General features: G+C 40.1%; 2 protein-coding genes and 1 long non-coding RNA gene across 3 annotated transcripts; 1 reads left to right on the forward strand and 2 right to left on the reverse strand.

Annotated features, from left to right (window-relative positions):
* Window positions 1–426: 426 nt before the first annotated feature.
* On the reverse strand, window positions 427–19,891 carry LOC102781876 (uncharacterized). Its single transcript, XM_035910663.2, has 22 exons — window positions 19,254–19,891; window positions 19,043–19,144; window positions 18,814–18,936; window positions 18,625–18,735; window positions 18,124–18,234; window positions 17,887–18,018; window positions 17,695–17,766; window positions 17,351–17,458; window positions 16,903–16,981; window positions 16,568–16,781; window positions 12,465–14,268; window positions 12,186–12,359; window positions 11,801–11,974; window positions 6,522–6,695; window positions 6,091–6,261; window positions 5,932–5,978; window positions 5,214–5,770; window positions 3,663–3,780; window positions 1,863–1,996; window positions 1,629–1,742; window positions 643–692; window positions 427–486 (listed from the first exon to the last, which is right to left on the reverse strand). Exons 2-19 carry the CDS (start codon window positions 19,123–19,125, stop codon window positions 1,992–1,994), a joined length of 4,257 nt encoding a protein of 1,418 aa, XP_035766556.2. The 5' UTR covers window positions 19,126–19,144; window positions 19,254–19,891; the 3' UTR covers window positions 427–486; window positions 643–692; window positions 1,629–1,742; window positions 1,863–1,991.
* A 1,314-nt stretch (window positions 19,892–21,205) lies between these two features.
* slc25a48 (solute carrier family 25 member 48) lies at window positions 21,206–35,589 on the reverse strand. Its single transcript, XM_006797635.3, has 7 exons — window positions 35,390–35,589; window positions 33,088–33,131; window positions 32,484–32,555; window positions 29,729–29,981; window positions 27,351–27,641; window positions 23,998–24,131; window positions 21,206–22,621 (listed from the first exon to the last, which is right to left on the reverse strand). Exons 1-7 carry the CDS (start codon window positions 35,442–35,444, stop codon window positions 22,517–22,519), a joined length of 954 nt encoding a protein of 317 aa, XP_006797698.1. The 5' UTR covers window positions 35,445–35,589; the 3' UTR covers window positions 21,206–22,516.
* Window positions 35,590–52,438: 16,849 nt separating this feature from the next.
* On the forward strand, window positions 52,439–54,204 carry LOC148106077 (uncharacterized). Its single transcript, XR_015720726.1, has 3 exons — window positions 52,439–52,670; window positions 53,365–53,573; window positions 53,737–54,204. It is a non-coding gene; the product is annotated as an uncharacterized LOC148106077 (long non-coding RNA).
* Window positions 54,205–72,089: the final 17,885 nt, after the last annotated feature.

Consider the following 72,089-nt stretch of genomic DNA (forward strand, 5'->3'; position numbering starts at 1 on the left):
GTAGATCTGATTCAGATGGGTAGGGTTTCTTGCTTTAGCAATGCCCTCAAGGACACACTGAAATTTCATCTTCAGACTGTATTTAAATTTATGCTGACAAACTGCAGCATGGCATTCTGAAAGAACACACACAAAGCAGGATTTTTAAAACTACAAAGGTACATCAAACCTACCACCAATTATGCATTCTCCTAAAGCATGAGTATTTGAATCTATCAGTCAATCAGCCATTTAGTCTTCATTCAGTGGGGTAAATCTTTGGAAGGTTGTCTTACTGCTCTGTAGACAGTCAGCCAGCTTCCCCTGGTTCATTTTTCTTAGGAAGTGCAGAGTGGTCATTAGAAATAAGTCTTTCTGCTGTTTGTTGTCACACCCCAAAAATCTGTCATCCTCACACTCATTGACTTCTGAGTTATCTGGACTCACACTCTTCTGCAGGTTTTTCATTTCATTTTTCCCAAAAGGGATAATATTGTCCTCCAGTTGCTGTAATAGAACGTAAATGAAGAATACAATTAGACTAATGAAGCCACACATCAGATCTATGGTGGCCAGACTGGCGAACCACAGGTTTGCAAAATATAGCATGGGTATGTCTGTGAACTGATCATATTTAAAATATTAGTTTTAACATGGACAAACCCTAAATATGGAGTCCACGTCATACTGATGAGTTCTCCCAGTCCTCAATCCTGTGGATGAACCATAAAATAATTAGCTTATATTATCTCTCATTAAATAGCATAAATAGGAATAAGTTCTTAAAAAAAGTAAACCTTTATCCTTGCTCTGATAAGGGTTTACTTTTCCAGGTCCCACATCTACAGAGTCCAGATTCTACAATGATGTGCCTGCCAACATTATTTAGCACTATAACTTATTACAGTCGCCCTAAACTCAGAACGTCCATGCCCCTTTCAGGGTGAAAACAAGGTGCTATAGCAGCTTTCAAAGAAGCACAATGAACTGTTTAAGAAATTCACTACAAAATATAATTGCTACAGTTAATCATATTTTCTGTGCAGCAGGGAAACAAAAGGACAAGCATTACAATTGTAGATGTCTACCTGCAAAGATCTGCATAGCATCAAATCAATGAATCCGGACCAAGCTTGACATTATGCTGTCCCACCTAATCCTTGAACCACTAGAAATGCCTTATTTTAACACATGTTAATTTGTTATCCTCCTCTATGGGTGCAATAACTGCTCCTGGTTCTACACAGTTTGTCTATCCTTGTATTGTAAGCAGGGAGAAATAGCAAATGATGACCAAACCAGTTCAATTGGTGGAAAGATTATGACAATGTCCTTATATCATCATCTCCCTGAGACATTATGACTCCAAAAAGTTTGAGTTTTAAACTGTGAGGGAAGAAGTATAGATCAAGGAGGCTCATGAGAGACAAATTAGATTTAAAAAAGTTTGTATCTTTAACTAACACGTACACTGTGCTTGAAGCTTCCTGACAGCAGGAAATATGGATTCCTAATATCAGTGTGTGTGTATCTGTGTGTGTGTTAGTTGTGTACATTAGCAAAGCTCTCCTGCCCTGTCACCAGATGTAAGAACCATAACACCACAACCACAAAAAAGACACATCAGAGACATTTTACTGACAACTTACTTCAGCTCATCAGGATCTTGCTTTTTAAACCTATAAATCATGCTTTTTGACTTGTTGCTGTTGAAGGAGACACAGCTGGGTGAAGATCCAGAAGATTGTAGTCTGTGATCAATCCTGAAATGAAAAAGCAATGATAAATGTTAATAAATTACTTTCTGTAAATATTATTTTTTTTTAAATAAAAATAAATAAATAAAAAAAAGTATTGTGTCTAAAATCCCTCTCCAAATTTACCTTCCATCAGCACATTTTTTTAAATAAGACTCCATTGGCTGGTCAGTTTTCATGGACACAGAATTTAGTTTATTTCCAGTTTCAGGTCCAGCAGGTCCAATAGAGTGTGGCATGTGCTGCTGCTGCTGCTCAGGCTTCAATACAAAGGACACACAGAGCAGTGATTGTGAATGATAATCAGGTGCTGAGCTCTGATACAGAGAAGAGTCGTGGATAGTTAGAGATCCAAGTCATACCCAAGCCTAGACCTTCACACAAACATCAAGCTGGGGGGAGAGTCACATTATACCTCTGACTCGATTAAAGCTATCAAGCACTGCAGCAGCTTATTGTCCTCAGCACTGAGAACATGCAGGTGAAAGTTTTCACAGCAGAGTAAAGAAACTGTAAGCACTTTGAGGTGCAGTGTCACAGAGAAGTCAGAGAATACAAATCCCCCCAACGGGGAAGGGCTATACTAAAGCTTTTTTTTTTATTACAACACAATAGAATAGAATAGAAAAGAATAACCCTTTATTGTCATTGAACATATACAACAAAATTGTGGATGCTCCATACAAACTGTGACAGAACGAAATATAAATAGTAAGACAGGAGGAGTAAATAACATTAGACAAGAGGTTGCAAAGTGCTTGGATTCAGTGCAAAGAAAAGAGTTCTATTGTCGCAATATACTTTAAAATTATATCCCAAAACTGTGAATGCTCAGCTACTGACAAACAGTGTCAGCTTAGGGAAGGAAAGGCATGGATGCAGTTTGTGTTTGGTCTTCTTTCATATGTATTAGTAAGAGGTTTTCTTTAAGTGGACAAAATAGGGTGATGAGAATAATTAAAAGAATGATAAAATTGTGATTTATTTATATTTGTGTTGGACAATTTACTCTAAATATACATAACTCTAAAACTTTGGCTTTGTTTTGTTGCTATTCACTGAATCCTCATCCTGACCTATTCTGGTCCTCTGAGTTATAGGTAGGGGAAAATTAGTTGCCAGTTACAAAACACATACAATAAACTAAAACTGACAAGCAGCCAAAATAGTTTTCACAGTGATACAATGGGTTTGCAGTATTTCTGTTTTTTAGACACATTTCTACACAGACAGCAGTAAAGTCTCTGTAGCTCTGTAACGTCTCAAATAACTTCATGTGTCTTGTACAGATCTGTTACATAACATAATGAAACGTCTGTCAATGGAGCTGATAATGTGATTCAGATCTTTTATTATTAAACGTTTTCTTGAGTGATTCAAATATTATGTTACACCCGCAACAATAACACATTCACCCTCAGTTGTATTCCTGAGAACATAATGAAACTGCTAATGTTTAACAGTAGGCTAATACCATTGCAACCGATCAGTGATCTACTTACTGGACTTTCAGACACAAAATCAATCAGTGTGCAGCTCTCTGGTGTCCCGAGCACTTCAGTATACAACAGCTGTCTTGCTCTGTATGTTAAACCTTTATAGGATGAAGCGAAGGAACAGTTCTTCCTCTCTACATGCTTGCATGTTTTTCCACACCTTCGTTACATCACTGTGACCGGTTTGACAGTGACAATTATTCTTCACAAATTTCTTTGATGAAAGAAAAAGCCATCGGTAGAGGACACGTGAAGTCATTTTTGGACGAATTCCAGCCCGTAGCTGATGTGTCGAATAAACAGAAGTTCTGACTCCGTTACTTGAACATAAGTTACTTGATTATAAGTAACTTGAACATAACTTACTAGTGTAAGTAACCGAACCACTGCTGTTGTCAACGAGCAAAGCATTCAAATCTGCACCCATTACCTTCAAATTGAGGTTTCTCACGGAGAACATCATCTGCTCCGCTGTCATTCTCACAATGAAACTGAAACTCACATAAAACAGTGAGGCGTTTGAGGAATGTCAGAAAAGGCCAGTCGCTCTTTAAAAGATAAAAGACAAATTTACAGGTTTACAGAAACTGTTTCCACTTTCTCAGAAATGCAGCAACTGGTTATTTCTTGAAGTCTGACAGTATTATTCAATGCATTTCTATACTCAGTATTTCTAATATAAATATCACTATGAAAGCAGTCTGGCGTCATGTGTAACGTTACAGGATATATTAGTATTCTTTGAGCTGCAGCCTTAATAAAGAAATTGATCAAGTTTCTATATAAAAATTAAGTTGCTTCCCACATGGACATAAAAGTGGTTTATTGTTTTTCTGTTTGGCATTTCTATATTTTATCATGTCCGCTAAATCATTTTGCCCTGTATCTGTTTGCTTTTAGAGTTTATCTGCTTTATGTTTGTGCTAATTATTTTTACGGTGTACATTCATTTTGACTGCCAGGCTGTGAGCATTGTGTGACGTGCTGAGTGCAGAAAATACCAATCAGCCAATCTGATAAGACCATCCATCCATCTCTCTTCAGTATGACTGAAATCATAGTTTTATTATTGATTAATGTTGTTGCTAAAGTATGTAAATGCAGTAAATGTCAGTACAGCTGAAGCACACAAGTGAGGTCAGTCTGACGGGCTCTTCACAGTCAACTCAACACTTAGTTATTAATTTCTACTCTGCGACCAAAATACAAACTTACAGTGTTGGTCTTGAAATCTTTGCCTCTTTCACTCGTGTAATGTATTTTTTTCTCCTTCTATGATATTATTTTTGTCTTTAATTTAATTCTCATTTATTTAAACTTGAAGTTTTATTTAATTGTAAATGGAAAACTGGTAAAGGGACATAATCTATGAGGATCACTGCCCTCCAATGGACACAATGAGTAACTATTCTATCTTGTTAATGTTTATGTCAGAAAGATATAATTCTGATAATCAGATAATGAAAAAAACAGTGCAGTGCTAATAAAGACAAGTAATGCTCACCATTTTATTCAAAATCTACACAGAGAAATGTGATTTTAAACTGTATTTAAAATCACTTAAAACTATATTTAAACTGTATTCAACTGTTTTAATTCTCCTTGAGAACTTGACTGCAGTGAACGATTAATGACGTATGTAAATCTGTTTTTAAGAACAGTTGTGCTGACAATAGATGGTGTTTCAATACCTGATCAAGAGTTGTTTTCTTTTCTTTAATACATAATCAACTGAGATACTTATATCTACCACATGCATAGTATATCCTTTGTAAAGTACCATATTAAACAATATACTTATCTTACATTAGTGTAATTGTAGTGTGAATTTCACTTAGTGTTTAAAGCTTACTTTTCAGTTTTTATCCAAATATTAGTACAAAACAGTTCTGTACGTGAAAGTTACAAAAATGCATCTTTCATCAATGAGTCCGTGTATCTGCAGTTACACAGCTTCTCTAACAGAAGGAGATACTTCTACCTGCACAGAACACAGACGCACTGAGGAACCACATGAATGGTGCCAGACTCCAAAGCCAGGATAAAGAGGTTCAGTGAATGTGGTGTTGAAGGTGTGGAGGTGGATCAGAGAGTCACTGGAGACATTGTAGAAGGACAGAGTGCCAGCAGGACAGTCGACATACACTGCTACTCGCTTAGGACCACAAGAAGGGGACGAAGAGGATGAGGGGTGAATGACTGATATTCTCTGATTGTGATACACAGTGTAGCCGCGGGCATTGGAGCAGTCCAGACTCCAGGACTGAGGATTCTCTCCAAATCTGCAGTTTTTACGTTCTCCTTTTCTTCCTATTCCTCTGTAACTTACTGATATGTCAACCTCACCTGTCCACTCCACCTCCCAGTACCTCCGACCATGTAAAACATCTTTACACAGCAGCTGACACCAGTCAACAAATCTGTCAGCATGATCAGGATATATGAAGTTATTTCTCGTATGTGTCACCTTCATGTTATTCATAGACAGTCTGAGATTTTTGTTTATTGTATTTGTGTTGACTGTAAGTTTAGAGAGATCTGTCAAGAAAAGAGACACAATGCAGCGGCAGTTAATCTACCGGCTGTTCCTTTAACACTTCACAATATCAGTGATAATCTTAAGAGAATGACACCAAAATATAAAGACAGCTTAATATTTACTGTTTTATTTTTATGAATTAAAAAAACAAAACGCTTACACTTCTTCAATCCTGGTTTCAACCACTCTGCTCCAGCAGGTTCCACCCTGAAATGACAAGTATCAGCACCATATCTTTCAACATGCAAAAACAGAAATTACATCTAGTGTATCAACACCCATTGTGCTCAGTCATTAACAATAATGTCATCTCATCAACCTTAGGTTTTCCAGTTTCCAGCGTTGATCCTTTACTCCAGTCTGAAGCTCTACTCCTGCATCGTCTGGATGATTGTAACTCAAGTCCAGCACTTTCAGATGAGAGGGGTTGGAGTTCAGAGCTGAGACCAGAGAAGCACAGCCATCCTTTGTGATCAAGCAGCCCGAAAGCCTGGAGGCACACAAAATGAGGCTGGATAAGCTACTAAAGCAATAATACGCTGAGGTACTGTTATCTATCATTTAATTAAGCTGATTATTATCATCACATTTTGTTTCTTTAATTATAATCCAGACCATTAACTTCAACCAATAATCAGGTGTCCCAATAGAAAACGTAATAAAAATAAATATTATAATATAACAATGTAAGCAGAGAAACAGTCATCTTAATTCACAGTGTAAATACTGATTGCAGAGGCTAATCTTAACCTGAGAGTTTCCAGTTTGCAGTGTTGACTTTCCAGTCCAGTGGACAGTGCCTTCACTCCTGTATCCTTCAGGTTGTTGTTATTCAGGTCCAGCTCTCTCAGACTCGATGACTGGCAGGAGAGAGCTGGAGAAAGAGCTTCACAGCTTTTCTCTGACAGGTTGCAGACACCCAGTCTAAAAAGACAACAATGAATAGGACATAATGATTGGTTTGAATAAACAAATAATCTAATAATGAGCATAAAATCTTATCAACTACAGTGGTATGCAAAAGTTTGGGCACTCCTGATAATTTTCATGTTTTTCCTTCATAAATCATTGGTTGTTTGGATCAGCAATAGTGTGCAATAGTTACTTAAACTAAATTAGGCAGGTGCATAAATTTGGGTACCCCAACAGAAAAATTACACCAATATTTAGTAGATCCTCCTTTTGCAGAAATAATGCCTCCAAACACTTCTTATAGCTTCCAATGAGAGTCTGGATTCTGGTTGAAGGTATTTTGGACCTTTCGTCTTTACAAAACATCTCCAATTCAGTCAGGTTTGATGGTTTCCGAACATGGACAGCCCGCTTTAAGTCACATCATAGATTTTCAATAATATTCAGGTCTGGGGACTAAAATGGCCATTCCAGAACATTGTACTTGTTCCTCTGCATGAATGCCTTAGTAGATTTTGAGCAGTGTTTAGGGTCATGGTCTGGCGCAACATATTAGAAAACAAAATTGGCTTTTAAGTTATCTTACTGACAAATCATACATTTTTATACAGATACTTTAAAAGTCTCAGATTATTTGCAAATAATAGTCTCAGATTATTTACAAACTCTACTGTACAATACATTTTTTCCCATAATTTTCTATGAGCGTCATAGTGATGTACAAATACAGGTAGACGTTTTGTTGAAATCACATCCAAGACAATTTGCACAGGATTAAATTAGGTAAGGGTAAAGCACAGTAAGCTAAACTTTTCAGGGGACAGCACTAGTTCAGAATTCACACCTTGTGATTTAAAAGGCACTGAGAGAATTTTTAGATAATGTCTTGTATAAATAACTGGATTAAGAAAACCATGTACCCATAAATTGAATAAATATATTTGATTTATGCAAGCATGTATACTGTGGTTAAGTGTTCTATATGCAATTAGCAATCATGAAGTAACTCAAATGGCTCCAGATGGCCAAATATAAAAATGTTGGTACTTGTATCTGCTTTTAAAGGATCGATAAAGTTCTCTGCTGTGCTGTTTTACTCCCACAGCTATTCCTCAAAGTCACAACATTCAATTTAATTCAGTTTTATTTATACAGCATCATATCACAACAACAGTGGTCTCAAGTCACTTTATATTGTAAGGCATCCCCCCTTCAATAAATCTGTGGCAATGTCGGACTCTCTGGTCCCCTCCCCAATCAGACCAGGAGGGACATGTTTAGCCGTATGTTCTCCTTAAATTGCTGGCTGTCTGAGTGGTGTCCAAGAAACGATATGGGCTTCATAGATAATTGGCAGACCTTCTGGAGGAAACCTGGTCTTGTTAGGAGAGACGGCATTCATCCCACTTTGGATGGAGCAGCTCTCATTTCTAGAAATATGGACAAATTTATTAAACACCCCCCCCCCCCCCCCCCCCAAAATATGACTATCCAGAGTTGGGACCAGGAAGCAGAGTTGCAGTCTTACACGCCTCTCTGCAGCTTCTCTCCTTCTGTTGCCCCCCAAAAAACCCATCTCCATAGAGACTGTGTCAGCTCCCAAACAGACGAAAAACAAACTAAAAACCAGCAATAAACAACTTAAACATAACAAAAATCACAAAGAAAGAACAATACAGTATCCACATCTGAACCAAAGAGTAAAACAGTGAAATGTGGATTATTAAATACTAGGTCTCTCTCCTCCAAGTCTCTGTTAGTACATGACTTAATAATTGATCAGCAAATTGATTTACTCTGCCTTACAGAAACCTGGTTGCAGCAGTATGATTATGTTTGTTTAAATGAATCAACACCCCCGAGTCATTCTAACTACCAGAAATCTCGAAGCACAGGCAGAGGGGGCAGTGTGGCAGCAATTTTTCACACCAGCCTATCAATCAACGAAAGACTAAGACAGACTTTTAATTCATTTGAAAGCCTGATGCTTAGCCTTGTCCACCCCAGCTGTAAAACTCAGAAACCAGTCTTACTTGTGATCATCTATCGTCCACCTGGACCTTACAGAGTTTCTGTCTGATTTCTCAGACTTTTTATGTGATTTAGTGCTCAGCTCAGATAAAATAATTATTGTGGGTGATTTTAACAATCATGTAGATGCTAAAAATGACAGCCTCAACATGGCATTTAATCTGTTATTAGACTCAATTGGTTTCTCTCAAAATGTAAAAGAACCCATCCAGAACTTTAATCACACTCTAGATCTTGTTTTAACATATGGCATAGAAACTGAACATTTAACAGTGTTTCCTGAAAACCCTCTCCTGTCTGATCATTTCCTGATAACATTTACATTTACAATAATTGATTACACAGCAGTGGAGAGTAGACTTTATCAGAGTAGATGTCTTTCTGAAAACGCTGTAACTAAGTTTAAAAATATAATCCACCCACTGTTATCATCTTCAATGCCCTGTACCAACACAGAGCAGAGCAGCTATCTGAACGCTACCCCAACAGAGGTCGATTATCTTGTTAATAATTTTACCACCTCACTACGTACGACTCTGGATACTGTAGCTCCGGTGAAAACTAAGGCCTCAAATCAGAAGTACCTGACTCTGTGGTATAGTTCCCAAACACGTAGCATAAAGCAGATAACTCGTAAACTGGAGAGGAAATGGCGTGTCACAAATTTAGAAGATCATCATTTAGCCTGGAGAAATAGTTTGTTGCTTTATAAGAAAGCCCTCCGCAAAGCCAGAACATCTTACTATTCATCACTGATTGAAGAAAATAAGAACAACCCTAGGTTTCTCTTCAGCACTGTAGCCAGGCTGACAAAAAGTCAGAGCTCTTTTGAGCCAACCATCCCTTTAACGTTAACTAGTAATGACTTCATGAACTTCTTCACAAATAAAATTTTTATCATTAGAGAACAAATTACCAATAATCATCCCACAGATGTAATATTATCTACAGCTACTCTTAGTACCATTGATGTTAAGTTAGACTCTTTTTCTCCAATTGATCTTTCTGAGTTAACTTCAATAATTACTTCCTCCAAACCATCAACGTGTCTTTTAGACACCATTCCTACAAAACTGCTCAAAGAAGTCCTGCCATTAATTAATTCTTCAATCCTAAATATGATCAACTCATCTCTAATAATCGGCTATGTACCACAGGCATTCAAGCTGGCAGTAGTTAAACCCTTACTTAAAAAACCATGTCTAGACCCAGCAGTCTTAGCTAATTATAGGCCAATCTCCAACCTTCCTTTCATATCAAAAATCCTTGAAAGAGTAGTTGTCAAACAGCTAACAGATCATCTGCAGAGGAATGGCTTATTTGAAGAGTTTCAGTCAGGTTTCAGAGCTCATCACAGCACAGAAACAGCTTTAGTGAAGGTTACAAATGATCTTCTTATGGCCTCTGACAGTGGACTCATCTGTCTGCTTGTCCTGCTAGACCTCAGCGCAGCGTTCGATACTGTTGACCATAATATTCTATTAGCAGGATTAGAGCACGCTGTAGGTATTTCAGGTACTGCGCTGCAGTGGTTTGTATCATATCTATCTAATAGACTCCAATTTGTGCATGTAAATGGAGATTCCTCTTCACACACTAAGGTCAGTTATGGTGTCCCACAGGGTTCAGTGCTAGGACCAATTCTGTTTACATTATACATGCTTCCCTTAGGCAGTATCATTAGAAGTCATAGCATACATTTTCACTGCTATGCTGATGACACCCAGCTCTATCTGTCCATGAAGTCAGATAACACACACCAATTAGTTAAACTGCAGGAATGTCTTAAAGACATAAAGACCTGGATGGCCGCTAACTTTCTGCTTCTTAATTCAGATAAAACTGAGGTTATTTTACTTGGCCCTGAAAATCTTAGAAATGTGATATCTAACCAGATTCTTACTCTGGATGGCATTACCTTGGCCTCCAGTAACGCTGTAAGGAACCTTGGAGTCATTTTTGACCAAGACATGTCCTTCAATACCCATATTAAACAAATATGCAAGACTGCTTTCTTCCATTTCCACAACATCTCATAAATTAGAAATATCCTGTCTCAGGGTGATGCTGAAAAACTAGTTCATGCATTTATTACTTCTAGGCTGGACTACTGCAATTCATTATTATCAGGATGTCCTAAAAACTCACTGAAAAGCCTTCAGTTAATCCAAAATGCTGCAGCAAGAGTACTGACAGGGACTAGAAAGAGAGAGCAGATTTCTCATGTATTGGCTTCCCTTCATTGGCTTCCTGTTAAATCTAGAATTGAATTCAAAATCCTGCTCCTCACATACAAGGTCTTAAATAATCAGGTCCCATCTTTTCTTAATGACCTTTTAGTACCTTTTAGTACTATTAGAGCACTTTGCTCTCACACTGCAGGCTTATTTGTTGTTCCTAGAGTATTTAAAAGTAGAATGGGAGGGAGAGCCTTCAGTTTTCAGGCCCCTCTTCTGTGGAACCAGCTTCCAATTTGGATTCGGGAGACATACACTATCTCTACTTTTAAGATTAGGCTTAAAACTTTCCTTTTTGCTAAAGCATATAGTTAGGGCTGGATCAGGTGACCCTGAATCCTCCCTTAGTTATGCTGTAATAGACGTAGGCTGCTGGGGGATTCCCATGATGCACTGAGTTTTCCTTTCCAGTCACCTTTCTCACTCACTATGTGTTAATAGACCTCTTGGCATTGAATCATATCTGTTATTAATCTCTGGCTCTCTTCCACAGCATGTCTTTCATCCTGTCTTCCTTCTCTCACCCCAACCGGTGGCAGCAGATGGCCCCGCCCCTCCCTGAGCCTGGTTCTGCCAGAGGTTTCTTCCTGTTAAAAGGGAGTTTTTCCTTCCCACTGTCGCCAGAGTGCTTGCTCATAGAGGGTCATATGATTGTTGGGTTTTTCCTCTGTATCTACTGTATAATATAAAGTGCCTTGAGGTGACTGCTGTTGTGATTTGGCACTATATAAATAAAATTGAATTGAATTGAATATGAAAAGAGCAGAGTGTTTTGCACACACTGAAAATCCTCAAAAAGGAAACAAAGATACCAAAAAGAGAAAAATTAAAATAATCATAAGAACTGACCTCAGAATTTCTAATTTTCGTAATGAATGTTCTAGTCCATCTGACAACAGTTCCACTCCTGAGTCTCCTGGATTATTGTAGCTCAAGTCCAGTTCTTTCAAGTGGGTATGGTTAGAGTTGAGAGCTGAGACAAGATACCTACAGCCATCCTCTGTAATCTGACAGCCTGACAGTCTGCCGAACCAGAAAACAACACAAGTCCAATTTATTTTCATTTTTTATTTTCAGTATCGCGAGTTGAAAAATTTGTAATGGTGCTTAGTTAGGGATGAAAGAGGGAGGACACATGACACTCATTGTGATTCCATAACCTGTTTTTTCACAGGTTAAAGATTGTTAAATGTCTGATCTGACCATATCAGTTATTTATATTATTTATCCATACCTTAGAGTTTCCAGTTTACAGTGTGGGCTCCCCAGTTCAACAGAAAGTTCTTTCACCCCAGAATCCTGCAGGGTGTTGTTGCTCAGGTCTAGCTCAAGCAGACTAGAGACTGGGTTACTGAGAACTGAAGTCAGAGCTTCACAGCTTGTCTTTGAGAGGTTACAGTCAGTCAGTCTAAAAACAGAATGTGAAAAAAAACAGAACAGATTTTTAAATACTGAAACAAAAGAAATCCTGCTTTCCTGTTTTCAATAAATGTGTACCTGTCTGTGTACTTACATGGCTTTTTTGGAGGCTTTGATCACTGGCAGCAGCCTCAGAAGAGCCTCCTCCGAAGCAGAGTATTTCTTCAGGACAAACTCATCCAGATCATTTTCTGATGACAGTAAGATGAAGACCAGAGCTGACCACTGGGCAGTAGACAGTTTATCCACAGAGAGGGTTCTTGAACTCAGGGACTGTTGGATCTCCTCCACTAGAGAACGGTCGTTCAGTTCATTCAGACAGTGGAACAGATTGATGCTTTTTTCTGCAGACAGATTCTCACTTATCTTCATCTTAATGTACTGGACTGTTTTTTGATTGGTTTCTGAACTGCTTTCTGTCTGTGTCTGCAGGCCTTTTATAAGGTCCTGATTTGACTGCAATGAAAGACCCAGGAGGAAGCGGAGGAACAAGTCCAGGTGTCCATTTGGACTCTGCAAAGCATTGTCCACAGCACGTTGGTAGAAGTCTGTTTTTACAATCTTATTTTTAGGTGTTTCAGATGTCTGAGATGCTGTTTGTTCCTCTGGTAGCACACTGACTCCAGAGTTGATGAAGGTCAGGTGGACATGAAGAGCAGCCAGAAACTCCTGAACACTCAGATGGATGAAGCAGAACACTGTGTCCTGATATAGCCCCCTTTCCTCTTTAAAGATCTGTGTGAACACTCCTGAGTACACTGAGGCTGCTCTAATATCAATGCCACACTCTTTCAGGTCTGATTTATAAAAGATCAGGTTTCCTTTCTCTAGCTGGTCAAAAGCCAGTTTTCCCAGTGATTCAATCATCTTCTTGCTTTCTGGACCCCAGTGACAATCTGTCTCAGCACCACCATCATACTTAATCTTCCTTACTTTGGACTGAACCACCAGGAAATAGATGTACATCTCAGTCAGAGTCTTAGGTAATATTCCTCCCTCTCTGGTTTTCAACATATCCTCCAGAACAGTAGCAGTGATCCAGCAGAAGACTGGGATATGGCACATGATGTGGAGGCTTCGTGATGATTTGATGTGGGAGATGATCCTGCTGGCCTGTTCCTCATCTCTGAATCTCTTCCTGAAGTACTCCTCCTTCTGTTCATCGGTGAACCCTCTGACTTCTGTCACCATGTGAACAAACTCAGGAGGAATCTGACTGGCTGCTGCAGGCCGTGTGGTTATCCAGACACGAGCGGAGGGAAGCAGTTTCCCCCTGATGAGGTTTGTAAGCAGCACACCCACTGAGGCGGACTGTGTAATATCAGTTAGAGTTTCATTGCGGTGGAAGTCCAGAGGGAGTCGACACTCATCCAGACCATCCAAGATGAACACAACCTGGAAGTGTTCAAACCAGCAAATTCCTGCTTTTTTGGTTTCAGTAAAGAAGTGATGAACAAGTCCCACCAAGCTGAACTTTTTCTCTTTCAACACATTCAGCTCTCTGAATGTAAATGGAAATGTAAACTGGATGTCCTGGTTAGCTTGTTCTTCAGCCCAGTCTAGCGTAAACTTTTGAATTAAGACTGTTTTCCCAATGCCGGCCACTCCTTTTGTCAGCACTGTTCTGATTGGTTCATCTCTTCCAGGTGACTTTTTAAAGATGTCTTCTCGTCTGATTGTTGTTTCTGTTCTGTCTGGCTTCCTGGATGCTGTTGCGAGCTGTCTGACCTCATGTTCATTATTGACTTCTGCAGTCCCTCCCTCTGTGATGTAGAGCTCAGTGTAGATCTGATTGAGAAGGGTTTGGTTTCCTGCTTTAGCGATCCCCTCAAACACACACTGGGACTTCTCCTTCAGATTACTTTTAAGTTTACGTTGACATTGTGGAGCAAAAAGTTCTAAATGGACAGAAATTGCATCAGTGAGCAAAAATCTACCAAATAAAAGCACAAACAAAGTTTACAGTAGTAACAGTACTGTATATGCCTTGTGAAAAGTAGGTGCTGTTCTTTTCCCATCTTGGGATAATAATGGCAGAAGAATTCAGAAGGTAGCAGAAATATAATGAAGTACAACAGAATATGCTGTTATGGTTCTTCTCTTGTTATCAATAAAAGAGTAAATGAACCAGTAATTTAAGAATTAAAGTAAAAAAACAAATTTGAAAAAAACAAACAAAAACAGGGCAGTATAATTTCATGTTCGTTTAGTGTTATTGGATACTCTTAGAAGAGATTCTCATTTAATCTAAAATGTTCAGTTCCTATTTTGGGAACGAGAGTGTAACCTAGGTTATTTTCACATTTTTCCATAGCAACTGTGATTCAAGTCCAATGTGGTGGATAACTCTTGAGCAACCTCTGCATGGTGTCATGTGACAAAACTCCTTAAAAAAAGATACTGAAATTTTTATTGATCCTTGCAGGCAGCACAATTTATAAGTGCAAGTAAATAAAGGGCATTTCATATCCTTCTTTTTGAATGTGTTACTGTAACCAATTATAGGCCACCTAATTTAAAGTCTGAATCTACTAAAACAAGGTACCAGCAGCAGCAGCAGCAGCACAATAGTAGTGACACGTAAGCATAAATGTAGCTCAGGTAGTTTTTTCACTGGAAATTTCAGTATAAAATAACTGTTAAATACTTTATTTTAACAACACCTAAAGTAACTAAAACTTGTAACTATTTAGGAACTGCACAATAATATCACATTATAAAACATATTTTATATAACAAGAAAGAGAAACTGTCAAAATGTTAACAGAAGGAAAGGGAGAGAGAGCCTGAGGCCGAGGACGACCATTGCAGGGACAACCGCGACCCCCACTCAGAGAAGAGCAGAGGAGCGCCCCGCAGGCTCCACCGGAGCAGTCTGAGCTCCAGGCACACAGACCCGAGACCCAAGTGCCCCCCACCCCCCAGCAGGGGCCCAACAGTGCCAGGGGGCCCAGGTCCCGCCAAGCAGTTAAATTCTATTTATACAGTGCAAAACACAACAGCAGTCACCTCAAGGCGCTTTATATTTTTATACCAGGGGTGGGCAAATCCAGGCCTCGAGGGCCAGTGTCCTGCAGGTTTGAGATATCACCCTGGTTCAACCCACCTGAAGGATTAGTTCATTACTAGGCCTCTGGAGAACTACAAGACATGTTGAAGAGGTAATTTAGCCATTTGATTCAGCTGTGTTGGATCAAGGACACATCTAAAACCTGCAGGACACCGGCCCTTGAGACCTGGAGTTGCCCACCCCTGTTTTATACTGTAAGGTAAAGACCCTACAATAATACAGAGAAAACTCCAACAATCAAACGGCCCCCTTGAGCAACAACTTGGTGACTGTAGGAAGGAAAAGCTCACTTTTAACAGGACGTAAACTAAAAACTAAAACCAGGTTCAGAGAGGGGCAGCCATAGTTAGTGAAAAAACTAAGACCACTCAGTGCATAGGATGTCTCTGAATGGTCTGGATATGGACCACCAGTGACACTGACCCCAGCCAAATCCAAAACCAGTGAAAAAAAAACACTGGGGAGAGGAGAGAAAAATGTCAGTTCCTCCACCTTTTGGGTGTTGCGTCATTGTTCCCCTTCTAGTACACGTGTTGTTATTTCTTAAACATCAAAGCAGTTGAAACAATCCCCAGAAGTTGAATTAACCTGTTCCTTTGTTATTTTTTGGGCAGCGTTGTTTCTTTGGTACTATATTGCTATTAGATGCTGACAGACAGCGCTTGCTTGCAGACATGCCTGGGTTTGTCTCATGCACTAGGGAACTTAAATTGCATTGCTGTAGAAATTATATCATTATGTGACCCTTATATCACATACTAATTTATATTTATATTACCATAGACAATATGATATTGCTCAGGCCTATTTGAGAATTTCTACACTCACAGAAATCAGTTATTAGGTTATTTTGGGGGGGGGGGGGGTTAGGACCAAAACTGCTAATGTGATCAGTGCTAATGTGCTAAGTGAGGAATTTTCTGATTAAAAGGCAGAATCGGTATATGGTTCAGGAACTGAATTTTCAAATAATTGCACCCAAACAGATCAAATATAGTACAATCTGCAATTCCTGTCAACTTTTAGCATGCTAGATGTCAGCTTTTCAAGAACTGCTCATTCATGAAAACACAGATAAGTGACTGCAATGATCTGTCACATTTACTGATCAGGCTCATTTTACTTACTGTTCTGCAGACAGTCGGCCATGTCGTTCCGTTTCATTTTCCTCAGGAAATGCAGGGCAAGCTTCACCAATGCCTCTCTGTTCCTGTGTTCTTCACCCTCCCCCCCCAGCAGTGTCTCTTCCTCCATCTGACTCTCTGAGTTATCTGGAAACAAAATCTTCTGGATCTTCTTCAGCTCATTTTTCACAAAAGTGATAATGTTGTCCTCCAGCAGCTTGAACAGGATATATCAATTAATGAAACCAGATTTAAATCATCACAATGACCATCAGACACAAGTGCAGCATGGAGATGACTGGGAACAAAACACATGTAAAAGAAGTTGTTGTACACACCATAAAGACTGAGTCCGGATGTGATTGATGCTGCTGGGCAGACTGATCACTTGGAGCCTCTGTACTTTCCTCGTCAAATCTGGAAGAATTGTGAAAAATTAGCTCCCATCACATCTGTTCACACAAAAACAACCACAAGGCAAAGGTCCATCTGGTAACATTTGGTCTCAAACAGTGAACGTGAGTGACTGTGAGCAGTGAGTGATGCTGAAGCTTTTAAGAATTAACAGGTTTCTGTTGCTTTCAGCATCCTCAGCTGGGTCTAGTCCTAGCAGCTTGCACTAACTCCCCCTCCTTCACTGTAAACTTCTGAAGCTCTCTGAAGCAAGTCATCTATAACCTCCTACTGCCCCTCTTTAGGTTCTCCGACTGGTTATACTGGAAACTTCAACGTTTCACTAAGATGAGCGCCAGTATTCAGTTTTCACTATCATCCTGAAGTACTTACGCTTCGTTAACAGAGTCGAGTTCATCGCTGGAGTTATAAAGAATTGATTCATCGCACGTTGTGGGTGCTGATGAATCAGGTTCAGAAGATGCTGGTATCTGTTGTAACCTGAATAACAGCAGATAAGGTTAACTGAAGAAGAAAAGATGCCCCTTGGCTGCAGTAAGTGACAGATGTTATTGTAAACAGCTGATGTCTGGCTTGGTGGACAGATGTGCTACCACTACATCTCTATGTTCAGGTTTCTTTTAGTCACAACATTCTCAACCACATGCTTCGTCTCCTTGCTGCTCTGCAGAGACAAACACAATGAATAATTAGTAAGATGTAATGCAACGACTTACTGTTTCACAAATAATCTTTGTAATAAATTCACGACCACATCCATGATCCAGTTCTTTATGAAGGATAACCAGCTGCATATGGACAAGAAAACACATAATTACAATGAACAGCATGAAGTTCATTAACTCGTGGTTAAAATATTTTATTTGCTAAAGTCCAGTTAAATATTTCTGGTAGCTTTCCATCCTTACCCTTCATTAGCAGGCAGGTTCTGACAGTTCTCTGTATCTCGGCTGAAATCAATATATCGCTCATTTGAGCTGCTGCTCATCGTGGACACACAGACGGGTTTAGGTTTAGGAGATTTTTTTCTCCTATGTTTCCTGATAAAATATCGGTAAATGTATCAAAGGTCACACATTCAGCTTAACTGTAAAACATTTTAATAGAGAATAAATTGTTAAGTTTTAATGCTGACAACAACTCACTTTGTGTCCTGTGATCCTTGTTTGAAGTCAATGTGTCGCTCATTGGACTGGTCGCTCATCATTGACACACAGCTGGATCCGGGGTTAGAAGCATCGGGAATCTGATGACCCCTGATACAACAATAGGAAATGTATCATAGGTCACAAATTCAGCTTAACTGTTACAGATTAAAATAATATAATAAATAAATACAGTGGTTTGAAAAGTATTTGCCTCCTTTTCTTTGTAAAATCTACATGTTTCTGGCACACACTTGACTGCAGTCTACGCTGCCAAGGGTGGCACAACCAGTTATTAGGTTTAGGAGAAAGTATTTTTTCCACAAAGGGCAGTTAGATTTGATAGATTTTTGGCCTTAATAAATTTAAATGAAAAACTGTATTTTGTATCTTCTCAGTTTGTTTTTGTCTAATATTAAGATTTGTGTGGCACTGGTAAATATGCAAAAAAAGGGGCAAACAATTTTTAGCATATATGTTACATGTCTGACAACAACTCACCTTGTTTCCACTGGTCCTTGTTTGAAATCAATATATCGCTCATTTGAGCTGCTGCTCATCGTGGACACACAGACGAGTTCAGGTTTAGGAGATTGTTTTCGCTGACGTATCCTGATAAAATATTGATAAATGTTTCAAAGGTCACATATTCAGCGTAACTGTTAAGTTTTAATGCTGACAAAAACTCACTTTGTTTCCTCTGCTCCTTGTTTGAAATCAATATATCGCTCATTTGACTGGTCGCTCATCACGGACATACAGCTGGGTTCAGGTTCACGGTGGGCTGTGTGGGGTCTGTGCTGCTTCTCTGGGCTTCACACACACAGTTTTACATGTGAATAAAAATGATGGTGCAGTGATTTAAATGCAGAGCTGTAGCATGCAGAAGAGTCCCTGGCGGTAAAGAAAGTCATCTGACCTCTGAGCTTTGGTGATCTCGTCTCCACACAGAGTGGCTTTAGAGGGAGGAGGAAGCTCCACTTTGTTCTCACACAGCGACATCACAGAGAAGCACAGAAACCTGCAGGAAAAAAAAAAGATTTCTCCTCATTCTGAGTGTCACAAACTCACAGCTCTGAGTGAAGCAAATAAGAGTCAGAGCCCAGCAGTGAACCTCATGCCTTACTCACCTCTACACGGAGACAATCGTCTGCAGATTCACAAATTCATAAAATGAAAGTAAATAATAACCAGGAAGCGATGACGTCACTGCAGGCTTGCTACGACTCTTCTTCTTTTATTCTTTTAAGCATGTAGGAGTAATACTGCCCCCTGCTAAGCTGGAGTGGGCAGGATAGGCAAGATTTTTAAATGGGCCAAGAAATTCATCCACAAAAACATTTTTTTAAAAAAAGAGCTACTTTACTGTGCTTCATGTCACTCCATCAAAGTTTGTTCATAACTTTAAAAATGAAACTTTTTGCCTACAGTTTATACCGAGTGCCTCAGTTTGACCAAACACTTCACAGTGTAGAAATGTTTTCCTTTTGTTCCACGTGCTACTATTCTTCTCAGTGTCCACAGCAAACTCCGTGCATTAAACTCCGTGAGACGTGCATTAAAAATGAAGGCAGAAATTACAAAGAGGGAAGGATAAAAAAACCCACAAAATTTTAAATTTTGCAGCCACAATAAGTCAAAGTGTGTCTCATAGTTTCACCGGTTTTATTTGTCAGCCAAGCGAACAAATCGTCTCTTCTCCTTGAACTTTGTGTCTGCCGCCACACTAACACCAACAGCCAAAACATCTAAGTGCTGTATCCTGACAGACCTGAGTCCACATTAAAGGAAAATCTGTTTTTATGTTTTAAATAATATTACAGATTTATTTTCTGTGTCTCTGTGCTGTATCAGTAATAATCTCAGGCTACCAGCCCCTATTAAAATTCTCTTGCTCCCCCCACTGCCCGTCAGCCAGATCAAAGCAAGAATTTAAGAACCCATTATTGCTTAAAGTGAGACAAATATAATAACAGAGTTTCTTTCCTCTTTTTTTTTAACTACATACATGAGCATCTGTGCCACAATCAAAGCAACACTGCATGAATATTACTGGTCAAGTCAAAAACCATAAACTGTGCACAGTATTGTTTATCTGCAAACCAGAAGATTTTCCATAATAATAATTATATAAAAAAAAAATAGTTATACTTGCAGAGTTCTTGCAGTATAACGTTAATGCAGTATTTGCTGGGATATGCAGTATTTACAAAGGTTGATTACAGTTTATTCCACAATGTGGCGATGTACCACCCTAAATGATACCAACACGCAGCTGTTTTCATTATTAGGCGGTGTTTCTTTTTCTTAAGGAGGACCTGCTGTAATACAAACTCTGCTTGAAGTTCCAAAGAAGAACGATTTATATTAACAGTGTTCATTATTAAACTGTTATATGAAAAATGTGTAAATGACTAAAAATAAGCCTTCTTACTATTACAAATTGACAAAAGAGTTTCAATTTAATTGATTCATTTTATATTTTTTATACAGCGCCAAATCACAACAACAGTTGCCTCAAAGCGCTTTATACTGCAAGTTAGTAATACAAAGAAAACTCGACCAATCAGCCTTTGATGACAGCAGAAAGGCAAAACTGTTTTTAGCAGAAAGAAACCAGTCCCAGTATCAGGGATGGGGCAAAGGCACGCTATGGAAGAGAGCCACAGATTAAAAAGAAGAAACACTCAGTGCACCGTGGGAAGATTTGTGCGAATAGCAGCTTCATTGAGTTGTGTTGCTAGATGCTGCCCTCTAGTGGGTGCTGTGAGCCCTCAGAGGGAAGTTCAGGTGAAAATAACCAACAGCTTTCACTGTAGTTATGAGAGTGACTTCAGAGCTCCAGGTTCTTATCAGCTGACTGCAGGCAGAAGGTCAACGCCTGTCTGCAATTCTACTGAAGCCAGAGTCTTCGCTTTAGGCCTCAGATATGACACGAAAATCAGCTCTCGTAGCACGTGTCGACATCACGGAGTGTTTATCTGACAGCAGGCCATTATCGCTAAGTAGACGAGTTGTCACATGACAAGTCACATGAATGTCACATTATTCTGAGAAGAGCCGATTCAGAAAAGGAGAGCAGTGCGATTAAAAGCTTTTATTTATGTACAATAAGAAATTTCTGGCTCCCTGTCATGTGGAATGGCAGCGAACATATTTACACATATTTACATGTCAGGGTTTTAAAAAAACAATCAATCCTGTTATAATTTTAATCTGACTTCAGAGCGAAACTCCAAAGCTTTTAACTGCAGTCTGTGGAAAGTTTGTTAGCAGGAGGTTTAATTATAAACTTGTAAAACTCACTTTTCTTAATATAAGAAACACACAAACAAATGTACAAGAGGACGTTAGTGTGCAACACACATACAGTCCGCATGGAAGTCTACATTTCATGTTATGACTCTGTGGATGTGCCATTTTCAACATAAACGGGATTTTAAAGTACAGAACTAAAAACTAAAACTAAAACTCATTAAAATGATGCGTTTTATCATTTTGAATATATGTAAGGTACATCCAGTTCATAAAGTAAACCTACAACTAAGAGGTAACAGAATATGTTGACCCTCTGCTTGTATTGAAAATGTCAAACTCATCTTTTCACATTGACTTGGTCAACTGAGCTTATCTCTCCGAGATAAAGTGCAGCACATAAAGGCCAGATAAACACTTCTACATGTGGAGGTTACAAAGGGAAATAGCTAAGTTATACATGAGATCTGTTTAAAAATCTTTTAGCTGATCGTATTCAGTATGAAACATTACGCACTGATGACTACACATGACATCTATGTCAGTTTTACTCCTCATCACCGGACTTCCTTTCTTTTCCCTACAGATCACCAATCACATGCTAACAGTGCGCTACTGTGTATTAACACAATATTACTGTGCACATCACCTCCATACTGACCGTCTTTTTCACAGGAAGTTCAGACTTGCCCCAAAAACAAACCTCGGAGGAACACACAGAGTTCTTTGGTAAATATGCAGCAAAGAAAAATTCAACTTCAGTAAAATTCTGACATCAACATGTCATTCAACTATTATACTACACATAACAAGATTACTTTTTGATACTGATTTTTGATTTGACCAATCATTGCAATTCACCTGAAACTGATCCAATTTAGAAAACTAAAAATAGTTCCACACAATCACTCTGCAGCACCAACACTAAAATCTTTAATCTCTGAATAACTCTAGCAGCATTGCGTAACATCGCTGGCCACCGGTGTAATAAAACTGTCTGTGTGACTGTGAGCTAAAGGTTTGATCAGATGACTTACACTGTCACCGGTGTCTCGTCTCAGAGACATTGGGCTCTATTTGCTTTGTGCTCATTTTTCCAAGTAACTCAGTGTGACTCCTTTAATTAGTAAAATGTGTCCTAAAGACCCCTGAAGAACCGCAGAGAGAGTTCATAGGTCAGGAACATGGTGGAGCTCATCGGGAAGCCTCGGATGGCGTTCACTGATGCTCCCCTGAAGAACACCTGAACATTAAAAAAAAGAGAAAGTTGGAATTAAATATGTTAAACTGTCTACACACATCTGTTATCATTCCAGATCTTTGGTGCCGTGCTGACAGGAAACACGAGTGAAGGTGAACACAGCCCACAGACCGCAGTGTTACGTTGATTTTGCTTTGGGGACGCTGGCCTGTAGTAACCCAACTCACTAGCCTCTGTTCACATCAACAGTCCAGTTTACTTTCTCAGAACCTGACCCCTCCTGATTTCTGGACACTGCGATAGCTTGTCTACAGTTTTCAACCTTTGACATTATGAACAGCATGGGTCGGACACACAGATGCAACATTTGCTCGTCTCAGGCCAGGACACCAGCCGTGTGGCAAATGCTGACCTGACATAACCCCACATAAGGTTTTCTGCAGCATGTAGCCCGTTTTATTTTATAAGAGGATATTTTTTTACGACGAGGAGTTTTGCTTTTTCATCCTGTGCAGGTCTTAGCAAAATTATTAGACCACCCCCCAAAGTAAGGTTTGTTGCCACAGCTGGACTAAACTAAGAATACTGATAATTACTGCAACTATCAGCAGTATGAACGGCCTCTTTCATGGAAATGATATTTTTAATCCTAAAATATAATTCTTGTTGTTGTCCATGTTAGGGTCTAGAAATCTCTGGAGGTGCAGGATGAGTGGAAACACCAAAGCGCAACTTTCAGCAGCATCTCTGACATCACTTTTGGTGTTGGCGGTGACAAAGGCAGGTGTAACAGGCCTTTTAAGCCTCGCTGGGGAAGAGGTTTCATGCCAAGTATCTGGTGAGAATTTTTTTCTTGTAATTTAAATATTTTCAGCAGAAACATTTGAGGAACCAAAAAGTGAACTTCAAACATGTGAGAGCATTCAGTCTGCTTATTGGACAGATGTCTGTAGCAGCTATATGGCCCATTGATGCCCAGAGAGTGTCATGACTTACCCATGTGGAGGCGTGTCATCGAGGCTCAGTTTGGTAAGATGTTTGTAAAATTTCTTTCTTTTTCTTTTTTTTAAATAGGTATTCATACAATTTCAGGGACAACATGTTGACCCAAGCACACACAACATTCATTCAGGAAGCCCTGAATGAATGTTTGTCCATCAGAGAAACTACAGTGTGTCTGATGGACAAACTTTGTGCATCTTGGTTGAATTCTTCAGGCAGAAGCTTCAGTGTTCAAGCTGCGGTAACTTGTGTGCTCTGCTGGATTCTCAGATACAAAGCTCACATGGACACAGCTAAGTGTCCAAACACAGCGGGTAACTGAGTTTGCATGGTGTTTTTGCTGTTTGTGTGGAGCCAGATCGAGGTGCTTAAAAACAGTGTTCTTATAGTTTTGGCTGGTTGAAGTCATTACTCACCTGTACTCCCTCTGTCTTGTAGCTGTGGATGATGCAGTGTAAAATTCCCTTGTACTTCCTCTGCAGCTGAGCATCAGCCTGCATTCGACTCTTTACCACGTCGGTTGGTGTGGCTGTGACCCAGGAAATGGACCCTGAGAAAGAGGAGAGAGCTCTGAACTTCCTGCTGATGTCATGGTGCAAGGACTCTAAACCAGGTGGAAGTCACATATGGAACCAGACAAGGACTAGAGCAAACACATAACAAAATCTCAGACTGTAAAAGTCTCCTCTGATACTAAGATTTTGTCATTTTATTGTGTAGGACCAAAGATCACAGTTCAGCTTTTGGAACCTTTTAGGAAGTTTGCCAAAAATGAGGATCTTTAACCTCCTAAGACCCAAACTCTTCCCCAGCATGCATTTTTAATTTCTCTTTGATATTTGGGCATATTGGGGCCCGATGAATGCAAAAACAAAGAATTACCAGATTTATTTTTTTTTTACCTTATTTTTGTTTTTATGAAAAATAAGATTTTAAACAAATGAGGATATTTGTTTAAAATGTTGATAGAACAGTAGCAGTATAATGTCCCCGTAAGTGGATATCAGGCCCATGTAGAGCAAAATTGAGTATTTGGGGTGGCTGTAGCTCAGGTGGCAGAGCAGGTCAGCCACTAATCAGAAGATCGGTGGTTCAATCCCACGCTGCCTCCTGGCTGCATGCCAAATATCCTTGGGCAAGATACTAACCCCATGTTTGCCTACTGGTGGTGGCCAGAGGGCCCGGTGGCGCCAGTGTCCAGCAGCCTCGCCTCTGTCAGTGCGCCCCAGGGCAGCTGTGGCTACAACGTAGCTTGCCATTGCCAGTGTGTGAATGTGTGTGTGAATGGGTGGATGACTGAATGTAGTGTAAAGCGCTTTGGGGTCCTTAGGGACTGAGTAAAACGCTATACAAATGCAGGCCATTACCAGCATTTTGGTCTAAATAACCCAAAATGTGATGTCCACATATGTGGACGCCAAGTCCTAGGAGGTTAAATGAGGATTACAGGGCTCAGCACAAACTTCACATGCTGCATTCAGGCGCTCCTTATAACATCTGTAATAGATTCACTCACACAGCCAGCAGTAAAGAGGAAATGACTTGGCATCAGCTGATACACGAGTTTTTAAGGGTTATTTAGACTTTAAGACGTACAGAACATAATTAAAACATTTACTGTAACTCATTGTTGAAGGTTTGGAGGAAAAATCATCAGGATATTGTCCGAGTTTTAGTTCAACTACGACGGATTCAGGCCTAATGGGAGGCTAAACATGGCAGCATTTCAGATTTATGCCGCCCAGCTGACCGTTGCTCTCGCACTACATTTTTCACTCAGTCAGATGTTCACAGCTGGCTGGTCTGCATGTGGAGCCTGCTTTAACCTCTGAGACCAAACAACCCTGAAACTCCAGCCTCCGACTCCATGCATCCGTTTGCACCAGCCAGAACTTGATTGGTCTCAGATGTGTTTGCTCTAGCCAGAACTTGATTGGTCTCAGATGTGTTTGCTCATATTGATTTCTTGCTATTGCAGTTCTGTGGAACCTACGAATGAACAAAGATAAGGTCACATATAGAGTCTTCGTCAGGTTAATAACAGCCCACGGACGTCATTCAGAGGCTGGTCAGACAAACAGAAACCGCCCACAGCTCGGTCTGACCTGCTCGGATCAATACTGGTGTTTATGTACAGAGCAGAAGGTCTGGGACACAGCAGGACAATGATGTGTGTCAGCAGAGGAAAGTAAAGGAAAAATAAAGGTACTGAAAAAACAAAGTTACCTTTAGGTCTGGATTTTATCCCCAAACCCTCTGAACTGAATAATAACAGTGACCTATTTACAGCCAAACTGTCGGAGGCAATGATTCTCCACATTTTTGAGGCCGTTACAGTTCATACCTTGTTAACAGTGTGAACATTACAGCTTGAACCAAGTTTAAAAAGAACTTCATCACATTTTAACCTCAGTGTCATGAATTGTTAAAATAAGACACAACTGAAGAGCTGCGACATTTCATCAATAACTGAATCAGAGGAGCGAGGGCAAAGATAATGTGCAACTTTAGTTTTTTTGGACATTGAATAGATGCTTACAGTATCAATAATAGCACTGATCTGACCCCAAACTAAAAATATCTCAGACTTCTGTCATTTTATATAAGAAAAGAAAACAGTGTCAGCTGTTGTTCTACAGTACAGTTTTATCTGAGTCTATCAGTTCATAAACCTGAAGAAAAAAAAAAACCCAAAACACAAAAGTAACATACTCAAAGATTTATCACTTAATTGAATTACTGGTTTGTCCGTGCTCTAGTCCCATCTGACAGACCCAGAGTGATTTCTGGCCATCGTTCAGAAGTTCTTGATTTCTTGCCAAATTCCTTGTATTTGGGGGTTACTGGTGGCTCTGGTTGTGCAACAGTTTGGTTTAATGCCGACTGGCATCGGCGGGAGCGTTTACTTATATCTTATTAATAATTAACTTTTATTATCTCTGGGAGGTTCTGCCAGTGTAACTGTAACTGATACAAGTAGAGAAATATAAAGAGGTTTTAGCAAAAATACGAAAGAAGAAAACCTTATGATCTATTCGCTTTTATTCTCACATGTTCAGCTGACATCGACCCGCTCTGGTTCATTACTAACAGAAGGACAGCTCTGAAGAACAAGGTTATGTTAAGGTTAAAGCAGACACTTCAGGGTGTGTGAAGGGCTCAAAACATTTTCAAACGTGTCGGACTCTGAAATAAAACCTTATAAATAACAAAGGTTTTAATAGCAGGTTTAATTGTGCTCTGACTGTGCACCTAAGGCTCGTCTAATTCTTCTACCGCTGCAGCGTTGCCACATCACATCCAGTCCAGTCAGGCTCACATTGAAACTGCCACTTCAATCAGAAACACGCACTTCATTACCCTCCATGTTAGCACTGACTCAACATGCTGCTCTTCAGGAAAGCGTTGCCACGCCCCTCGTTAAAGGGTCAGAACTGCTGCATTGACATCACAGGTTAATGTTAGCTACTGTGTGTCCTAACAAAGTCATCAGCTTCCTCCCAAAGACCCAGAATCAGCACTTTGAGTACGGCCAGCTGTCTGTTCACTCCTTTTCTCCTTTGTTGTTAATTTGGTGCACAGTGACCCATCACCCAGCTCAGCGGTGAGTGGACGAGGAAAGAACTTCCACAAATGTTTTCCGGTACATCTGACTCACAGGTCTGTGGTAACAGGCATAAATTTAACTGACGTCTAAAGTCACCAATAACTCAAACAACGCTAATGACACTGAAAATATCAGAGGAAACTTTGTTTTGGTGACATTTACCTGCCAGTCCTCCTGCCAGCCAGATGGAACATGGATGTGGGCTTGAAGTGTCGTCCGGCCTCAGCAGGTCGCAGAAGATGGCGTAAGGGATGAAGTAGAGCGTGTATCCAGGTACGTCCCTCAGGATCATGGCTCCGGCTCCTCTGTACAGGCCCTGGAGGCCCTCGGTCTGCAGGATGCTGCTGATGCAGTGGATGGGCCCTCGGTACAGCTGCTGCTGGCTGGGAATGCTGACAGAGCGCAGGCGGATGTTGGTGCCATTCGACATGTTGCCCGCAAGGTGGAGGTTCTCTGTTTAAAAAACAAAAATATATGAGAGTGAAGTCAGTGAGCAAGTTAGTTAGGGATCTGCTTCATCCAGTTTGTTCTCCTCTACGTGTCCATCTCTGGGAACTTTAAGCAAAGGTGTTTCAACTTCAGGGGATTTTCAGTCTCAGCAGAATGTTTTTCAAACTTTTTTGTTTCTTTCTCACAGTCCAAAAACATTGGTGTCTGAAACACAGGAAGGTGCTCAAGTCTTTCCATATCACGTGGAAAAGAACCAACCGACAAACACAATACCGTTAATATGTAGCAGTCCTTTTACATTAGAGTGAAATGACTTTCTGTTTTAGTGACGGTGACCATACCAAGTATCGGGCTCAGTAAGTCAGTCATGCTAATTGCAGTATGTAATGCTGAGTTTACAGTGAAACGGTTTCCTGACCCTGGCTGAACTCGCTGACACTTTGCTCCATCATAAAAGAGTCGGCTCTATTCAAAGTCAAGTCCAAAGTATCACTGAGGAAGATAATGAAAGAAATGTGATTAATCCCAGTGACCGGTGGAAGATGTATGAGCCTGCCAAACACTGTAAACATGTAGAAAGCTATAAATGTCTGACTGGAATCCCTCTGTGCTCGGCTTTATTATTTTATTGTTTAACAGAAAGACGCAGGCCAGAAATCACAAGACCAAGAAACAATATAACGACAGACTTTATATTCATGCAAGAAAGGGTTCCTAACTGTGGAGAAAATTGACATTTAGTCCTTAAATCCATCATTCAAAGGTCCTAAAAATGCTACAAACACAGAAAAATGAGATTTTGTTAGAAAGGAAAAATCTCTGTACACAATATGACAGCACACTTAAAGACCAGGACCCTCTACCAGCACTGCATTGGTGCATATGAGGGATAAAGGGTTAATAAGTAGAACTGAAGGGAAACTGTGTTCTTCTAATGGCTCAGCTCCTCAGATCTCTCTTAGATGAACAGTTACCTCTATGGCAGCTGTTTATGGCCACTTTCATATTAAACGTTCTTTATTAATATTTACCATATGCTGCCAAACATCCTGATACACTTATAGATGCTGTAATGTTATTCTGTGTATCAGTGAATATCAGCATGTAGTTATGGAAAAAATAATACGAGCAGAAATGTTTTCTGCAGCATGTTTTGATGTCTGTGTCATCAGGACATATTCATATTGAGTTCTGAGGCTATGTTACCGTGACACTCAGTCTAGATAGGTCTTGCTCGATTTAGATAATAAATACAAAAGTAAACTATTTAACTATTTGACTATCAAAGACAGCAGCTCGGCGAAGAAGAAACTTTGTATCCCCAAAAGTTCATGATGTAATAAGAAGGAAACATTGCAGAACAGAAGCTGGAGCTGTGTCAGCATTTCATGTATTAATGTCCTCTGATGAACGCCACATGGCAGTTTGTGGCTGGCCGGTAATTAACGAGCAGAAAGGGCACAGCTTAACTCTCTTTGATGCGATCCTTAGTCAACTTGTTTTCTTTGAAATTTTTCCATCCATCCATTCGCTCCCGCTTATCCTTTTCAGGGTCGCGGGGGGCGCTGGAGCCTATCCCAGCTGTCATAGGGCGAGAGGCGGGGTACACCCTGGACAGGTCGCCAGTCTGTCGCAGGGCCAACACACAGGGACAGACAACCATTCGCACTCACATTCACTCGCACATTCACACCTAGTGGCAATTTGGATTATCCAATTAACCTATCCCCACAAGCTGCATGTCTTTGGACGGTGGGAGGAAGCCGGAGTACCCGGAGGGAGCCCACGCAAACACGGGGAGAACATGCAAACTCCACACAGAAAGACCCCGGCCTGATGGTGGAATTGAACTCAGGACCTTCTTGCTGTGCGGCAACAGTGCTAACCACCGTGCCACCGTGCTGCCTGCTTCCTCTGACAGGTGAATTCGGGACAAAGTTGTTACTATGCGGACAAGGCTGCTTTTTATCTGGGCGTGTGCTGTCTATGTGCCAAAATCTTAGAGAGGTTAAAAACAGCAAAACTTTTTTTTCAAGGCTAAGCTACGAAAACAAAAGGTCCCGATCTGAAAAAAGTGATCCCCACGTTACCTGCTAGAACCATCTGCGTTTGCATTTGCAGTCTGATCTTAACCAAATCCACTGGAGCTCCCAGGCTCACGGACATCAGTCCGGTCAGCATGCTGGCCATGGTCAGGTCCAACATGCTGCAGGGATGCTGCCCGTCACCATAGCGATAATTGCTTATGAGTCTTTGAGTGTTACTGAACAAGCCAAACACGGCAGAGTTGTAGACCGTGATGCTGGCCAGGGGGAAAGACATGCCCTTAAAGAATCCTGTGACCTGAAAAAGAGTCGAGAGGGAAGCAAGAAGGTCAGCACAACATGTGAAAAAACATACATATGCACGGGTAAAAGCAGGAAAAGTGAGGAGGGAACAGTAAAGAACTGTAAGTGAGGCGTTTACACTGATGACATGCACAGAATTAAATACGGGGTGCAGCTGCTGCCAAATAGTATGGAAACCTTTCCTCAGGCCAACCTGAGGAGGCGGTTACAGTCTGGGGAGACATATGGTGAGAATCAAACATAAATAAATCATGTGACCTCTGAGAGCAGCAGGCATGTGATTTGTAACAGACACACCGAAAACTTCTTATCATATGACACCCCAAAGAGATAAAACCGATAGATGCAGCTTAAATTCAACCTTTTGCACATATTTAGCCTCACCTAAATGTATTATTTTTCTGTAAAATAAGCTGCTATCATCACTCAGCTGGTTTAAGCTTTTCATGGTGGTGGTAAACAAAAGGTCCAGCTTAAAGCATCCAGCTGGGAAACTGGGTCACAGGAGAAATAAAGCGACTGGGAGCTGTGGAAACAACTTAAAGCGACAGAATGACTGTGGATGTTTGCATATTGTGCAGTTCTGGCTCTGAGCTGAACGTGGTTTTAGGTCCAATCCATGATGAAATGATTAACTCGATCTTAGATATGAGTGCTGTAGTTCTGATCGGGCTCTGAAGGACCACATTTTGTGTCCAGATCCTATAAATCTGTCCTAACCCTGGCTCTGAGGGACTCTCATGTACTGACCGGAGTTGTGTGGAAAAACACTGGGACAGATACAATATATCCAAGTTTCTGATTGCTGCCCTTACTTTACTTTTGACACAATTTATGAAATATTACTTCATAAACTGGAGTACTATGGTATTAGAGGAGTGGTGCTAGAGTGGGTCAGAAGTTATTTGAGAGACAGGCAACAATTTGTGAAGATTGGTGAATATCAATCAGAGTGCCTGGACATTGTTTGCGGAGTTCCACAGGGGTCAGTATTGGGACCAAAGCTGTTTATCCTCTATATCAATGATATATGTAAAACATCTGATATATTGCAGTTTATTTTATTTGCAGATGATACAAATATTTTTTGTGCTGGAGAGAATTCACAGCAGCTTTTGGAAATTGTCACACAAGAAATGATTAAACTAAAAACATGGTTTGACAGAAACAAGTTATCACTAAATTTGAAAAAAACTACATTTATGTTATTTGGAAATTGTAAAAAAGATGCCGGAGCAAAATTGTTAATAAACAATGTTGAAGTAGAGCAAGTTTCTGAAACAAAATTTCTGGGTGTGATAATAGATAACAAAATCTGCTGGAAACCTCACATAAAGCATATACAAGCTAAACTGTCAAGAAGCATCTCTGTACTGAGTAAAGTTAAACATTTTTTGCCTTCCAAATCACTCCGGGTACTTTACTGTTCACTTATATTGCCATATTTAGAATACTGTGTGGAAATCTGGGGAAATACATACAAAACTTCACTTCAACCACTATGTAAAACTCAGAAAAAAGCAATCAGGATTATTACTAAAGCAGGATTTAGAGACCACACTAACATCATGTTCTTGAAATTAAAAATACTGAAGTTTATGGATCTTATAAAATATAAAACTGCAAAAATTATGTACAAAGCCAGATACAATATGTTACCAGGAAATGTACAGAGAATGTTTTTTGACAGAGACGGGGACTATGCATTGAGGGGAAAATTAAATCTGAAGACTCTTAAAGCACGGACAAAGGTTAAAACCTTTTGTGTTACTATTTATGGGGTAAAACTGTGGAACAGTTTTACTGTGGACCTACAGCAATGTTCAAGCATTAGTCAGTTTAGTCAGTTTATAAAGATGTTTCGAAAACTGATTTTGGAAGAATATGAAACTGATAAAGTTGATCACCCATTGTATATATAACTATGCTAAATTGTATCTAAATTATATCTATCACTGTAGCTATGTTTATACATGTTCTCCTTGTTTATTGTGTGGGGTAAGTGATGATGGGAATTAGGTGACTAGTGGGATTCAATAGAATGTTAAGCATGGGGTAGGGATTAATAAGTATGTTATACTTCTTCCTACTCCATTTCAGACCTAATAATTGCCATTTCATGTAATTGAGACTCTGTTTGATTTATTTACTTTTATTTTTATTTATTTTTTTATTTTATTTTCTTTGTTTTATCTGAGCACATACGTGTGTGTATGTACACAGAGTAAATGCAAGTATGTGTACTTGTGTATATATTGTTTTTTTTTGTATATGTCTGAAATAAAGATACTACTACTACTACTACTACTGCCCAGAATTTGTCCTGCCATAGCTTCAGCCAAGTGAAAGACACAACAGAGCCAACAAAGCATTTGGTTAAATATACTGCAGGGTGAATGAAAAGCATATTTTCAAAGCATGTCAGATAACTTATTACAGTTTAAACTGTTTGGAGAGATGCAGAAATGGAGGAAAGAGAAGAAGTTTGAATGTTTACCGTTTCCTTCCTGTAGATGGTGAGGATGCAGTGCAGAGTGTTTTTGTAGCCATTCCCTGCCTGGAGCCGAGTCTGAAACAGTGCCACTGACTTTATTTAAACAAGTTATTTCCATATGAGGAATAAATAAAGTTGATTTGGGTTTTTTTTTCCCCGAATGTGAAACATAGGTTTTCAGATTTCTTATTTTGGAGTTTGTTGGACAAAAATATTCCGGCTTTTCACCTTGGAGTCATTGCACACATCTCTGACTGAAGACAGTTCATAACACTCACACTGGTTTTGAGCACATTCAGATCATTTCTGATAAATGCTTCCTTCCTTAGCTGCTACACATACTAAATTCTTTTTGGCAAAAGAAATCTGTGACATCAAAACATCAATTCAATTATAATTATAGGGAAGAAACTGACTCTGTGTGTCATACAAACCCACATCCTGATTTGTATGATGGATAAGGACGTAAATAAAAAAAGAATGGCCCAAAAGAATGTGCAACAGAGTGTATATGACTTGATGAGCTGCAGGCTTGTCCATTTTATAACAGCTATAACACAAAAGTAGAGGAATGCTGCAGTAAAATGATTCCAGAGGTCTGACATACTTTTACTGTATCCAGCGGATGGCCAACAACCACACTGGAAGCTCCTGCAGCCAAAACAAAAAGAAAAGAGGAATGAAGCACAAAATGCCAGAGAGAGAAAAACAGAGACAACTTTCCACAAAAATCTCAAGAGTTTTACTCATAACCAACATGCTGAAAGGCAACGTGTCTCAGGCAAAAACTAAAGCGTCTTAAACTGTTTTTACTGCAGGACATCAGACCTGCATGTTTGCAGTCAGGGCTTAAAGTTTACTTCAAATGAGCAGCCATCACAGGGGGGAACGCAAGCTACTGTGTGTGTGCATGCGTGGGTATCAAACACACACACACAACATACATGCCACAGGATCTCGCTCAGTTGTTGCCCAGATAAGAACCAGGAGTGCATGGCCACAGAATTTCTGTTAGTGTTCAGTGACTTCATAAAGTTACAAGAAGTGCGGGGAAAACTGATACTGCATAGTACTGCAGTATTTTGTGTGGCGATATTGTATCGATGCAAGGACACCAAATATCAAATAAAAAAAAACAAGAGGGTTTGCCGCACGCACCGCCATCAGGAAGCAGAGCAAGCGTAACATTACATTAAAACCATCCACACACAGCTTGATGAAGGTACCTCATGATTATTCCACCTTCTGTGACCAACTGGAGTGTGGAGACTAAATAATTACCCACAGCTTGAAGGTGTTGCACACTGAGCAAGACTTAGATCACATGGTGACGGCACAGGTGGGCCGATAGAAGCAAACCTATCTGCAAACAGTCACAGTCTGACTGGATTTTTAAAGGTTTTTAAATAACTTCTGTCTAATTTATGAATGCAAACAGACTGACAGCATGCTGCCACCAATCTGAAAGAGTCTTTATCATCGAGCACAACTTCAGGGGACTTGACTCAACTGGCTGCCAGCTGCTGGTGTTCTGATTATACTGCTATAGAACTGGAAGTTTGGTGGACATATCGCAAATATTAAAAATCACAGTGATTTCATATTGAATTAGTGCTTTGTTAGCAGTGTAACCCTGCAAAATTTATATACTTTTTTAAAAACGTCAGTTCACCTTTGCTGTGAAGGCAGTGAAACACAAAGTGAAGCTGCAAATGAGGCCGCACACGTTTCTTAATATTTTATAACATTCAGGGAAATCTGTGAGATATTCTTTAAGGTCTACTTCTAGCTTTCTATTCTTCTTCTTTTTTTAAAATTTAAATTTAATTGCATTTTGCAAAGCAGCCAAAAAACGTGAAATCTTGGTGATGACAGAAAAATGCAATGCGCCCCTGGACACTGTAGTTTAAAATCAGATTAGAAGTCCTGCACTTGAACCAAACTTGTGGGGGTTTTCTGAGTTCATCATCGGCCTCCAAAAAGCTTTTATTGATAGGATCACCGCTATTGCTTCAGCTGAACATTTGGAGAAAAGAAGTAGGTCTACATAGATTTTCGGCTCCAGCTCGTTGTGTAATCTTCTTTGTGACTGCAAAAGCTCGGGTGTGACTCTGACATCATAATAATGCAATGTCCAACTGGCAGCATGGCTTCACATTGCAAAATAAAGCAAAATTAATAAACCCAGAGACTGTCTTAGCTTTTCAGCTGGAGCTGGTTCCCATCCAAACCAGACTTGCTGAATATTAACAATGTCAGGGTTTTTCTGTGTTTTGTATTACAGCTGGGATTTAGAATATCACTATATGACAGCTTAAACAGATAATGTGCAGGGCTTTATGTACTTTTTTGTTTTTATATGTCAGGTTTTAATTTGTTTTACATCTTTTTATAATTTCGGTTTCATAGAATAATTCAAATAAAGCCCCTAGCGGCTAGCCCAGACACAGCACGCATTAAGCTTGGAAAAAGCGAATTTTTGTCCTTAGAATAAAAACGTGCGCAGACTGAATCCTGTAGACTGACCGAGGGGAGAGAGCATTCAGCGAGCAGCTTTCCGAGTAAACGGAGGCGGTGAGCCTGCGTTGCGGTGACACTGTGGGAACATGAGGGGTTCGGGTGGGGGTGGGAGTCTGCGCAGAGCCTCCATTGTTTATCTGGATGAGGATGCACGCGGAGCTCATGACGTTTTTTCCCCTGATAAACGTGTTTTTACAGTACAACAACGGAGGATTGTGCGTGTCTGTGGAGTTCTGTGTGAAGCTCACTGGACCCAAACAAACGCGCTGTTGAGCCTCCCTCCACCTCCCACGCATGCCCTCTTCAGTTCGCCCCACACACCCAACAAAGATCCACTGAAAACATTGACGGAGTGACGCATTGACGGAGTGTCGGACTGAGGAACTCACCTGCGATCCATCCTGCGATGAAATCATCCACGCGGAAACTTTTGGAGGTCTGCATCTTCCACTTGGAGCTGCTCTGCGCGCCCCACGCCAGTAATCTCACAGTCTGCGCGCTCTCCACGGGACAGAACACTTACTGCTGCCGGCTCCCAATGAGCATGTATCGGCTCAAACTTTTTTCACAAGAAGGGAAAAAAACAGCTTATAGAGGGTAACTCCGGGAGTTGTCACTAGCAACCAATCAGAGCAAAGCCTGAATCTGCGAGGCCGTTCTGCTGGCCAATCAGGAGTGAGCTATCCAAAGCTATGCGGCCTATAGAGAGGCCGGGATGGAAATGAGCCATGAGGAAAGCTGAGCAGATAAACAGATACTGCTGCACACTTTGACCTTTCTCCTAATTCACTTCAGCCTGCCCAATAAGAGTAAAACTCTTAAAGACGGACAAGAAAAAGTAACTTCCTGTATGTGCTGTAAAATGATCATCATGGATGTAATTAAAGCAGCTTGTGCTTATATTGATCTTCTATACACTTCATATATATGAATGGTAGAGTGTGATCAGTGACACAGCTGTGAAACAGAGCTGCACTCAAACAGACTGAGCTGGATAAAAATTGTCTGCTGAAGGGAAAAGTAAAAAAAAAAAAAACAATAATAAAGAGAACATCACAGAAGGTGTTTGATGAAGATCTGATTTCTTTAAAAACAAGAAGGGTTACAACAGGGGTGGGGAATTCCAGCCCTCAAGGGCCGGTGACGTGCAGGTTTTAGATCACCCTGGTTCCACACACCTGAATCAAATGATTAGTTCATTACAAGACCTTTGGAGAACTTTAAGACATGTTGAGGAGGTAATTTGGCCATTTAAATGAGTGGTGCTGGATCAAGGACACATCTAAAACCTGCAGGACACCGGCCCTTTGAGGCCTGGAATTTCCCCACCCCTGGGTTACAAATTGAAGGCTGCAGTTACACAAACTGCTTATAAATATGATTTCAGTTTTATTTTTGTAGCATCAACAACAGTCACCTCGATGAACTTTATACTATAAGATAAGGATCCTCAAATCATATAACAATACATTGACCTCAAGACATCACATGATACGGTGGGGCTAGGTTTCACAGCAGGCTCATCCTTGACTGATTGTGACCAGTGCTGGGGAGTAATGGAATACGTGTACCGCTGTTACGTATTTAAAATACAAAATATGAATAACTGTATTCCGTTACAGTTACCGTTTAAAAAGATGGTATTCAGAATACAGTTACTTTGTTGAAATAAATAGATTACTCTGCGGTCTTTTCCTGTTTGTCCTATGTTAGGCTGTGCCCTCTCTATTTTTGGTAATTCCACGCCGGTGGAAACCTAAACAAAACACGCATTAAGAGGGTCTAATGCCTGGGTCTCAATCTCGCGGCCCATGTCACCTCTATTTGTAGCCCACAAAATGACGTGAAGAAATATAAAAAAAAAATATTCACAAAAATTATTTAATAAGAAGGTAATAGGCAAAGTGTTACAGGCACAGTCCTAAAGAATGTAGCCAGCAGCTTTAGCCGGCAGTGTAGTCCGTGCTGCAGGGAGAATGGACTGCTGTACCCGTTACGTGTCTGTGAGCGCGAGGAGGGAGAAAAAGGACAGTGGAAAAGTACGAGTTGTCACCGAGCAGAAACGGGAGATGGAAGCATGTAAATATAATAATAACCACTGCAGCCAAAAAGAGTGCCTGACGCGCCCAGTTGTAAGTAAGCTATTAAGACTGGATGGACTGTACAGTTTGTTCGTGTTTTCCTCCGAAACAATAAGTTCCGTTGGAGCAGCCTTTCAACGCCTGTCTCTGTCTCTCGCTAGCAAATTTGACCCAGACAACAAAGTAAAGCTAGTTTTCAGCTACAACCCGACGTATTAGCTAGAGGTCCCTTTACTGTTTTACGCCTTTACGGTTTGGAGCAGTGGACCTGTTTTATATATGTGCGTAATAGTTTTCTATACGAGATCGCTGCAAAAAGTGCAGCCTCCACCCTACTGTTGCTCATTTTATATTAAAATTTAAAACTCTAGTTGGCATTGGTATGGCAAGTAACCTTCAGTAATAGTAATAAATCACACAGCAATAGTACATTCATGTAGTTGTAAAAAGCATGATAATATATTAAGTAATCCAAAGTATTCACAATACGTTACTCTCACTTAGTAACGCAACGGAATACCTTGCAAAATACATTTTGGGGCATGTATTCTGTAATCTGTAGTGGAATACATTTTAAAAGTAACCTTCCCAACACTGATTGTGACCTACACCCATTTTCACACCTTGGCTTGTGTGATTAAGTAAAGGATCAACAGGGGGTTCATGACCCCCTTGGGGGACACTACGACTTAAATCTGGGACTCTCCACCATTTGACCTTAGAACTGAAGAAGCTTCTCAGATGAGAGGTGAAACGTCTTCAAGCAACTTAAAGAAGTCCAGACGCTTTTCTTTTAAAAAACGGACTTATATCGCATAGGCCACAAAACATCTCAGTTCAGATAAAAGTGAAAATGTATTCGGCCCTGAAAATCTTAGAAATATGGTATCTAACCAGATGCTGAATCCAGATGATAGCTTGACCTCCAGCAACACTGTGAGGAACCTCAGAGTCCTTTCTGACCATGTCCTTCAATGCACATATTAAACAAATATGTAGGACTGCTTTCTTCCATTTGTGCGATATCTCTGAAATGAGAAACATCCTGTGTCATAGTGATGCTGAAAAACTAGTTCATGCATTTAGTACTACTTTACAGTATTCCAGCATTTACATGATAATGGCCATCTCTGAATTGAGGAGAAGGGAAATCTTTCACGATCTTACAATACTGTGATTATAGCCAGTTCTCTGTGAATGTTATTCATGGTTGCTAATCAATGGTCACAACAATTTGCATATTGATGACCCTGAAACTTGACCTTTAGTCATGGTGCTGTTGTCAGCCGTTATGCAGAAGTATTGTTTATAAGGTTGGGGAAACCTGCAGTCAGCTGAGACTGAAGAAGTCACTCAGATGTTTCTTCTGCTGAAAATCCAACATCCAGATGAGCAGAAACAACTTCCTGTGTATTGTAACTCACTTTTATAAGGTCGCTCCCATATTATCTCCCATATTAGCTTCTTTTCATTGGTTCCTTGCTACATTCAGAACTGAGTTCAAAATCCTTCTCCTATAATTCAGAATCCTGAATTATCCTAACAGAGCTCTTCACTCTCGCACTGCAGGCTTACTTGTTGTTCCCAGAGTATTTAAAAGTAGAACGGGGGGCAGAGCCTTCAGTTTTCAGGCCCCTCTTCTGTGGAACGAGCTTCCAGTTTGGATTCAGGAGACATAAACTATCTCTACTTTTAAGAATAGGCTTCAAACTTTCCTTTTTGATAGTTAGGGCTGGATTATGTGAACTCAAACCACCTCTATGTTAAGCAGCTTCAGGCTGCTGGGTGATCTCCTTTGGCTGCTCTTCTCTGTATCACTCCTACTGGAGATATATGGCAAAACTGCACGGCATTATCGTTGTGTCCTCTGTCTCCTGTATCTTTCTGCAGGTATCTCACGGCCCTTCAGCTGCATGGAAAAGGAAACTGTTTGTCCGCTGTCTTGTAAAAGGTCTTTTTAAGTTAACTGAAGTTAATTATTAGTTCCCGGGGCTTTTGTCCTTTGCTTTTGACCTTCCTTGTAATTATTAAGAAGGAAACAGGGTGGCAGCTCGGAATCATCTCCACTTTTCAGCTCACTGCTTTGGTGAAAAACAACATTTCAGGCACCAGATGTGAGTTATTGGGACAAAAGTGGAGCTTTGTTTCTATTTTATAACAGAGGCTGATATCAACGTTGTATCGATCCTTCTTATTTTGTCAAAATCCTGCAATATTTTTCAACAACAGCTGGAAATAAACTCAGACAACAAAAAAGAGATGTTAGATATTAAATATTCATATTCAACATGTGAAAACTTTGAACACAAAAACCAACAACAAAGTGCTACAAAAACACATCAACTTCAGTCTGTCACAAAAATGTAAATTACTGAGGAAACATTCTTGTGCATTATACAAGTGTAACACTGAGCACAGCATTCATACTCTTGTCCTTTAATTTAAGGATCCAAATGAGAAGACATCTAAACTTTATGTGCTTAAACTCTGCTGTGCTGGGAGTGAACACACACATATAATTTAGGGTTAAATCATTTGTAAACACATGTACTTCCCCTGAAATCACATGACCTTATGTCTTTGTGGTGAACACTCCCCCCTTTCCTCCTGCACCTCCACACCCTGCGATAAGACGCTGATAACAGAGACACAGCGCTTTCGTACCTTATGGAAAATTACCAGAAAACACAAGTGAGTCAAGTTTGACCGACAAAGGTTTAAAAAAAAAAAAACAACCAGCAAAGAACAGCTCCTCTATTTTCCTCCTCCCCTTCAGCTTTCCCTGAAATGAAAAAACATACATGAGCTCAGTGCTGATCCATTAATGTTCATCTGTAAAAATAAAGTCGAGAAACTCAAAACAACAAGTTGAAGTTATTATTGAGGCTTCTAATTTGACAGGATTTTTTTGGTTCGATTCCAGGAGGCAACTTAAAGTGGATAAACAGGCTGGGTCAGGGACTACATCCACTGTGATATCAGGGCTAAATAAAATATACAGATCTACCTGCTTGGAAAATAATAAGGAACAAGGAAGCAGCCAAGAGGCCCGTTGACTTATCCAAAAAATAAATAAAACAAAAACAAAACAGTGTGTTTGTGTCTCCTGTCACTCTTTTACTACAGATTGAGGCAAGCACTACATCATTTCACATAAAAGTCAGTCTGAAAAGCCCAAACATTTATCTCCAGGGTTGTATTATTAGGACAGATTTTGATACAATAACAGTTTTGGTTTGTTAACTTAGAAAAGTGAGTAAAATGAAAGACACTGCCCCAAGTGAGGGGAGAGGAGGGGAGAGGAGGGCTGAGAGAGAGCAAAGTGGCTGATTCTTTTATCCCACCCTTACATATGAACACAAGCTCTGGGTGATGTCTGAACGAATGAGATAGAAGATGGGAGTGTCAGAAAAGAGCTTCCTCAAAGGTGGGTGGGCTCAACCTTAGGGCCCCATTATGGTTCCTTGTAAACAGCTGACATCAACATTTCTCTCTGAGGCCGTGGGTACCTGCTCATGAATGATGGGTGTCACTGCTCAGACAAACCTTCATATCAGCGCTGGTAGAGGAGGAGAACTGTCCTCCAGGAAGTCACATCTCCCAGCTGTTGCAGCATCTCTCTTTGTAGAATCTGAGTCTGAACTTCTGCACTGATAGATCATTGAAGCAGCAGTAAAAAAAAAAAAACAACTCAGATTTTTAAGCTGGTTAGGAAGGCAGCAGGTGTACACCTGTTGGGTTATAAACTGGAGAGATGCATTATTGGCCGAAGTTACACCAAAGTGCAGCTCTCGGTTGTTTGTGAGGATGACAATAATGAGCCCTTCAGAGACAGGCTGAGGAGCTCAGTCATGTGGGAGGGGCTCAGAGCAGAGCTGCTACTCCTACACATCAAACTGAGTCATTTTAGGTGGCCTCCAGGGATCCTTTCCTTGGTGAGGTGTTAGAGGCATATTCCACAGGGCAGAGACCGGCCAGGCAGACCCAGAACACCCCGGTGACATTGTCTCTCAGCTGGCCTACAAACAACTTATTGTTGACTTGGAAGAGCTGGTAATTATTATAGGTAGGTGGATGGATGGATGTCTTTAATCCTGTCTTCCTTATCTCTCCCCAAGCGGTTGCAGCAGATGGCACCGCCCCTCCCTGAGCCTGGTTCTGCTGGAGGTTTCTTCCTGTTAAAAGGGAGTTTTTCCTTCCCACTATCGCCAAAGTGCTTGCTCATAGGGGGTCATATGATTGTTGGGTTTTTCTCTGTATGTATTATTGTGGGGGGCTACCTTACAATATAAAGCACCTTGAGGCAACTGTTGTTGTGATTTGCCGCTGTATAAATAACATTGAATTCAATTGAATTGGATGGATGGATGAAAAACAATCTACAGGTTGGTTAGTATCGTAAACTTAGAGGGGTTTACTTGTCATAAAGAATAAATGTACCCCACGACTGATCTGTTTTGTCATGCTTTCATACACGGCTGTGTCATGTACATTGTCATATCATATAATGAGCTTTCATTCAGTGTGAAACTTAGAAAAGCAGTAATACTAAACTGTGAAACAGAGGTGCACATTATATTTTTGAACAATAACCTCTGGAGTTCCTGTGTATCCACGAGTACATGCTATTGGCCAGTATGAGGTATTCATTGGCAGCAGAAACACAGAATGAATTATTTGAACCATATTTCACAGGTTTGAATGAATGCCATCCAGGCCAGCTGTCACGGAAAGTATAAAAACTTTTTTGACTGTTTTATTGAAGCTGCAATTATTCCAGTAGATATTATCTGGACAAGTGGCTCAAAAACTTTCCATTGCCTGAGGGCAATGCTGTGCAGGGGAGGGTGAAGAAAAACATTAACCACACAGTCCTAAAAATAGTTTTTTAATAAAAAATAGTTCACGTGTTCATTGTGATAAAGAGAACAAAGTACAATCCTCAGTGTGTCTACACAAAGTGATCACTTCATTTTTACATTTCTTCACTGTGAAAGTTGAGAAATTCTATGACTCACAAACAACTTTGTCACATTTACCAGAGGTTGGACTCAAACAGCTAACCTAGAGGCCGAGAGCAGTTTTAAAAGGTTTATTCACAGGAACTGGAAACTCAGTACTGCTGGGAATGGCAAAAGGAATTTATGCAGATATGTTTCTCTGAATATAGAAGCTCAGCGAGAGAAAACAGGTTTTAGACTTCACCACAATTATTCTCAAAACCTATTGTATGAATTCTTTTTTTTGAAAAATAAAGGTTTCATAAAGTCAAAGTGTCTCCCTCTATCAGAACATAGAAAAAAGGAGATGTACAGAACAAATTAAAGTGACATGCTATTTTCCAATTTAATACATTTTTGGAAGGAATCAAACTACAAATGACCAAATTACAAAACGTTAAATTCCTTCTGTATTAGCTGGACTGATAATATGGACCTGGTAAAGGTGGACTGGTCACCAGGAAGATGGTCAGGCAGATAGAAAATGTGGTGTGTGTGTGTGTCTTTAGACATCTTTGTGAGGACAGAAAATTGGCATGCCTCTCTACTTATGGGGACCAAATGCCCATTCCCACAAGTTTAAGGCATTTTTGTGAGGCTCAAAATGTGGTTTTAGTGTCAGGATTACACTTAGGTTATGGTTAGGTTTAGGCTGAGGGTTAGGCATTCATTTTAGATGGTTAGCGTTACTGGCTATGGAAAGTATTATGTCAATTAGATGTCCTCACTAAGATATAAAAATATGTGTGTGTGTGTGTGTGTGTGAGTGTGTGTGTTACACTAAAAACCGTGGATTGTGTCACAGCATCATGTGACTTCCAGAGATTATAATAGATTATCTAACCCACTGAATCTTTTTTTTATATCATAGTTCTTCCAATCAAATGTATGGCGCTCAACACTGCTGCATCCAGGTTAATCACATCAGCGTGAGCTGACCTGGTAACCGGTACAAACACTCTCTGATTTGGCTCAAAAACATTTACTTCCACAAAATCTGAACAGGAACAAAACCGCTGAAGTGTTTGAGTTATATAAGTGATAACTGGTCATTCTCTTAAATTTAGACTAAAAAGTGACTGGCTCGATGAGCGAGGTGGTGACATGATAGTAAACATCAGCAAGTCACTGCCTATATACAGTTTTTTCTGAATGCTTAAACCCTAACTGTGATTCTTATAGCACAATTTCTAAAACTATTAATACTTATAGCAAAACCACTCACTGAGTTTGCTAAACTAAAAGCACAAACACTGCTTTGCACTCAGTTTGCCATTTTGTAACACACACTTTGCAAACCTGTAGCTACAATCCACTGCACAGCACTCTTTTTGCAGAACTGTAAACACAACTTACTGCTTTACACTCAATTTCCAAATGATCAACGCAGTCCTAGCAAAACCATACACATTTAAAGCCATTATTTACACTATTTTGCCAACTGTCTGGCACACTGTCACATGTGAAAACTTTTTTAGATAATTAGTTCACTTTGCAATCAGCCCAAGCACTATAATACAGGTAAGCTCTGTGTGTGGAGTACAATGGAGGGAGCAGGAAGAGTGAGAAGTAGAGGAGGCCGAGAAAGAGGATGTGGAGGTGAAGAAGTAGGATGAAGAGGACGACAAGGACAAGGAGGAGTGATAGGTTTGTAGCTTAAACCTATTTGCTGGAACGTTGAAGACAATATAATTACACAGTAAAGCAATACACGAGTAGGCAAAGTTCTTCATGTTTCTCGTGCACAGGAGAGAACCGGACAAACGGCGTTCCTTCGCTTGACCTCAGTTGCTCTCATCCGCTCCCCCGTAACACTGCTCTTTTACAGTTTTTTTCTGATTGCTTAAGCACATTTTTTGTAACTATTGGCTATTTTTGCAAAACTCTACACACAAATAAGAAAACCTGTCACCCAATTATCATAACATTGTAGTTCTCTTGCAAAAGTGAACACAGCTAGATTAACTCTTCACACCTTCGTAAAAATTGTGTTTTTGTATCAAACAGTACACACAAGCCATCATCTACTAAGCACACAATGCGCCAACTGCACACTGATGGTATGAATACAAAACACATCTGGCTTTTGCTTTCTCTGTGCACAAGGTAGGCTCTGTCAGTTTGAGCTCATACTTTTGTCATAGATCCGTAAGCATAGAGGGATCCAAACTTCAAGTACTGGTGTTTATTCACACACATCAAAACAAACACAAGTGTTTATTTCCAAGTATAGGATTATTTGCAATCGCCATATTGACTATATGGGTTTCTTGGTCTGCAGTGAACATGCTTCCTCTGCCCCCAGCATCTGGTCGTCTAGCAATTCTGTAAAGTAACAATTTCAGTATTTTTACATCTATGGTATTGTTGTGTTTCTCATTAGAATATGGCAGTGCTACAAATCTTAGTGCAAAGTGACAGTACTAACCGATTCTCATTTCAAAATGTCCTTATGATGCTTGCTACAGTGTAGCGGGTCGAGTTAGGCTGAACCCGTTGGCCAGCTTCCCTCAGGGTCATTCCACGGTTGATTACATGGTCCACTATTGTAGCTGTAGAATCAGCAATTCTATGTCTTACTCTTCTTACCATTCCTCTCCCCCCTCCTCGTCCTCCTCTTGCTCCTCCTTGTCCTTGTCGTCCTCTTCATCCTACTTCTTCACCTCCACATCCTCTTCCTCGGTCTCCTCTACTTCTCACTCTTCCTGCTCCCTCCATTGTACTCCACACACAGAGCTTACCTGTATTATAGTGCTTAGGCTGATTGCAAAGTGAACTAATTATCTAAAAAAGTTTTCACATGTGGCAGTGTGCCAGACAGTTGGCAAAATAGTGTAAATAATGACCATAAATGTGTATAGTTTTGCTAGGAGTGCATTGATCATTTGGAAATTGAGTGTAAAGCAGTGAGTTGTGTTTACAGTTCTGCAAAAAGAGTGCTGTGCAGTGGATTGTAGCTACAGGTTTGCAAAGTGTGTGTTACAAAATGGCAAACTGAGTGCAAAGCAGTGTTTGTGCTTTTAGTTTTGCAAACTCAGTGAGTGGTTTTGCTATAAGTATTAATAGTTTTAGAAATTGTGCTATAAGAATCACAGTTAGGGTTTAAGCATTCAGAAAAAACTGTATTGAGGTTACATGAATATGCATAGGTTCATTAACATATGATGTCTACATACAAACAAAGAGTACCTTGCCTGTGTGTGTGTGTGTGTGCGTGTGTGTGTGTGTGGGGTCAGAGTATGACCCCATAAATGACTCCCCTAAACCTGCTGGTCTGGAAGTCCAACAGTTCATCTAAACAAAAGGCACTTAGACTAAAACAGATATAGATACGTTTATCCTACCATAAAACAATAAGAGAAGGTACGACCTCTCCCATGCTCCCAGAGTGTGGGTGTGGATGCCAGAACACTCTGGAATGCGCACAAAGCCTTTGCAGACTATTAAGGATCACACATCCTATCACTACACAATCGATTATACACCTCTACCAATCTAAAACTAATTATAAAACTCTAAGCATATATAAGTAGATATTTCTAAGCATAAATGACAATCAACATTACAAAACCTAACAAGGAGCAAGAGGAGGACGAGGAGGGGGGAGAGGAAGGGTAAGAAGAGTAAGAAATAGAATTGCTGATGACGTCAGAGCTACAATAGTGGACCATGTAATCAACCGTGGAATGACCCTGAGGGAAGCTGGCCAACGGGTCCAGCCTAACTCGAGCCACTACACTGTCGCAAGTATCATAAGGACATTTTGAAATGAGAATCGGTTAGTACTGTCACTTTGCACTAAGACTTGTAGCACTGCCATATGCTAATGAGAAACACAACAATACCATAGATGTAAAAATACTGAAATTGTTACTTTACAGAATTGCTAGATGACCAGATGCTGGGGCAGAGGAAGCATGTTCACTGCAGACCAAGAAACCCATATAGTCAATATGGCGACTGCAAATAATCCTATACTTGGAAATAAACACTTGTGTTTGTTTTGATGTGTGTGAATAAACACCAGTACTTGAAGTTTGGATCCCTCTATGTGTACGGATCTATGACAAAAGTATGAGCTCAAACTGACATAGCCTACCTTGTGCACAGAGAAAGCAAAAGCCAGATGTGTTTTTTATTCATACCATCAGTGTGTAGTTGGTGCATTGTGTTCTTATTAATATGATGGCTTGTGTTAACTGTTGGATACAAAAATACCATTTTTACAAAGGTGTGGAGAGTTAAGCAAGGGTTATTCGCTTTTACAAGAAAACTACAATGTTTTGCTGATTGGGTGAATAGTTTTCTTATTAGTGTGTAGAGTTTTGCAAAAATAGCCAATAGTTACAAAAAATGTGCTCAAGCCATCAGAAAAAACTGTAATAGAAAAGAAAAATATGTGAAAAATGTACCTGCCTCCTGCTGACACTAGAGGGCAGAATAACTTCATCTTTGAGTTTCAGGGGGGCCCGTTAATTATCCTTCTTTTCTACCTCTTCAATGTCACATTTTCAATTACGGATGACCTTTTCCGCCTCCCATAGTAGCATTCATGCGACAGAACATGTGATTCCAGAGGAATTCCTAAAGTGATCCAGTAAATAAAGTAATGCTAATACACATCATGACTCATGGAGTCCTGAAGAAGCAGCATGGGTTTAAAAGCACACTGCCTGTAAACTCATGTTGGTATAGAAATGTCCTTATTGGAAGAAATGTGAAGAAATTTATCCACGCTTACTGCATACACATGCATTGCCTAATAACACTTAATAATTGACATTATTTCAAATAAAAGCAGTATTAAAACACTTTTTGTTTCTGTTCCTTTCTCTGAAGGGTCCTGAGGTGTTAAAGGCAATATTTTACAGCACCATATAAAACGCACTGAATGTTTGTGCTTATGGATTTGAAACTTAGCTCCTGTGAACATTCACTCACCTTAGACGAGTCAAAGTTTTGGTCAATTTGTCTTCTTGTTGGAAATAAAAATAATGCACATTTCCTTTTAATTAGTCAAACAGCTTTTCCTTTTTTCTGTCTAATAAAAATATGTAAGAAAGAACTCAACTATTTATGCAGAAGCTAGTTTCATAACATGCACATACCTACAGTACACAAAAATGTGGTCAACAAGTCAAAACTTTGGGTTATTATCTCAAAATCTCAATTTAGCAGCTTGATTTTTTCTGTTATATTCTCAAAAATGTAAAGTAAATGTAAAGTGCGTAAATAAGTCAACGTTTTTAAGAAAATAAAGCTTTAGATTTTAGTTTAGTCACTGAAATGTAATCAATACCTTTTCCATAAAGTAATACTTTCATTTCTCACATTTAGTTCCATTGTGCTGAAATGTGTGTATGAGGACCCTGCTGATAGCTTTAGTGCAATCAGTGCTGGGGAGTAATGGAATACATGTACAGGCGTTACGTATTTAAAATACAAAATATGAGTAACTGTATTCTGTTATAGTTACTGTTTAAAAAGCTGGTATTCAGAATACAGTTACTTTGTTGGAATAAATGTATTCATATGTTTCATATGTTATGCTATCCCCTCTCTAGCCTCTCTCTAATTTTGGTAATTCCATGCAGGTGTAAACCCCCCAAAAAACACACAATAAGAGGCTCTAATGTAAGCGTCCTGTTAATGTTGTTGGTGTCAGTTACACCACGGACCCGGGGCCAACACAACAGAAAATCAGAAACCACTTCACATTTAAAGAAGAAAGGGATGAAATCTGACTCGGTGGCGAGTAGCCTTCAGTAATAGTAATAAATCACACAGAAATAGTACATTTATGTAGTTGTAAAAACCATGACAATATATCAAGTAATTCAAAGTACTCAGAATACATTACTCACATTGAGTAACTTAATAGAATACGTTACAAAATACATTTGGGGCATGTATTCTGTAATCTGTAGTGGAATACATTTTAAAAGTAACCTTCCCAACACTGAGTGCGATATGCTGTGAGCTCTAATCTACAACTTTTACGACTCCCGACTGTTTATGAACCCTGGATGTAATTCATGGCATGGTAATGTGAACAAACTCATTCTTTGAGCAGACTATCAGGGCAACACGCTCCTTTTAATGTCCTTTCATGGCTACTTAATTCACTGGATGATACAATACTTTCTTTGTAGAAAATATGAACCCCTGATGGCATTTATAGAACAAAATTAAATTTGACTTTGAGCCTAAATAAATTCAATCCTGACTCTTCTATGTCCCTCCTGTCTGAGCGGTCCGGCTGAAACAGGAAAAAGGCTCTTTTCATGAATTCTATTAACGTGTGGGTGGTTTTCAGACTCTGCAGACCGGAACCTAAAATGAGGTGCAGTCTCATTGCCGTGAGACTCCTAAATGACATGGACTGAAATATGGTTTAATGAGCCCAAGTCCTGAGGCGACAGAGTAAATTTTTTATTTGAGGCTCAGACTGTGAGACATTAAAAATATATAGAAAGGAGGTAATTATTCCTCAAAACAGCGGGATGAAAACAGAGAAAGAGGTGGAAAAATGCAAAGAAAAAAGAGAAAGCGCTCAGCAGGAAATTAAAATCAGATAATCAACACTAAAGATTTCACACGGATGCCCCCCAGAGGCGTCAGTGTGCACTACACCTCACAGATACAAACAGTTTAACGAGTCACACATGCTGACATATGAAGAGGTCTGATGGGGCTGAATGGGAATGTTTCCCTAGATTTGCAGTTGGCAGCTTGTTTCTACACCCTGGTGGTAAAAATAACCTTCATCTGCTGGTGTCTTCAACGTGTACCACAGTGACTTGGATGATGTAGAAGTTTCCCTGTAGGCATAAAAGGAGTTGCTACATAAGTTAGGTCCTAAATTTCCTGCAGAAATCTAAGTCAAGCTTTAGATTTACACGTCAAGGAAACTCAACATGCTGCTGTGTTTTCTACATTTCTAAATATTTTATTATCAAAGGAATATAGTAGAAACTGAGGCAGCTGTGCTGCAGCGCACGTCTTTCAGCTCATCACAGAAAAGACAACAGAACAAGAAATAAGACTCATTTTCCATCTCCATCATACAAAGACTGCTAATCACATCCATTATGCAGCTGATCACAGTGAACCTGTTTGCACACAAACTTCTCTGATGAGCATTTAATACCACGCTGACCTTTCACCTCCGGTTGAATGCGGAGATGCATTTCTTACTTTGAGATTGGACTGTTGTGATTCCTCATTGTCCTCCCTGAAACCCCCTCAGCTGATCCAAAACTCAGCAGTGATGCAGTAACAAGGAGAGATATTTAACGGTGTACTCCAAATAAACTCCTTTAAAAATTATTTATACACAAACACATCATTGTATGCACAGTATTCATGAATTAGATAAAGTACAACAATTAGAAAAAATTCTGATAAAAGAAAAACAGAAGTACAACTTTTCATTTGCAGCTTGTAAAGATGGAGCACATCTGTGAAGCTTTTGGGCATTTTTCTTTTATTTGTAAGCATTTTAATATTACGTAAAATTAATAATAATAATAATATTAATCATGTAGCAAACTACATGTAGTAATAACATTATTCACCCGAGTGTCATTGTCCAAACCACTTCCTTACACACAGAAGGTCTGCACTGTAAAAAAGAAAAAGTTGAGAAAACTTAAAATTTCAAGGCAACATGATGCAAGAGATTTTTGAGTTTTCTCAACTTTTGCAACTGTTGTTGACTTAACTAAGATTTACAAGTTCTGCCAACTTGGTTCTTCTTGTTCACCTAATTAGGATAATCCTGGAAGTCTAACGAAGAAATTCTGGTTTCAATGCCATGTTTTTCTGCCTTCACCAAACAAGGATATTCTTGTTGAGTAATCATACAATTCTTACTCCAGTGAGTTGAAAATTTACTTATATAAAAGGAAAATGTATGCTGTTATTATACTTGAAAAAACACTCAATAAATAGATATAGAATAAAACAAAGCACAATTCAATGTTATCTAAAAGCTTATTTATTTTGTTCAACAGTGCTTTCAGTACATTTCAGAATGTCATGGGCAGTAGGGTGAATTTCTGTTTAAAAAAAAAAAAAGAAAGAAAAGAAATAAACAAACAAAAACATGTTTCTTTTGGGTGCTTTGAGCATCCCAGCAGAGACGTTAAAATTCCAGAGTCCAGAACCAAAAAAGAAAAGTGTCCAGCAACTTAATAATTCACGTACAAACCCTGACCGTCTTGTAAAAGCTGGTAATCAATGTTGAGGGCATACAGAAGGCCAAAGAGGTATGCCAAGACAGTAGAGGTCTGGAATGTTATGTAGCACGATGTCCCCTTCCAACACAACTGCATGTTCTCGACGTATCGGCATCGTCATCGTCATCTTGTAGGATGGTGAGGATGGCAACTGATACACCGTTCAACACTGGTTCCAAAATGTCAGTGTCCTGAAGAAAAGTAAAATATGAATTGTTGAAAGCTAAGAAAAACTAAAGACAAAACAAATTTCTAAAGATTTAACTTTAACCTCTATACCATGCTGGTCATTTGACTCAGAGGTTTTAAGAAGAAAAAGCTTATTTTCTTTTAATGCCACCTTGTGAGTTTTGTACAAAAATATTTTCTGCTATGGAACACCCACTAACAATGCCCAGCTGCTGCTCAGCAGAAAAAAAAAAAAGGAGTGAGACTTATGACAACTGCAATCCCCACTATAAAATTATCTGGACTGCACTGAGGAAGTGTACATTTCCATTTTGGATTAGCTCATCCTTTAAAAACATCTCATAGCAATTAGTTTTACTTGCATTACTTTTTTGTACTTACTAAGCACTTCAGGAAAACCTCTGTTGCATCCTCTCTGAGGAAAATGGGCAGGCCTCTCAGTGCCGGTGGGACACAATGTCAGATGCCTAAAGAGTATTCAGTGGAAAACAAGAATTTCAATTAGTGTAGTAACATGGTGTACTATACACAATGCAAAATCAGAACTCTCATAGTAATGAAAATAAAGCACAGTTCAGACCCAGCAACACGCAAAAAAAACAACACCACCATGTTAACAATTTTACTTTCTATTTACAAATTAAATAAAAATACTGCCAAATAAGAACAAAGCAATGACTGATGACATTACGACGTTTGAAGCCAACATCTTTTCAGTTCCTGTTAAGAGAAAAGTATACTCTCTTCTAAAAATGTCAGATAAAGAGGCACTTCACTCACCTGTTCATCAAGTTTATCCAGGAGATCTTCAATCTCCTCACAAAGAGCTCCCTTCTTAGACCTGTACAGTTTCAGCAGGCCAGGCACAAATTTGTCAAGGGATGCATTGAAGGTCCCCAGCAGGTCTTTGCTTGTGATCCGATAAAATTTTTCAGATATCTAAACAAGACATTCACCAAAATATTGTCATTTATTCAGCACAGAAAATTCCTGGGTAGCTGTCTTGGACAGTCTGCACCATGTTATATGCCTGACTGTGTTATCAACAGCAAAACCTACTTCAAAAATCTCTCATGAATACGTCTTTTGCACAGGAATAGAAATACCCTCCACAAAACCCAGTATCAATATGTAAATACATATTATGTTCTAAGTTGCACCAAAATCTGTGACCAATCAGATTCTGTGACCTGCCTTAGTATTCTTTCCCTAACCATCTCAGTCTATGGAAGTCCTATTTCTAGCACTAAAAAAACAAAACAAAAAAAAAACAACACACATGCTAAGTCAAAATTATGAGATTGCCTTTCTGTTTCACAATTTCGATTTAGCATGGGGACTCTTTTCTTGAAAGAAATTTCTTTACACATTTTCTGTGTAAAGAAAAGTTCAGGGTAAGGATTTCAATGTAACACTGGCAAGGGTCTTGACTGGAATAGTAGCACAAGATAATAAAGTCAATCTAGTATAAATCATGCCCAATTTGAATAATAATTAAATTATAAATTAGGACAGTCTTACCTCCTCAGAGGAAAACAGCGCACGTCATCTCTCCTGGACACACACACTGGACACCATAGGCTGACACTCCACAACGTCTATCCGCCTGAGAGAAAATGTTTGCAATAATGAAACATTTCAATATAATGTAGAAAAAAAAACGAGAAAAAAAGAGTTACGGATTGGACTCCCTGATCCTTACTGCGCATGTGCAAAGTCGGACCGTACAGATCGCGTCTCCCAGATAGCAAGGAAACATAGAACAGATGTTGATTTTCCATCTGAACCATCAGAATCGTCAGGCTTGAAATGTCAACACAAAACCAATGTTGAAACAACATTGAAATACTGATGAAACCTGACACTGACATTGAAATAACATTGATTCACTGTTGTTCTGTCATCGTTGATTGTTGATCTATTTATAGTTGACAAGGTGACAACAATCACGTTGAAAAACCATTGATTTATGGTTGAGCAGGAAATTACAGCTGCTACCACTTGGACTATTCCATAGCCCCCCCTCTCACAGTGGTACATCCCTTCAGGTAACCATTGTCTTGTACAGTAGAGCGGGACATTAGATTTACTCTCAGCGGAATTGACCGGAGAAGGCATCAGTTCATGCACTGCACTGGCCTGCACCACGATTAATATAAGGTAAGAATGAATGACTTTTGTTCTATTCGTTATTTCCACGGTTGCATTTGAATAACAGTAAAAAACAAACAAACTTGTTAATGTAAAGTTTCGGACAAAATGTGGGAGCCCGAAATTGTGTCTACTTTCATCTTACAATCCGGCAACAAATAAATTGCACTGCGAACAAAGTCAACAAAGAAAACATTTTCGTTTCATACTTTTCCGTTATATTCCCTTACAAAGCTAGCTTTAACGCTTCGAGGGTTCCTTTGTTCTTGCCGTCGCCTCGGCGCTTGACCCAGACTTTCGCTCTGTAGTTGCTTTTTAGCATAGTACTACAAAAAATTGTAAATCTGTGATATATGATTGATAAACGTAAAGGTAACTGTATAAATGTGTTCAATGACTTTGTTACTTTTAATGATTGGAGAGCACCCGCTTCGATTCGCACTCAATTCAAACTTTACGTTGCACGCTCACCTAACTTTACGTTGCACGCTCACCTAACTTTACGTTGCACGCTCACCTAACTTTACGTTGCACGCTCACCTAACTTTACGATGCACGCTCACCTAACTTTACGATGCACGCTCACCTACCTTGCGTTTGCACCTTTTGTCCACACGTAAACTGCGTTTTATTATTTATTTATTAGTTTTTCGCCTCTCACTGCTTAAGCCATTAATCTTTCTGGAATTGTTTTTTTAAACAGATGCGACCTCACAAAAGATATTAGCTATGCTGTCAGACCTGACGACAGCTGTTAACGAACTCCGTGAGGAGGTCAGAGCCATCCGCCATCCCTGCTGCAATGAATCGGTAGATGCTGGGGTACTGCCTCTGGATTTGCCCTTGCACAACATTGAGGAGCTAAACAATGCAGAGGCAGCTTTTCAATCATAAGAGGCAAATAAGGCAATGGTAAGTATATAAAGGTTATGTACACTTTGTAACTATAAAGTGTAATAGCTGTCAGATGTGATTTAAATACATAACAACGGCCTGTTGATTAAACACACAAGCACTTGCATACACATTTAAGACATGAGACACGCTAATTCCATCTCTTAAAATGTGTCTATAGGTGAGACGCTTTGCCTTGATTGGAGGGACCACACTGGAGGTGCGAGTCCGCCGTGTAATGGCTTATGCCATTACAAACGAGCTGGCCTCGGTACTCAACTGGGCAGGGAAAAAAACCAAGGACCAGACAAAGCAAAAAATGGCATTTAAAGATACAGCGCTCTGCAAATGCATATATGGTGGTAAGTTTTACAGTTTTTTTGCTATATTACTTTGTCTTTCTTAATAACAAGACTTTCATGTCCGGTTAATCTGGAGATGGAGTCTTTGGTCTTTGGCTTGTTTAGTCCTCGGGTTGTAGTTGTACAGCCCGAGGACCCCATGTTTATTTTGTTTTAAAGGATACACGGCACACCATGCTAAGACTTATCACTTATCACAGCTCATAGCTCTTTGGGAATCAAATGCGGCAGTTTGCAGATTTACGCCTGGTGACTTTCATGTTTTTCAGCCTAGGAGTTTACATACTTTCTCCCCGCTGAAGACAGTTAACAAGAGCTTATTCATGTGCTCTAATTCACTTTTTTTGTTTGTGTGTGTGTGTATTTTTTTCCTAGATGGCCTGACGCGGCAGTTAGGGGCAAACTCTATGTCCAAGTTTGTCTTTGCACAAGCAGTGCAGAAATGGCTCCGATACGCCCCAGATCGTATGGGTATGGGTGGTGCAGGACGCACATCATGCATCCCCATCCCAGAGTAAAAAATTACAAACTTCTGTGAAACATATAAATGTAAATAGGAAACTGTCTTTTAATAAAGTATTTAGCAAACGAAACATGCCTATTGACCTTTTTTTGTTTATTTTTTTTCTCTGTTACATCACATGCAATGCTTTCTTATTTTAGGATATTAATGTTGACATGATACATTGTGAGACATTTGTTGTTGTTTTTTTTATAAAGGGTGTCCAATTTGAAGAGTAAGTACATAAGTACAATTATGTGTTTAGGTGGTTTAAGTATTGATGGAAACATGCAGTAGTTTAGTATTGGTTAAAATACTTATAAAGAAAGGTAGATTTCCAGTCATGATTTAACTGTTGTTTTAATAAAAAGCAACTGTGCGAAAGAGGTGGAAAATCAACACCATAGCTCAACAGTGTTTCAATATCAGAATCTGACATTGTTTCAATGTCAGGTTTCAACATTGATTCAACATCAAAACCTGACGTTGTTTCAACATTAAAAAAGGGTGCAAGAGTGACGTTAGGTCAACGTCACACTTCAACGTTGATTCAATGACGTCGCCTGATATTGACTCAACGTTGTTTCAATGTTTCCTTGCCATCTGGGCTACCAGTGGAATTGTACATAAAATCAATACTTCACCAACAAAAAGGCTCTCAAAACAATATAATACTTTCCACAGCTTTGAAGGATGGGTCAGGTGTATCCTTCATGGCCCACCCATTGTTTCCAACAATGGCGGCAGCCACTTAGTTTTAATATTACTCTTATTACTCTTTCTGGGTCACAAAGTAAACTTTTAAGATATTTTCAGGCGAGAATGTAGCTGTGTAAATTTGAAATATCTGCTCAGGTAATTAAGACAACACATATTTGCAAAAATGCTTCTACGTTTTCGGAGACGTTTTTTCAACCCCCCCCCACCCGGTCCTTCGCTAGCTTAAACATGATATATAAGTCACTTAGATAACTTAAATATGTTATTGTTTGGCTTTTTCCCCCCAGTGTTTTACTCATTCCACCCTCCTGGGTCCTGATGAGGATGCAGCCTAGGCGCTTGTAGAAAATCCTAATAATAGATCTAGTTAGCTTACCTGCTAGGGCAAATGGTCGGCAGCTCCTGCACCTGTCCAAAAAATGGTCAAATAATACACTCCAACTTCAGACCAGGTAAAATCCGTAATGGTCGAAAAATTTTAATTTTCATCCAACTTTGGCCACGTTTGTTCAAATTTTCTTAGCAGGTTTTCAGTCCAGAACACATCGACAAACCACAACCACACAGCTCAGGTCTGCTCAGGCTCGTTTGGTCCAGTTCAAACTTGGCACAGACCACGTGTGCCAGTCATCTACGGGGTTTCCCACTGGTTCCCAACTTGACTCAAAAAATCTACTCAAAAGTTGATAATCTTTGTTATGCTCTCTAGAAAATCTTAGTTAGGACAACAATGGAAGAAATTTGTTGGGCAGACAAGCTTTTTTAGGTTGTAAATGGAAAGTTTTATTTCTAAGTCAGTTTAATTTGAAAACTTTAATCAAATCAACAATTACTAGTTATCGTTTTTACAGTGTGTACTCCTCAGCATATTTCAGCAAAACTACTGATGCATGCTGTCGTTTGATGTTTACAGCTCAGGACACTTATATACTCTACTGTTTATATGGGAGACAGTTGGTATTAATAAACATGTGTGTATTGATCATTAGCCAATAATAATTAATAAATAATAATAATAATTAGAGATGGCACGAAACCACTTTTAAATGTCCGATACCGATTCCGATATCATAAATTTGGATATCTGCCGATACCGATATGAATCCGATATAGCGTATTTTGTAATCAATAAAACTGTTTTTTTTTTTTTTATAAATATCTTGCTGCATTTTGTATAAGTTCATACTCAAGTTTTAAAAAACAAGAGACTGAAGCTATTCTGTTATACCTGTATGCAAAAAATACACTCCACCCAAAACATTTTATAGTTCAGCAACACTGATCAATCTAATAAATTTAAACCTACACCATCCTCCCTTTTCTGGTATTTTAAAGAGTACTTACCTACCTAACTAATAGGGTTCTAAAACTCCCAGCAAAAACATTAGGGAACCACCCCCCGCCCTTAATCGATGTAATCAACTTTAATTTAATGCAAGTGTAAAACAAATGCACAGGAATCAATTATTTTTCTACTATAATTAAATAGATTCAACATCTTTCTTCAACAGAATTGCAGACTGCACAGATGGTACCTTCCCAAAGGAAAAAGTACTATAGCTTACTAGGGTGTATATTAGACTTATTAGTTACTATATACAATAATGGATTTCTATACATTTAATCAGGTGACCAATTTTGTTCTAAGATTCAGATAATTATTTATTCAAAGTTTTTAAATGACATAACAAAGAAAAATATTTCTTTGCGCCCCCCCTTTCCCTGTTAATGTCCAACCTGCCACCCTGGCAAAACTTTGCTAGACCCGCCCCTGCACAGTTACCAGCTGTCAGCTATGTAGAAAAGGATCCTGGTGTTATTTGTCTCTCAGAAACAGTTCAACTTCCCTTCAACTCATTCATGTCACCTAAAAGGTAAACCTGTTTCTCCATCACCTGTTCAGCTCTGATGATTTAGTAAGGACATCTCCTGGTTTCATCTTCATGTTTCCCTCTCACCAGGATATCCAAACTGACATCATGACCAGCAGCTTTTACAGCTGTGGCTCCAGCAAACCTCAGCTGATACTAGAAAGTAATATTAAATACATTCTAACAACAGCTTATCACGCTTAAACGTGCTGCTGCTGTTTATCCGCTGATCTCCTCTTTCTAGCGCAAAGTGGGCGATAGACAAACAAGAAAGACGGGACTTGGGCAGAAAAGCCCATCAGCTGATCATTGATTAGTTTCATGTTTGAAGTAATAACAGGAGAGGAAGGGGGAGTGAATGAGGGAAGTAGATGCAACTGCGCAGCAAAGACAGAATAACTCTGTAAATCTATTTTTTAATTCTAGCTGAAGTACGGGAGAAATCGCGTCCTTTTCACCTCAATATGGAACTCCGATGGCCAGTCCAGCTGTGGCTCAATATATCAGTTGTTTAGCTTAACGTGTAAATACTATGCAAACATTCAGGGATGAGCTTACACACTTGCTTTACTTCTCTGGGATAGTTTTCGCCGAGATGAAATGCCGTGGTTAGGAAGTATGTAGCGAGCAATGTTCCCTCTAAGCTGCGCGCGTGCGCAATTGCGCACTGCTAGCACAGTCTCTGCGCACAGAAAATCTGCGTTGCGCACAAAAAAAATCTAACCTGAATTGAAATTAAAATTAATACTTTAACAATTCTGTTTTGCAGTGTTAGCCAGTAAGTGACTGGCTGCTCCCGTATGGGATTAGAACGATGCCACCTTATCCCATAGTCAGTGTTGGGAAGGTTACTTTTAAAATGTATTCCACTACAGATTACAGAATACATGCCCCAAAATGTATTTTGTAATGTATTCCATTACGTTACTCAATGAGAGTAACGTATTCTGAATACTTTGGATTACTTAATATATTATCGTGCTGTTTACAGCTACATGAATGTGATTTATTACTATTACTGAAGGTCCGCAGCTCCAAACCATAATAAAGGGCCCTCTGGCTAATACGTCGGGTTCCGTGTCGGGCTCGTAGCCGAAAAATAGCTTTACTTTGTTGTCTGGGTCAAGTTTGCTAGCGAGAGACAGAGAAAGGCGTTGAAAGGCTGCTCCAACAGAACTTATTGTTTCGGAGGAAAACACGAACACAGTGTACAGTCGAGTCTTAATAGCTTACTTACAACTGCTCTTGTCAGGCACTCTTCTTGGCTGCAGTCGTTATTATTATATTTACATGCTTCCAGCTCCCGTTTCTGCTCAATGATAAATCGTACTTTTCCACTGTCCTTTTTCTCCCTCCTCGCGCTCATAGACACATAACCGGTATGGCAGTCCATTCTCCCTGCAGCACGGCCTACACTGCCCATGAGGCTACATTCTTTAGGGCTATGCCTGTAGCATTCTGCCTATTAGCTTAGCACAACAACAACAACAACAAAAAGGCGCTCTCTCACCCGGGAAACACACAGTCGCAGAGAGAGAGCATCACCCTGTAACTATGGTAACCGTAACGCTGCCGCTTGGAACAACAGAACATAGCTGTCAAACAAAACCCAAACAGTCCTGACCTGCCAAAATATGAAACAGGAAAATACTGCTGTGTAATCCATTTATTTCAACAAAGTAACTGTATTCTAAATACCACCTTTTTAAACGGTAACTGTAACGGAATACAGTTACTCATGGTTTGTATTTTAAATACGTAACAGCGGCACATGTATTCCGTTACTCCCCAACACTGCCCATAGTCCAGCCAATAATGCGATTCACATTTGTATATACGCAGCTAATCAACGTCGACAGGCTATGACAGCGTCCTTATGTGCCGACAACAGTGTTTTAGCTAGCAAAGCGGCGTGGCTGATTGTTCTGTAAATAGTTTGAAATGTTTATTTAAAAAAACGCCTTGGTTGCATTTTTAGGTAAACAGCTGCAAAAAAGTTGTTGTTTGCATAACTCAGTTACTTGTTTTGAAGAAGTAACTATATAATTGCCCAACATTGGTCATTATATACTGTATTTTGCAGACCGACAGTTACTGGACTCTCTCCCAGACCACAGACTCAAACTCATAATACAAGTCAGAGCTTTATAAAAAAAAAGTTGTGTTTTCAAAATTGGACTTCAAGTTATTTTTACTCCCAATAGTGTTAACATAGTACACAGGTCATGAACAAGATTTTTTTTTTAATTTTCATTGTAAGTGGGCTAAAGCGGTTAATTAAAAGTAGTCTAACATAAATGTAAATGCTGTAATTTGATTATTTTAATAAACCATGTAACTTGGATGGATTTAATGCTGGCGTGACCACAGTGCACACGTCTGTTGTTGCTCACAGTGGTCCAAGGGACCGCTCAGGGAGTTTGTGTGGAAAATTAGAGGGAACATTGGTAGCGAGGCTCCAAATGCTCCAACAGACCACCGACAGGTCTCACAGACAACAGCCGCTCTATCACGTGACACATACTGCTCCGAGCTGGGTTAAGCCAAGTAGCGCATTTTGTGAGGTGATTTTGTGATACTTCAGATCAGATTACATTTTTTATTTCTCTCCGATATCCGATCCAGTAATTTAGGTCAGTACGTAATATCGGATCGGTCCATCTCTAATAATAATAATTGTCAATCATTTATTTCTTGTGTGCACTTTGAGACTTTGTCCTGTAATTTTTTCCATATAAATGTGGGGACTGCCCTCTACAGATCACGGAGATTTTCCATTTTCGTTTTAAAAAATAATCCCGTCCACACGTAAAGGCAGAAATGAAGGAAAACGCTGCTAGGAACATGCCAAAGCAGCAGGTGGCGCTATATTCCTAACCGTGTAGAAATGTTGGCCAATCAGAAGTCTGGACGCCTCGGTGGGAAATAGTAAACAAAGGTCATAGAAGCAGAACCTAGTGTGGAGGGACAGTAACTGTGTGTGTATATGTAAGCATTTAAACACTGCAGAGAGTACAATTAACAGTAATAATATTGTAGAAATTCATTTCACCGAAACAATAACGTGGCGCATAGTGTGACGTCAAAAAAGGCGCACACCTTTGACGCTGAGTTTTCTCCGTTTTTCTCGTCCACATGTAAATGCAAAAACGGAGTTTTAGAAAATATCCACCCTGGCCGGAGTTTTTAGAAATCTCAGTTTTTAGTGACCGAAAACGCCGTTTACGTGTGGACGAAAGTTGCAAACGCATAGAAAAATCTGTGTTTTCAAAAATACCCAGGTACGTGTGGACATAGCCCAAGAAACAGCAACTAAGTACCAAGTGAATTTACAGCGGTCTCTAATCTAATATTGAACAAGCCAACAGTGGAAAAAACACGTCTAATCACATTAACAGAATGAATCTCCTCTCAGACTGCTGAAAATCAGCACAACCTCCACAGATCGTTCAAACGTCCGAGCCTTTATTCCACGTGTGGCACAAACCAGTCTGAACTGCTCCGGCATTCAAACCGAAGAGCGAAACAAACAACGTCATAACGTTCGTTATGATAATAACATAATAACATTAGGCTCTAATATTGTGATGCCTTGGAATCACAGACATGAATATTGTTGCATTTTGTTCCTGCAGGTAAAAGCTGGCTTTGATCCATATCAGCTTAAAAGGGAACTTTCTAGAATGAATAAATCTGAGTGCAGTTCTCCAGGAGCAGTATGAATCTAAGGCTGGAGGATTTTCTTAGTACAGATGCTACACTTACTCCGTGATGATACTTTACTATTACTCTGTACTTTTTAAAGTGAAATACATGGAGAATAGGAGCAAAATTGGATTTATTTGCAATGCCAATGCAGAAAGTTCCTATTTATACATTAAAAATTGAGAAGTTAGTGGATGGGTATGTCAACAACTCCAACAACAGCCACAGGAATTATATTAATGGGAAATAATATAATTCCTGTGGCTCTAATGCTTGGCTCTATTAGTGAGGTTTTAATAAGATCCTCAGATGTTCTCATGTGGTCAAATAAGATAACAACAGCAGCAGAAAAAAGTATTATAAACAGATCATTTTAATGTTTCACATGTTGCATGTTAGAAATGAGAAAAAAATCTTTTGTGAAGATCTTTGAGTGAATAATTAATTTAAACTTATATCTATATTTATTCATATTTGTCAGTGGTTGTCCTGTTACTGTAGTTATGTAAAAATTAATCTTCAGCTGCCTTTTGAATGCTTTTTCTTTTCAACCACAAGTCAAGGTCAAAGGATCTGAGCTAGCAGCTGAGCTCAGAAATTCATCGTCCTGAAGGGAATTTCTTTCATGAGAGCGAGAAAGCCCGATAAAACGACTTGGAGAGCAACTCCTCAAGCACAACATCACGTCTTCCCTCATTCCTTGGTGGTAAGAACTCAGGCGATGAATTTAACTGTTCTTCAACTGATCATTAACTCAACAGACTAGAAAACGTAGAGGGACTTTTACAGCATCCAATCAAAGATATAAAAAGTGAAGAGAAAGAAAAAAGATCTGTTTTTCTGAACCAAATTGCTTCTAGTTCTTATTTTTTCATCTCCTTAAACTGTTTATCTCAAAAAGATGCACATACTGAAACAAAAAAGGAAGTCACAGTGTGATTTATATGTTTAATATGGAAGCCTTGGACTTGGATGCAGACCACAGAACTGCATTTAAGTGAAAACTGCAAGGAAAAATATTCAACATTTCTTTTCACAGTAAAAATTTGTCAGTAAATAATAAAAATGTGAGCGTGAGAGACCTGATATCAGAGTTTTCCAGGTGTTTGCTTTACTATTCAGTTTGTGACCATTCAGTCTAGATTATTAAACACATGTTGTTTGAGGTGCCAATAATTCACAACTCCAATCATGAATTTTCACCAATAAACAGTAATAATAAATGAGTGTGATTTCAATCAGATGAATACCACACAGTTTGTCTCTTAGAGGAGCTCAGCAAAAAACAAAGCTGCGTGGGTAATCTCTCATTAATTTCCTGTAGGATTAGTGCTGAAGCGACGTGTGGCACCGGAGGCCTTTGTAAGACGTGTCAAACTCTGAGAGCAGCAGACACGTTTGTCTGAAAGAGCTGAGAGGTGTCAGAGGAAGGTGTGAGTGCAGATGAGAAGGCGCTGCATAATGTTTCCTAAGCCTATGAAGACAAATTCAGTAAATCAGATGGATGAGGCTCGCTAGGACCTGCGAACAGGAGCATTTACATCCTTCACGAGGGTCAGATTCTACAAACCTCTGTTTTTCCCCGAACCTGGTTCTGTCAGAGGTTTCCTCCTGTTAAAAGGGAGTTTTTCCTTCCCACTGTTGCAATGCTCGCTCATACAGGGTTGCTTGATTGTTAGGGTTTTCCCCAACACTGTGTGAGCTTTACCTTATCCAGACCCTTGAGGTGATTCCTGTTATGAATTGGCACAATATGAATTTAAATTTCTAGAAGTGTCTTTGGATATATATTTTAATACTTTTTCCAATTCTTCACAGAAAGGAGAAACAAGTGGAAGACCACCTGCCTCAGTAGCTGTTTAACTTATTTAATTAGTAAAAAATTAAATTTGATCAATCCTCTAATCTTTGCTCTTTGCTTCTCTTTTACTCTCACACTGTGTGATGGGGACTGTCAGTCACTCAGGACCTGAAATACAGTACATCATTAATAGGAAATGTGAATTTTACAATGCAGGAAAATTAAACATATGCTTGGGGAACAAATATATATATATGTGTGTGTGTGTGAGAGAGAGATGTGTTGATGTAAAACCAGTTTGCTGCTGCAGCCCCCAGCAGGTTGTTTGAGGTGAGCATCCTTAATGTAAAGTGACAGTAGTAGAAGAATAGTGTGCACAGGGCGTGTGGGTGTGTGTGTGTGTGTGGGGGGGGGGGGGGGGGGGCCTAATGTGTTGACTCTGCTGGCCGCGACATTGGAAAGGAGGCTTTTTGATGAGGAGAGAAGAAAAAGGAAGCAGCACAAAGTTGAATTTTGCCTTTTCTGTGGTGTGTGAGTCATTTGTGCTCAAAGGTTAAGTGCTGCAGTGTTTACAGGCAGAGCAGGGCCCAAACACGATGCCAAATTGGATGGATAAAAGTGTGCTCCATAAGGAAATGCATGCATTTGTTGTCAGCGAGAAGACAGAAATTCCAGGTGGCTGTTTTTAGACCAGTCTCCATTTTTACCTTAAAAGCTCAGCGTGTATTTGAACAAACAATGATTGTTCACATGTCAGCCTGAGACCATCCTTTTTCACACGGCGAGCATTTAGCTGCTATTCTTAGCGCTTTCTGGGTCAACATATTCCTCTTTCCAGAAGAATACTTTTCTTGTTTGCTTATTATTTTACCGAGAGTCTGTCTGCTGAGAATATCATCAGCACTAACGACCGTGTCCTGGAAAACAGAAAGGACAAAACCTCGACAAGGGGTCACACTGAAAACATGAAAGTAACAGGATAATCACTGGGGTAGGAAAACACGCAATGCTGCTGCTGCATAAATAACACATTCCACACATTTCCCTTCTTGTTCTCAGGCATTTATTAAAATTGTACAGTATCCGGTGTCTTTTTATGGACCGTAGATTAAAGTGAAACACATCAATGCCTGACAGACAAAGCTTAGATGTCTGCCATTATGTAAATAATGTCATTTGTTTGACCTTTAAAAATCTGGATGTAACCAAAACAGCTAATCAACACGTTGCACATGTGCATACATATGAATATATATCAGCTATTTCTCTTACAGCACTACACATGGATATTACACACACAAAACAAAAGCAACCAATGTGCTGATTCGTGATTGTTTATTTTCTAATAATCAGCAGTATTTATTTTCATGTTTTTGCTTTCCTTTTTATATCTGATAGAGACACAGAACAACAATGCTGTTTGATGCTCTGACTTTTAGCTCTGCACTGAGTAAAATTAGCAATACAGAAAATCTGCAAGCACTTTCACAACAATCATTAATAATGCAACAGAAGAGTGGAGCATATTTGTAAGGTATCCCCATCTCTGAGCTGCAGGTTTGAAAAGTTAAAGCACACACACACACACAACTGATGAATGAAAAAACTGATGAATAATACACAGAAGATGCTAATCATTTAAGCTAGCTAACACTCAAAAATGCTTCAGTGTGTAGTTTGTGTTTGCACAGCAGACCTCTATCCATAATTCAAACAGCAGTGGAACCTTTCTTGCTGTTTTCTACAAATATGTTCAATAACGTAACTTGAATATCAACATATTTGTCTGTGAGCAGCATCTCCTGTATCCGACAGCAGCTCAGCTCGGTTTCTCTCCAGTGACTCCTCTTCACCTCCTGCCCCTCTTTCTTTATTTCATCCTTCTCTCCCAGACTCCCCAAAACGCCTCCCCCTTCAGTCTTTCCCCTCTCCTTCCTCTCTCCATTCAACACTTTTTTTTTTTGTTTTTACCTTGCCCCGAGTAGCAGCAGAATGAAAAATAAAAATAAATAAAAAAGGTTAGCTTGGCTCTTGTGGGTTGTGCTGTTTTGTCTTTGGTTGTGTGTTTGTGTGTTTTGTTTTGTTTTTTTACCTCCCTTCAGATCTCCTTTCTCACTGACACCAGGCCCGTGGGCACAGAGAGTCTAACCTTGGACTTGACATCTGAAAACCGATCAAGTGACGGACCTGAGTGCTCCGAGACAAACTGTGGTCATGTCTGGCCTGTCTGTGCTTGTGATGCAATGACTCCATAGCAAAAAGGCAACAAAATCAAATGTGTGCAGGTAGACTGCACTGTCTGCAAAACACCTGCTTCCACGGCTCTTAGTTAAAAATACCTTCTACATATTTGCTGTGTTTCTCCTTTATAACTTTAAGCTGTATCTAATTGAAATCAATAACGATTGATTTCAGAGTGATGTGGTCATCCTCTGGAGAGCTCAAAAGTACTTGAACATACTCAGATCATCACCAGTAATCTCCAGAAGCAGACGGCATGCAGAGTGATGGTTATAGGACAAAATAAAAAATAATTCTTCTACCAGAAGTAAAGAGGAACAAACTCTTTGCTCATGGGTTTTTTCTTATGTACTGTGTGTCACATATCATTTCTCATGGTAAAATAAATTAAGAGACTGCTGCTGCAGAAATAATGAGATTCATTCACCTATTGGCTGATCCAAATAGTATTAAGCCTCCAGCTCCAACCTGCTGCTTCTTTACAGACGGAGAGTCCAGAAAAGTCAGATGAAGAAAGAAGTCAGAGAGGGGTGAAACAGACAGATGCACACTTTTAGTGAAGTGATCACATAATTAACCTTCTCCAAAGGTCCAGCTTTGGCTCACTTTTTAGTCATAAAATGCTTTTTCGTGCTGATTTCTCTGCCTCTGACAGCCACCCTCCTTCCTTCTGGCTCTGATGTTCTCCTGCGTTGTGCTGAGAGAGTCTGATGTTGCCCAAGACGTAAAAAAAAAAAAAAAGCCTGTGACAATCACGCCCTGTGACATCCTTCCAGGTGAAAATAGCTTCTGTTGAGAGACGAGATGAACCGAGTGTTGAGCCTCGAAGCTAAAATTAAGCCCAGAGCATATTTTCACACACTTCAGTTCAAAGTTTCCCATGTCTTGACCTTAATGGCCCTGACACACCAACACAGTTGGCCTTCGGGCACCAACCTGCGTCTGCAGTTTCTGCAGTGGGTCTGCCAAGGTTCACTCTTGTCGACTCTTATAAACAGCATGATTTGGCTGATTAAGCGTGTTAAAAACACCCACAGATTCACTTACTGCTCGCAGTTTTTACTTTTTTCCCCCCCTGGCCTTTAGGCTTACACAGTGAAACACAGCAAAACATCATGCAAGCTGCAACTTTTAATGAAACATTTTAGATAGTTATTTAACAACATAGACTATTTATGGCATCTTTTAATAAACATAGAAAAGGAGACACAGCCGACACACAGGAGCGAGCTAGACCCAACATGTGTAACAGGCAGGTCTAAAACTTTGTTCAGTTACAAATCAGAGCGCGAAAAATGTGTTTCTACCATAGACTAGTCTAGTCTCTAGTCTCACTCTGCACCTGCACAGGCAATGCATAAACGCAGATGCATGCTAACGAGAGCATGTGTACTAACAAACTGATAAACAACTCGAAAGCCATGCACCAAGATCACTGACTTCAACAGTGATGGAGGTGAAGCCTTTTTTACTCATTTAAGGAGTCGCCCTCTAGTGGCCATTTAAGGAAGTACAATTCTAGCATTCAGGTTGCTGCTTGGTTGTAACCGCACGTCAAGTCCCAGATTCATCATCCTTCAGGCTGGCATCACTCAGAACTTCAGAAATATCCTAACATCACAAGGCAAATAAGATTAGCGAGTTTCTGAGAGGAATATTTCTCCTCATGCTGTAAACAGTAACGGACCCGCCTATGCTCCCAACACTTCACTGGGTTTAGACCAGCGTGTCAGATTTCAGCTTGTTTATCAGTCTGCATTTGCTGATACAGCCATTACTGGAGGATGTGTGGGTACTGTATCAGTGCTAGTTTACTGAGGTCAGAGGTCACATCTTATCACCAGATAAATGGAGACGATAGAGCAGAACTGACAGCGAACTGAACAATTTTGTGTTTTCTCTACAGCTTACATCTGTTTGGCTTTGAGACGGTGCTCATCAATATCACATATCTCTCACACTGCTGAGCAGAGTGTTTTTGACAGATGCACATTTTGTTATCTTTGCTTGATATGAGTGAACTATGCGTGCAAGTGGGTGTGAAATAAAATCACACACACACACACACACACTCAAAGGTCCGCTCTCACAGAATCCTGCACACATGTAAATGATGGAGATGCGTGACAGCGTCTATACCACAGCAGTGTCCGTCTGTTCGCTTCACAGATCTGCTTGACTGTAACTCAGTTTCTTTGAGGCTGTCATGGTCTGTTTGGATTTTCAGTCTTTGTTTTCACATCTCTTCCTTAGTTTGTGTGCTTACAGAGCTCTAGCTACAAGTTGCTTAAAAACATTAGAGAAACTTTTCATTTGAAGACACACAGTTCATCACTCAGCCAACTAAATCTTGTCATTTTCCAGGTGTTTTAACAAAAACATTTTTCCTCGTGCTTTTCATAATTAATTCTACAACATGTGTGCAGAGTTTGCCACAAGTTTAAAAAATGTGCAGAAACTGTCAAGAAGGGAATTATACCTTCCATGTCCGTGAGTCTGCTCAGGTCTGCTTAGGTCCCAGTGATGTCATCGAATGGTTAGTGTGAGGGTCTGTGCAGATGTCTGTGTGCCTGCCTGTTTTTTGTGAGTGTGTGGACTCATCTGCACCAACCATGCATTCACCTCAGGCAGCAGACTTCAAGCGGATGTCATAGAAGTTTAAAAGACACTAGTCTAGACTTTACTCCAGAAACCTGGAGGATCGAGCATCCTCCAGGTCCAACCCACTGCTTCATGCTCTGTGATGTACAGCTGAGTGTACCTGACATACATTGACTTCAGGGATTTTTTAACGTTAATTTTTGACTTATGAGTCATAAAATAATCAGGATGTTGTGCCCTGTGATAGACTGGCTGCAGCCGTGACCCTGATAAGGATAAGTGGAAGGGAATGGATGGATAGAACCTGGATGTTGCTTAAAAATGATTTCCCACAACATGTTGTGTGCAAGCTGCAGAGGAGCAGCTTTAAGAGTCCAGCTCATCTGTGCTGAACACCCTCTCCTTTCTTTCCTCACAGCTCAGGTGCGAGTCAGCCAACAACCATGTAATAAAATAATCTGTAGCACAGTTGATGCCATTTCTGCAGTGAAGAGAAGCCAACTCTCTACACCTGTCAGGGAATGCAGGACACTCCAGAGATGGTGGGCTATTGGTCTGAGGATTCGGTAGATATGAATCAGGGCGATATGAAACCTCCCAGAGCATCTGCTGACTCACTGCTCACATGTTCCTGTGCAGCTGACGAGAGAGCGCAGAGTAAGGCACTAACACCGCCAGTGCTAAAGGTTCGGCATCTCCTGAATTGAGGTATACTGAAAATGACAAAGCACCTCGGAAGACTCCATCTGCCAAATGGCTTATTAGATTATTTCCATTTATTCAAAAATCTTTTTTCCTGCTCAGGAAGTGAAAATAATGAAGTTTTAAATAACAGTGTAAAAGCTGGGACTATTAACATTTTGAATGTCTGTAAATATTATTTACATATATTTAGATACAGGAGTCTTTGCAGTAATCATAATTAATCATGTTTACTTTTACATCACGTGGATGTCCGTATGTGTGTGCGTTGCTTACTTGGGGAACACCTGCTGGGAAACCTTGGGTCCTGCCGTTCACGTGGCTGTTACATTGCAACAATGCTTAGGTAGGTGGTACATGTCAGAACATGTACACCCTTTCATGGAAACGGTGCTCCCTGATGGCTGTGGCCTCTTTCAGCAGGATGATGCACCCTGCCACAGCAGCAACAATGGTTTGAGGAGCACAACAACAAGTTTGAGGTGTTGACTTGACCTGCCCTTGACCTGCCAATTCAATCGAGCATCTGTAGGATCTGCTGGACAAACAAGGCCAATCCATGAAGGCCCAACCTCACAGCTGACAGGACTTAAAAGACAGCAGCATGCATTGAGGGCTCTGGTGGGGTCCATGCCTTGATGGGTCAGGGCTGTTCTGACAGCAAAAGTTCACAGTAGTTCACTGTATGCAAACTCCCAGAGGAGGATGCTTGAAGATGCCCCTGCTGGAGACTTCGTTGTCCTGCTGGAGAACTTCAGCGCTCATTTAGGCAATTAAACTGAGACCTCAGCTGGTGGGAAGAACAACCTGCTGGAACTGTTTTGTTGTTGGACTTAACCACAGTTTGTCCATGACAAACTCATATTTGTACACTCATATTTATGTTGCTTGAAACAGAATGTTAAAATTCAGTGCAAAGCACAAGCAAAAACATTAAGAAAAGCTTTCCTGCAGCACATTAACTGTTTTTATCTTGTTTTGTGCCTCTGTAGATTAATATCTGATTTTGTTAGAAAGCTAAAAAAATGTCTGACCACTTATTCCCTTGCACTGTTGTCTAAAGGACCTTTTATACTCACTGAATTGGTCATGTCATATGCAAGCAATGTCTCCGCAGCTTCGTACCTTTTATACCAGCACTGAGGGTGCAGGTACTTGCTGCAGTATTCTTCTGAACGATAGGTGTCGCTATTCAGAGAAGTGCTCCACGTAAGTGCTGTGCAGGAGAAGAAAAAATCAAACCTGCAAAATAAACTGGTTTTTTCCTCTCTGCATAATGTGGGGATCTCGGAGCTTCTGTACTGATATAACATTAAAACCTGCACAGTCGTGCCCTTGTATGTTCAAACCTGTGGCACCAGCAGATGTGAAGACTTTTATACATGCAGCAGCGTTCACAACGCCGAGAACAGCGACTCTAACGGACCCATAAGCTCTCAGACAGCATATGCATTTCAAGGTTGATATTATCTGTGGATCAATACATTCTTAAGCCACACAAAAGCAAGTGTGTCACAATGGACTCTGATAATCATCAGAGTTGATCTTCCATCGCCCCAGGAGAGGGCATGCTTGTTTTTCTAATGTGTGTGTGTGTGGTTGTACAGTATGTGTCTGAGGTTGTGTGACGCAAAGTGTGGAATGATGTACTCTTCTCTAAGCTGATGCTTGTGTTTGTGTGTGACTGCTGCATAAACCCTACCTGCAGATACAAGCATGTGTGTAAATATTAAACACCTGAATCACATCTCTGATGTCATTGGTTATTCAGTCTACAGGTTTATTGTGAATGTTTGTTTTTGATTTACAAACTGAAATGATCATTGCTGGAGGTAAAAGACATAATATCTGCTAAAAAGAAAAGGAGGACTCTGAAGGACAGTCGGTGAGTGTGTGCGTGTATGTGAAAGCTGCATCTCTTGCTGTATATTGACTTGTCTTGCAGCATCCTAAAACAGAACATTAGAGGGTCCTCATGCTCCCATTTCCTCTTGTTACTCATGCTGTTTGGGGTTGAATTTGTTTAAAGAGTCATGTTCTGGGGGCATTCCTAACTACTGGTCACAAACATGAAGTATTAGGTATTAGGTTCCCAGATTGGCACCACAGCAGGAAGCTTGTTTTCTTCATTAAAAGCAAATAACAAAAAAAATCATTAGCCCTAATCAGGCGACCCAGAAAAGCACACTACATACCAAAGACATAAAAGAGGGAGGGCGAGGAGAAGAGAGCAGAACACCAAAGGGCAAACTGAAACTTTCAGATTATCCATCCATCCAGCCATCCATCTTCTTCCGCTTATCTGGGACCGGATCGCGGGGGCAGCAGCCTAAGTAGAGAAGCCCAGTGTTGGGTCTGCGCTTCCACAGGCCCCGCTGGTTTAGAAACTTATTCCTCATGAAGCAAGGAAGCAAGACGAACAGCTTCAATCGGTTCTTACTTGCTAGCAAGGGGGGCCCGCTCTGTGTCTCAGGAAAGCACTCTGAATCCAACCACAAAATGACCCAGACACACACACGCACCTCCCATTGTAAACCCCCCCTATGGTTACAAAAGACAAGGCACTATGTGTGTATGTGTGTACACGTGAAAGCATGTGTATGTGTAAGCACGTGTGTGTGTGTGTGTGTGTGTGTGTGTGTGTATGTGTATGTATGTGAGTGTGTGTGTGTTTGTGGGTGCGTTTGTGTGACCTCCTGCCCACAAAAAGGTCATAAGAGCAGGAAGCTTACTACACTGGCTGGAGAGGTGGTCAGAGACAAAGGAATGTCTTTGATCATACAGTTTGAACTAAGACTTACAAATTTAAGTAACACAATGACAACATTTAACAATTTGACTCCAACACCCAGACCTCTCCCTCCCCGGTCACCTCCTCCAGCTTGTCCGGGGTTACACCAAGGCGTTCCCAGGCCAGCCGAAAGATACAATCTCTCCTGCGTGTCCTGGGTCTGCCCCAGGGCCTCGTCCCGATGGGACATGCCCGGAACACCTCATCCAGGAAGCATCTGATAAGAATATGGAGGAGCAGCGCCGCGTAGTGACAGCAGCGCCTCTACTGTCACTACGTGCCAGTGGGATTAAGGAGGTCCTCAAATTATTCCTTCCACCGCCCAACAATTTTGTCAGTCAAAGCCAGCATTGCTCCACCCACACTATACACAGTGCAGGTAGAACACTGCTTTCCCCTCCTGAGTCACCTGACGGTTTGCCAGAATCTCTTCGAGACAGTCCGAAAGTCTTCTTCCATGTCCTCTCCGAACTCCTCCCACACTCGAGTTTTTGCTTCAGCCACTGCCCAAGCCGTGTTCCGCTTGGCCTGTTGGTGTCTATCAGCTCCTTCCGAAGTCCCACAGGCTAACCAAGCCTGAAAGGACTCCTTCTTCAGCCTGGTGGCTCCCTTCACCTCTGGTGTCCACCATTTGGTTCGGGGGTTACCACCATGACAGGCGCCAACCACCTTGTGGTCACAGCTCAGTGCGGCGGGTTCAGCAATGGAGTTGCTGAAAATGGTCCATGTTCAATGTCCCCAGCTCAATGTCCCTCAATGTCTCCAGTTCTCCCTTGGAATGCTGTTGAAGCTCTGCCAGAGGTGTGCATTGAAGATCTTGTGGACTGGGGCCTCTGCCAGGTGGCCACTTTCATGAGTAAATCATATAAGCCTTATATGATTCACTATATGAAGTAGGCCACATCTTATGCAAGTCTTTTATAAGTTTTTACTATTTCTTTTCCATATAGGCTTTGTCTTACAGAAGTTTGTTTGAACAAAGATTATACCGCTGCACTGCAAATGTGTTTCTATAGAGCAGTCAGGATCTGTGATCTAAAAGATGGCGTGTAAGATGTGTGTAAGATGGCGAGATGGCGGCGCGCACAGACGCAGCGGCTCACTGCTCCTCAGGTTCGGTGTTTTGTTTTTTACTTTTTCTACGTGTATCTGTGTGGATGTGTGTGTTTTTTATTATTATACATCGAGTAGAGTCCACTTACAGTCGTCAGGACCTTCTGAGTTTGGGATTACGCTGT

Source organism: Neolamprologus brichardi, chromosome 2, assembly GCF_056152115.1.
Source record: "Neolamprologus brichardi isolate AB-2024 chromosome 2, ASM5615211v1, whole genome shotgun sequence".
NCBI classification, from domain to species: Eukaryota; Metazoa; Chordata; class Actinopteri; order Cichliformes; family Cichlidae; genus Neolamprologus; species Neolamprologus brichardi.

What these genes read in the sequence shown, in the direction of transcription:
- LOC102781876 (XM_035910663.2), bottom strand. Translation starts at nt 19,125, where the DNA reads ATGTCGCTGTGTGAGAACAAAGTGGAGCTTCCTCCTCCCTCTAAAGCC. An exon ending in GAGATCACCAAAGCTCAGAG is followed by an intron (nt 18,937 to 19,042) that starts GTCAGATGACTT and finishes GTGTGTGTGAAG; the next exon opens with CCCAGAGAAGCAGCACAGAC. An exon ending in AAAGCCTCCAAAAAAGCCAT is followed by an intron (nt 12,360 to 12,464) that starts GTAAGTACACAG and finishes TTCTGTTTTTAG; the next exon opens with ACTGACTGACTGTAACCTCT.
- slc25a48 (XM_006797635.3), bottom strand. Translation starts at nt 35,444, where the DNA reads ATGCAGACCTCCAAAAGTTTCCGCGTGGATGATTTCATCGCAGGATGG. An exon ending in ATCCGCTGGATACAGTAAAA is followed by an intron (nt 32,556 to 33,087) that starts GTATGTCAGACC and finishes GCACTGTTTCAG; the next exon opens with ACTCGGCTCCAGGCAGGGAA. An exon ending in GCTGGCAGGAGGACTGGCAG is followed by an intron (nt 24,132 to 27,350) that starts GTAAATGTCACC and finishes CCTCTTTCTCAG; the next exon opens with GGTCCATTTCCTGGGTCACA.